Source organism: Mustela nigripes, chromosome 1 (assembly GCF_022355385.1).
Source record: "Mustela nigripes isolate SB6536 chromosome 1, MUSNIG.SB6536, whole genome shotgun sequence".
Lineage (NCBI taxonomy): Eukaryota > Metazoa > Chordata > Mammalia > Carnivora > Mustelidae > Mustela > Mustela nigripes.
This window is the reverse complement of record NC_081557.1, coordinates 41517119-41581690: the sequence shown is the minus strand read 5'-3', so window position 1 is coordinate 41581690 and position 64572 is coordinate 41517119. Positions and strand designations below refer to the sequence as shown.

The following is a 64572-nucleotide window of genomic DNA, read 5'->3' as shown; positions in this document are numbered from 1 at the left end:
GCTTTTTTTTTTTTTTTTTTTAAATCAGAGAGCGAGAAGGAGGGGTAGAGGGAGAGAATCTTAAGCTGTCTCTAAGCCCAGCATGGGGCCCCACCGAGGGTGAAGCCCCACACAGGGTTCCATGCAGGGTTCGAACTTAGGACCCTGAATCATGACTTGAGCCAAAATCAAGAGTTGGACAATTAACCAACTGAGCAACCTAGGTGTCCCTGGATAATAGCTTTTAAAAAGGAAAGGGTAGAGGTTCCAGGGTGGCTCAATTGGTAATGTGTCTGCCTTTGGCTCAGTTCATGGTCCCAGGGTCCTAGGATTGAACCCCACATCAGGCTCTCTGCTCAACAGGGAGTCTGCTTTCCCCTCTCCCTCTGCCTGCCTCTCTGCCTACTTGTGATCTCTCTCTCTCTCTCAAATAAATAAAATCTTAAAAAAAAAAAAAAAGATAGCCCTTCTTACTTAATGTGAAATGGACCAGTTTCCTGATTTATAAATTTTACTGTTGGGATTTTTAGTGGAATAAAAGATTGGCATTATGACATTCCTGTAATAATACGGGTCTTTGAAATCAGATTCCCCAGGTTCAAATCTCCAATTTACCATTTACAAAACCTATAATGTTAGGTAAATTTCTTAACCTCTCTAAATGGAGATAATATTACCTGTCTCACATGTTTGCTGTATGAGTTAGATGATACATGTAAGAAAAAAAAAACAAGGGTATGAAATATGTTATTATCTATGTAAAAAGAGAGAAAATAAAAACTATGTACTTTCGTAAAAAAGATTTTATTTATTTACTTGACAGGGAAAGAGAGAGCAATAGCAGGGGGAGGGGAAGGCAGAGGGAGAGGGAAAAGCAGGCTCACCACGGAGCAGAGGAAGCCCGATGTGGGACTTGCTCCCAGGACCCTGGGATCATGACTGGAGCCAAAGGTAGTCACTTAACCAACTGATCCACCCAGGCCCCCGAACTATGTACTTTCTGTATTGTATATAAAGTGTATATACTATTTTTGTGTAGTATATATACAAAATTATAAAACATATACAAAAGTATGTACTATTTTTGGAAAAAATAAGACATTGTTAAAACTTATTAAGTCTAGGGAAGGAAACTGAATGTCTGGGCTAAGAAATAGAAGGTGAATATTTCATTGTATGTCATCTTGTGTTTTTTGAACCATAATGTTGTATTATCTCTTCAAAAATAAATAATAACAAACAGGGTTGTGGGAGGGGAGAGAGGTAGTGGGATGGGGTAACTGAATGATGGACATTAAGGAAGGTGCATGAGGTAATGAGCACTGGATGTTCTATAAGACGATGAATTACTGACCTCTACCTCTGAAGCCAATAGTAGATTATTTGTTAATTAATTGAATTTTAGTGCAAAATAAAGAAAAATTTTAAAATAAATAAATAATATTCAAACTTTTTAGGAGCACCTGGGTGGTTCAGTCGGTTGGCATTTTCTTTTGGCTTGGGTCATGTTCCCAGAGTCCTGGAATTCAGCCCCATGTCCGTCCAGCTCCCTGCTCAGCCCGGAGTCTTTTCCCTCTGCCCCTCATTTCACTTGTGTCTTAGAATAGGGCCTCGCTGCCCCAACTCAGACCTGTGATTCCAGAAGGAAGAGCTATGTGGGTCCAAAAATCCCTAGGACAATGGCCTGTGTCTACTAAAGAACTCAGGAAGCAGGAGCAGTCCCACCTTGTCCTTCTGAGCGAGGCCTGCCTTGGACCCAGAGGGACAAGCAAGTGGTGAGACACTATTAGGCAACTATGAGGACCCTCACCTGACCTGGCATACTATATATGCAAGGAGGTTAGAATACCCCTCCCACTAACCTTCCCATCTGTACATTCTTACCTTGACTCCATATAGAGCCTCTGAAGAGAGGATAGGGCCAAGCGAAGGCTGGATTCCAAGCTACTGCCAGATTAATTGTCCTCCTTCACCTGTTGACCCCGTTCGGGGCTGAGCTCATGCCCCTCATCTTTTAAGGGCCCTCTGCTGAAAACTCCTAGAGCCCTCTTCATCTTACCACAAAGGACTTTGATACCAGTGGCTGTTTCCTTCCCGCAAAGCAATCAATGTTAGCAATGCCTTGTTTATCATGTCAGAGATAGTCTCTGCCTATACTAACAGGGGTACTTCCTCCAGCAAGACCGGAATCAACTTGACTCCACCCAGGCAGAACCCACCCAGTCCCCAGTTCACAGCACAGCATTCGAGAAAAAGCTGATGAACCCCTGCAGATGCTCAAAACCCTTACTCTCCAATGTTCAGTGACGAGTTCACCATGTGCAAAACTAAATGAATCTCACTGATGACACAGAGAAACGGATGCTTTACAATATGGGCTTTCTTAAGACTAGAAACACAGATTCAGCTGGATATAGACTAATCTACCCACAGCCATCTCTGGCAGCCAGCTCCTTCCGGACAGCACTCCATCTCCACAAAAGTCACACAGGCTTCACTTTCCCATGCTCAACTATCTCACTAGCCTCCAGTACCTCATTCATAACAGGCATCAGGCTCCTCATGTCTCTCAATGACACAAGGGAGGTTAAAAATTGGTTAAAAATTAGATACCACCCAGACAAACCATTAGAGACTCTTAATCTCGTGAAACAAACTGAGGGTTGCTGGGGGGTGGGCAGGGAAGGATAGGTGGCTGGGTTATGGACACTGGGGAGCGTATGTTCTATCATGAGTGCTGTGAAATATGTAAGCCTGATGATTCACAGACCTGTACCCCTGGGGCAAATAATACATTATACATTAATATAAATAAGTAAGTAAGTAAATAAATAAATAAAATCAGACACCACCCCAGAGTAACAAAGAAGCCCCAAAGAAGAGTCAGTATCAAGTAGCATCTCATGCCTCATGGCATGGGGAAATATGAAGTTGAGCAACAAGAGAAGCAAATTGCAGATAAGGTCCATAAGTGATGCAACTTTCCCAGAAGTGGTTCATGAGCGCATGCGTGTGTATATCTGTGTACTTGTGTATTGGAGTTTATATGTGAGGAAGCATTTGTGTATAGGGTTGATCATGTGTATGTGTGCATTCATGTATATTAGATGTATGTGTAATTGCACATGCAAATAACTGCATGGTGTGTGTGTGTGTGTGTGTGTGTGTGTGTGTGTGTGTGTGTGTGTTGTGTGTACCTGAGGAGGCCAAGACAGGACAGACTGCCGAGACCAAATAAGCAGAGAGATACATTTGCCTCTTGACAAACCCAGGAGTGTCTCACTGATGATCTGCTCTTCTTCTCTATCCTCCTAGGTTGAAGAGACTTTTGAGAGTTTGAGTGGATGGCCTTATTTGTGCTGCTGCCAGCCCTCTCTTTTAGACTGTGAATGTAGTGGCCTCACTATTCCCATCAACTTGAGGGCCAAGAACTTCCTGGGAAAGGCCAGATGGCCCAATGAGGGACATGAAAGGCCCTCGGACAAGATCCCAAAAGGAAGATATATTTAACTGTGGCTTAACTCTCAAAAATTTCTTTGGGGTGATGGAACTGTAATGTATCTTGATTGTGGTGGTGGTTACACAATTGTTTGTATTTTATATCTCACAGAACCACACACTAAAAAGAGTGAATTTTACTATCTGTAGATAATACCATAATAAAAAATGAGAAAACGTCTATAGAATTGATAATTGAATATTTTAGCATTTTGTCCTACTGATTGTAAACAAAAACATAGAGTCATACTATCAATCCCCAAGTTCTATCAATCTACCTTTAGTGTGACAGACAGAAAAATCATATCAGAATTATTGTAGAGAAAATGGTATTTAATTATTAGATGATTAAATTTATAATAATGATACTGATAGAATTCAAACAGCACATCAAGAATTAACTGTAATCAAAATAAACTGAATTTCTAAAGTTCAGAGCATTATGTCCTAGAACATATTTGGAGAACACTTTGTCTTTATTCCTTTTAAGAGGACAGTTTAATGTATTCTGTGAACAAAGAAGAGATATAACTGGGTCACTAGTCAGTGTGGGGCTCACAAAAGATTTATTAGCCATTGTTATTAAATACCATGTATTCACAGTATCCAGTAATCTTTTGGCAAATGTTAATGAAGTAGTTTGGGCCCTTTCTGAGTCTGATCAAAGGTTCATAAAATTTCAGGAAGAAGAAGAGGAGGATGAAGAGAGAAGCAGATGCTCATTCATGGGGATTGGGAGCCGCTTGACCCAGGGGCCAGGAAAACCAAGCTAGAATCCTAATTCTGCGATTTACCCAGATCATGTGACCTCAGGCAAACCCCCTAGCTCTCTCAAGTCTTTGGCTTACCCACTTCTGTGAAGAAGGACCTGGCCATGAGCAGGGTTTCCAGTAGCTGCATCTTTGAGAATCCTTTTATTGTTTTCCCACCCCAGGGACCCTATAATCAGAAAGATGTCTCTGGGACGCCTGGGAGGCTCAGTCGATGAAGCGTCTGCCTTCGGCTCAGGTCACGATCCCAGAATCCTGAAATTGAGGACCACATTGGGCACCCTGCTCAGTAGGGAGCCTGCTTCTCCCTCTGCCGGCTGTCCTCCACCCCTGCTTGTGCTCTCTCTCTGACAAATAAATAAGTAAAATCTTTAAAGATATCTCCGAAACAAATTGCATCTATAGTCAGTTTTCCCATTTTTTATGAATAAAAGACACATTCATCTGATGTTAAGACTTTTTAAAAAAGTTTATTTGTTTTTGAGAGACAGAGAATGAGAGAGACAGAGGAGGCAAGTGGGGGAGGAGCAGGAGGAAAGAATCTTCAAGCAGAATCCCTGCTGAGCCGGGGCCGGATTGCTGGGCTCAATCCCACCACCTAGGAGATGGTGACCTGAGCCGAAACCAAGAGTTGAATGATCAAGGGACTGAGTCACCCAGGCGCCCTTGATGTTAAGAACTTTTTTTTTAAGATTTTTTTTTCCTTTGGACAGGCAGAGATCACAAGTACGAAGAGAGGCAGGCAGAGAGAGAGAGGAAGGGAAGCAGGCTCCCTGCTGAGCAGAGAGCGCATTCCGGGGCTAGATCCCAGGACCCTGGGATCATGACCTGAGCTGAAGGCAGAGGCTTTAACCCACTGAGCCACCCAGGTGCCCCAAGAACTTTTTTTTAAAAATGTTTTATTTCAGGACACCTGGGTGGTTCAGTCATTAAGCATCTGCCTTCGGCTCAGGTCATGATCCCAAGGTCCTGGGATTGAGACCTGCATCTGGCTCCCTATTATTGTGGGAGATCTGCTTCACCCTCTCCCATCCCCCTGCTTGTGTTCCCTCTTCCGCTGTGTCTCTCTCTGTCAAGTAAATAAAATCTTTTTTTTTTTTTTAAGATTTTTTAATTTCTTCATTTGAGAGAGAAAGTGTGTGTGTGTATGAACAAGATCACTGCAGGTTGGGGAGGAAGGTTGGTCAGAGGGAGAGGGAGAAGCAGGCTTCCCATTGAGCTGGGTACCTGACACGGGGCTTGATTCCAGTGCCCTGGGACCATGACCCAAGCCAAAGACAAATGCCCAACTGACTGAGCTACCCAGGCACCCCAAGATTTTCTAATTGGTACAAAATATGTGGATCATGAAGATTTAATGTAACTCCAACCAAAAGCAAAAAAAAAAAAAAAAAAAAAAGCTGGAGGTTTGTATTTTGTATTTATTTTTGCCTGTAGAGGTTTCCTTTAGATAAAAATACTATTTCCATCTACTCAGCTTTGTCAGATGTTGGACCAGCCAAAAATCCCCACCATGACAATCTTCATGGGCTGCCTTGGGACAAGGCAATGTAAAAAAGAGGAACAACTGGTTTTGATTTTCAAACGAATGCCTCTGAGGCTGGGATTTGGAGGTATGCCTGGGCCACCCGTAGGCCTGCCACCTGGCCCCCTGCCAGCTGCCCACTAAGATTGCCAAGCTCAGGTTATGAGTCGTCTGTGTGTGTGCCTCTGGCCCCCAGGGCCCTGAAGGGAACAGGCAGGGCTGCCACTCACATTTTTACAGACTCACCATTGCCCAAGAGACACCATTCACTGTAGTCACCATTAATTTATAAAGTGATTATGATGTTTTCCAACAGATGGCAGTAAAGCATCTTAAGAAAGGGGCACCTTTTTCTAGTTCACTCAAAATCATGTTATGAGCTAACCACAGGGCTGCATTTTCTCTGCGTTGCCCAAAGTGGTGCCAGGAAATAGCAGGACACAGGAAGTGGGACTCAGCCTCACAAAACTAAAAAGTAGTTGACAGTCAACACCCATCCCTACCTCCTCCAGTTACACCCAGGGCCAGCTTCCTGGTATTTCACCTATGCCCTGGGCTCTGTGTTCAGAAGGGCTAAGAAGTTGGTTTAATGCTCAGCTATTGCCATTTTAAAATCCTTCATAATTTTATGTTGGATACTTGTATTTTGTAAGTGAAGTCTTTTTTTTTTTTTTTAAAGATTTTGTTTATTTATTTGACAGAGATCACAAGTAGGCAGAGAGGCAGGCAGAGAGAGGGGGAAGCAGGCTCCCCGCTGAGCAGAGAGCCCGACGTGGGCCTCGATCCCAGGACCCTGAGATCGTGACCCGAGCCGAAGGCAGAGGCTTCAACCCACTGAGCCACCCAGGCGCCCCTGTAAGTGAAGTCTTATGGGACAAAGGTGCGTGCACACAAGCAGACACTGTTTGAGCAATCTGCACATCTGGGGTTCCTTGCTGCCTCATTCTCAGGGAACACTTACATATTCCATGAGCAGACAATTCTGGTGGGCCCTTGATACCTGGGAGCTCAGCAAAGCTAGCATGATCTGTCTACAACCCCATCAGCGGGGGTGCTGACTGTCCTGACAGAGTATGCTTTCCCTTCAAACCAGAACTTGCTTCCAACACAGAAAGGCGGCACTGGAATTCTAAGAAACACAAGTGACCAAGGAACCCTATCACATTCTTACATATGTGACTTCCTTGTAGCAATCACTGGCTAAAAATGATGAAATAGAAGGAAAAGGGAAAATTAGGGCAACCTATAGTCCCTTCTCCTTTCAGTCCTTCCCTACTCATCAGTCAGAAGAAGGCAGAGACTGTTGGTAGAATGTGCATATATCAAGAAGTGAAATTAAAACAGTTGAGTTACTTTTGGCAGCATTTCTGTTATTCGTGTAAGAATTGAATATATATGCATGTATGAGCTTCAGAGTAGAACTGTATTATTTCAGAGAGTCCACACACGGGTAAATACTCTTGTATTTGCATTTAAAACCGGCACAGCGCAATATAATGTAAACTAATAATGTACAATTTTAACTTTTTCTTTACTTAGAACAATGTTAAATAGAAAATAAAATACCATAACAAGTCAAGAAGGAGACTCTGGAAGAAAGGAAAAAAATCTCTTTATTTTTCTGTCTTTAATGGCACCTTTATTCCCCCTGCCTTTTGAATAAAGGGCTCTGCATTTTGCACTGACACCTACAAATTATATAGCTGGCCCTGATTATTATTCTCTCAATTGCAGCGTCTGGAAAACTACAAACTTTCAATACTGGAATTCTGCATGCAAAATAGTTTCCACAAATTAGAAGCCCTTGCAAGAAATTTGAATGGAAAAGAGAAACAGATGTTATCTTCCTGCTACTTTTGGCAGTGTTCCATGGGCAGGAAGGATTGCAGAGATGTCCATGGTCCATCTCCAGCCTTGCTGGTGATATGACAGAGTTTTAGTGGTATAAGTAGCAGGATCTTTCTTCCAGGATCTAAGAAGCAACATAAAATTCTTTTAAAAAAGATTTCCTGGTATATTCTCCAATCCTTTCATTTTTAAATTTTTGTTTAAGTATGCATTTATTGTATTCCGTTTTAAAATTATTTAAGTAATCTCTACACCCAACGTGGGGCTCAAACTCACAACCCCAAGATTGAGAGTCGCATGCTCCTCTGATGAGCCAGCCGGGTGCACCTGTATTTTTTTTTTCTTTTAAAGATTTTATTTATTTGAGAGGGAAAGAGAGAGAGAGAGAGCGCGCACAAGATGAGGTAGGGAGGAGGGAGGGGAAAAGGGAGAGGGAGAAGCAGACTCCCCACTGAGCAGGGAGCCCAGACATGGGGCTGGAGCCCAGTACCCTGGGATCATGACCTGAGCTGAAGGCAGACACTTAACTGACTGAGCCACCCAGGCACACCCCCTGTATTGTTTATTTCAATTATTACATATATCATACTTAATGTTTTTACCTAGTTCTTTATAATTTCTTTTTTTTTTAATATTTTATTTATTAATTTGACAGACAGAGATCACAAGTAGGCAGAGAAGCAGGCAGAGAGAGAGGGAGAAGCAGGCTCCCCGCTAAGCAGAGAGCCCGATGCGGGGCTCGATCCCAGGACCCTGGGATCATGACCGGAGCCGAAGGCAGAAGCCCTAACCCACTGAGCCACCCAGGCGCCCCTTCTTTATGATTTCTTGTTCTTGCATATTAATATCTTTATCATCTTGAATATTTTATTTTTAAATGTATCTGATCCAATAATTCTGCTTTAAGTATTATACATTGTTCAATTTATTGTCTTTCTTTCATAGTGATTGTTCTTAGATGTTATCTTGCTTTAAGACTTCATGTTCTAATACTAGTTACTGTTTATTTTATTTAAGATTTTATTTATTTTGGGGCACCTGGGTGGCTCAGGGAGTTAAGCTTGGGTCATGATCTCAGGGTCCTGGGATCGAGCCCCGAATCGGGCTCTCTGCTCAGCAGGGAGCCTGCTTTCCCCTCTCTCTCTGCCTGCCTCTCTGCCTACTTGTGATCTCTGTCAAATAAATAAATACTCTGTCAAGTAAATAAAATCACTTGACAGAGACACAGAAAGAGACACAAGCAGGGGGAGTGGGAGAGGGAGAAGGAGAAGCAGGCTTCCTGCTGAGCAGGGAGCCTGATGGGGGTCAGGAACCCAGGATCATGACCCCAGTCAAAGGCAGATGCTTAACAGCTGAGCTACCCAGCCATCCCTGGTTACTCCGTTTATACGTGTTGAGGAGGGGCTGAAGGCAAAGCTATAGTGTCTTTCTCTGTGAATTTAAAGCACATCAGTAAAGATTCTTTTTTACTGCCACTGTACTAGGCCACTCCTCTGGCCAGGAACTTCACCTGGGAAGTCTTCTTCTCTAGGGAAGAAACTCCAGTCTAAGAGGTAGTCTCCTTAGTTTATGATTACTTGGTCCTAGATGGAGCAGGGAGAGAAAAGAAGTGATACTCACCAGTTCTTCACCCCAACAGGACTTTTGCACTATGTTGTCATTCTGGTGACACAGTGAGTCTGGGCTATAATTTAACACAGGAAGGGATAAAACAGAACTTCAAACCCCCATCATCTCATTGTCTTCTAGTCCTCCACCATGGCTATAGCTGCTAATAATAATTAACACACACACACACACACACACACAGGCAAAACTAAAGCTTTTTTTCTCCCCAGGGGTTTCTCTTGGTGTTTGTTGCTGACTTCTCAGACCTGTGCTTCTCTCTTGCTTCCATTCTTTCCCTAGGGTTGATTTTGGGGAGGAAGCTAGTAGGTTATGCTAGTTCACCATTTTGATAGGAGATGAGTTTTTAAGAGATAGTGCTGGCTGCCGTGGAGAAAATGGATTTTAGGAGGGTGACCTTGGGACAAGGCAGACAAATTAGGTTACTGAGGTACTTCAAGGCAAAGGTAATGATGGACTTGGATGAACTAGGATGCTAGCAGTGAAGATAAAAGAAATTAGATTCGAGAGTTCTGGAGGTACAATCAGTCTTGCTCATGAACTGTTTTCAGCTGAAGAAAGAATAATGGTGGAGAAGCAGGCTCCCCGCTGAGCAGTGAGCCCGATGCGGGGCTCGATAAATGGAGCCACTTTTAGGATAAAGACTGACCGGCAAAATTAGGGGACTTTTGATTTCAGAGTTCTGTATCGTATATTCTTATTGCATAAACAAACAGCAGAACCCCTAAATTGGGTGAGTTCCCAGGTAGGGTCTTCTGCCACTCTCCCCTCTCAGAACCACATCTTCCTTTTATCTCTGTCCCATGCCAAGGCCTATCATACATAAGCTTCCTGATGGTCTCAGGGTTTCATTTCAGAGTCTCTGTCACATGTAGGGGAAAGGACATGGCATGTATAAAATCAAAGCTTTTTTCTCACTGGGATCAATCACTGTTTATTATCTCATTTCCAATTTCCCACTTGTTGCTTTTTAGTTAACTTGAATCCATTTCCCCTTCCTGTCAGCATCCCAATTTCTTTCTGCCTTAGCTTGGTGGAACTGTAATCAGGTGCTCTGCTCTCCCCTGGCTGAGTGGGGGGGCATATGACCCCTGGAAGGTAAATGCTGAGCAAGTGACAAGGTGAAGACAACTGTACTTTATTCATTCCATCAGCAGTAGCCCGAATTCCTGAGGGCATTCCAGTGTTTCTGGGTCTGGGCCTCCAGAGGTGCTAATAAATGTCCTTGTGCTCAAGCCAGAGTGAGTTCTTGTTGATTGCAACCAATGAAGCTTAATAATAAACATACTTTATTAGGTTCTAGGACATAGGTGCAGCCTAGCCCCAATGCCCAGCTTCACCGTAACAGTAAAAATGGGCTAGTGTTGACCCTAACACACCCTCATCCTCCCACTCCCAAGCATCCCTTTGTTTTCTCATAACTGTCCCCATATACTGAGGCCTGCTAGGATTCTGTTTTGTTTGTAATCAAGACTTCCCATACATTCACAGCTGAAGTAAATTATGCTTTCAGACAGCATTTTGACCAAAAGAGAATGTGTTTATTTCCATTGTCCAGAATCTTACTCATTAGGCCTCTGAACTCTATTCTAGCTCAAGTCTGAACTGAGGCCTCCCTTCCCAACAAGGCTGGTTAGAATTGTTATCTGAAGACGACCAGTGTCTCATCCTGCATCTACTCCACCCAAATTAGACCCCTAAGAAAGATCAGAGAGCCTCTCAGGTCTTTTGGGGTTTTAGTTTCTATACTTCACTAAAAATCACTTCTATAAGCGTTTAAATCTAGCTAAGACTGCTGTTCCAAGGTGCATCCCCTAGCGCCCTTATCACATGACTTAATGAAAATCTCCCAAGCCTTACATATAAAGATTATTCTTCCTTCCTATTTTTGTGTAGCCAGGGGCTAGCTATATATATAAATTCTGACTATTCTACATGTTCCCAAATACATTTTATGAGGAGTCACACATACCACTAGTTACATGAGCACCGGCACCTTTGACACCACATTATATAATTCTTGATGACAAAGTCTAATGTTCTGTATCTATCACTATTCCTTCATTATTTCCTAAGCCTCTCCTTCTGTAATGTTTTGGCATATGTTCTAACCAGAAGTTCCAATTTTCCTCTGTTGTATCTATTGCTATGTCACGTCTCCAGGGAACAGTTGCCTATAACCTTGAATTAGGTTTCTCCAGAGAAACAGAACCAACGTGTGTGTGTGCATGCGTGTGTGTAGGAGATTTGTTAGAAGGTAGTGGTTCGTGATTATGGAGGTTGAGAGTGCCTGCCATCTATTGTCTGCAAGCTAGAGACCCAGGAAAGCCAGTGGCATAGTTGGAAAGTTTGAGAGACAACAATGTCAATTCTAGTCCAGGTCTAAAGGCCTGAGAAACAGAAGTGCAAGGTGCAGATGATCAAGGTCTCAGCTTATCAGTCAGGAGGAGTGAATTCAACCATTTTGTTCTGGCCTTGAGCGGATAAAGCTATCTGCTTTATTGCAACCACCAATTCAAGCACTAATCTCTTCTGAAAAACACCATCACAAACGCACCTAAAAATAATGTTTAACAAGCTATTTGGATGTCCCAAAGCCCAGCTGAGATTGACACATAATAACAAGGGCTTATTAATTGGAGCAACTGGATGGCTCACTCGGTTATGCATCTGCCTTCAGCTCAGACCCTGATTCCAGAGTCCTGGGATCCAGCCCCACGATGAGTCCCAAGGTGAGTGCCAAGTTAGGCTCCTGGTTCAGCGAGGAGTCTGCTTTTCCCTCTCCCTCCCCCCAACTTGTGCACGCCTTCTCTAATAAATAAATAAACCATAAACAAAGAAGGACTTATTAATCTTTTTTTTATCAATTTCAGAGAATTCTATCATATCTGAGCTATAAGGAACCTGGACTTTAGAACTCACTTGTACCAGATGAGAAAAATGAGGCCGAGCTTAAACAAATTCCTCCTAAATTCACCCAGCCTAGAAAGTTTTCCTAGATAAGGAAAAAAAGAAAAGAAATGAAATTGCGCTACGATTCACTTTCTAAACATCTGAACTATAAGCCCTGAATTATCATTTACACACCAGGAAAGCTTCAGCCCCTTTGATTTATTCTATCCATTTTCAAAAAAACCAAAGAGGGGTCCTGGGTGGCTCAGTCGGTTAAGCATCTGCCTCCGGCTCAGGTCATGATCCCAGGATCCTGGGACAGCCCTGGGTTGTACTCCCTGCTCAGTGGGGAGTCTGCTTCTCCCTTTCTCGACTCCCCTCCCTCTCCCTGCTCATGCTCTCTCTCAAATAAAATTTTAAAAATCAAAGAGAATTTTTATAGAGAAATCATAATGAACTAGAACTTAGATTTTTTTTTAAAAAATTTTATTTAATTATTTGATATATAGAGAGAAACAGTGAGAGGGAACACAAGCAGGGGGAGTGGAAGAGGAAGAAGCTGGCTCCAGGGAGCCCAATGGGGGGCTAGATCCCAGGATCCTGTAATCATGACCTGAGCCAAAGGCAGACACTTAACAGCTGAGCCACCCAGGCGCCCCAGAAACTTAGATTTTTACTTGTATTACTTACCTCTATAATTTTTTTTGACCTCTACAACTTTAAAAATTGATATGAGATTATCAAAAGCCAAGTATAAAAATTAAAGGTCTTTAAAAATTTCTTTGGGGGTGCCTGAGTGGCTCAGTTGGTTAAGCGTCTGCCTTAGGCTCAGGTCATGATCCCAGGGACCTGGGATCAGGCCCCCTGCTCTGCTGGGAGCCTGCTTCTCCCTCTCCTTCTGCCACTCTCCCTGCTTCCACTCACTTATTCTCTATCAAATAAATACAATCTTAAAAAAAAATTTTTTTTGTTCTTAGATGGGAAAATGTGCATCAGAATTTTAGAATATATTTTTGTTCAATGAATAAAATGTTTTTTAACATAAATACTTCCACGAAATAAATCCCAAGTACTACATTAAAGTTTTTTCAGTACAATTTATTCTTATTACATTTTAATTTGCATTTATTAAGTAGCTTAGAAATATTATATTCAAAGTAATAGAACTCCAGAGAAAGGCCACTAACTAAGGTGAACAGTCTCAGCATGTCAGCTTCCTAGTTAGCATGCTTGACTCTTTTTATACATACTTGCTCTCTGGTGGTTATTACTATGTAACTGTCTTCAAGATGCGGCTGAAGCTTGAATCTACATCTGGGATCAGGCCATGTCTGTAAATCCATGAATACAGGTCACTGACTGCGTTTAGGGTAGAGTCAATGATGATGAATCTGAAAAAGACTGGCTATTCTTTTGGAAGAAGAAAATACACCCCACCTAAATGGCAGCTCAGTTTTCTAAGAAACTCTGAAAAGAATTATCAGCAAAGGGAAAGAGAATCAATAATAAGGATAGAGATAATACTCTGAAAATAGAGTAAATACAATATATACACACTGAAGTAAGTAGGCTTCTCCTGAGTCCAAGGTCTTACTTTTATTTTTAAAAGTCTGATAAAAATGTACTCAACTACATTTTACACAGTAATATTTAGCGAACTTTGTTCAAAAAGACTTATGTTTTAAGTTCATTTGTAAAAATAACAAAAGCTGTATCACTCAATCTCTGGTCAATAAGGAAGGAAGAAAAACCTTGCTAGAAATGACAATAAATAATTACACACAAAAGGCCAGGTGACATAAGAATAGTATATTAATTAATATATTTTCTTTGTATTTACAATAAATCCATTTGTTAATACTGTGATAGAAAAAATAATCAGTCCACATTATGTAGTAGAAACAAGCTTTGAGGATGACCATTCCTCTCACAATAAAAACATACAAGGATTTCTCCCACAGCTAAAGTACTTTTCAATGTGACAGTCTTGGGTGAAGGTGAAACTGACAGAGTACTTTACCTTATAGATCAGCTATGTCCTAGAATCAAGACTTCAAGGGTATTATTAAGCAGCAAAAAGCTGTTTAGTTTTTCTAGGACCATTTAAATATAATAGTTACCATGTGAGAATTTAATTTTACTTTGAGTTATAAAAAGTAAAAACACTAAGTTGGGTAACTACATTAATCAAAAGCAATCCCCAACCAAAAAACCCATCAATAAAAATGAAACAAGGCATTCTTGTAAGTGTATCATGCATAAAAAGGATAATTACATAATATATATTTTAATGACCAGACTAATAAATAAATGAGGTAAAATTTTCAGTTATTGAAATAAACTGTATTTAACCACATTAAGTGTTATGCTGCCACTGCTTCAGTTTCAAAATATAAAGTAATATAATTAATCTATCACCTAAAAACTGCATACTTTGAATGTTTACTTTGATCCCCCTCTGAGACAGTAAAGGGAATTGTGTAACAAAATATTATCCAAATATAAATTATCAACACCAATATAATACAATTATCATGTAATCACCACTTTCATATGCACAGTGGAAATACTGTGAAAGCTAGAAAAAAGGTGAAAATAGACTGGCCAGAATTTTAAATTTCAGACTAACCCATGATAATCTAGAACAGGAAAAACAAAATAAATTTAGAAAACAGATATAACTTGATATCCTTTCCAAATTCAATAATCTACCAACATGCAGCTTCTAAACATATCTATTACCTCAAAGTTAAAAAAAGAAAATGTAAATCTCTTTTTGAGCTTTAGTTTTCAAGTTTATGCTCTTAACAAAGACTAACATTAGCAAGAACTATAATACTACTTTTTAAAAATCTAGAATCTATGTTTTTTAATTTTGTGTTTGCTTTCCCTATTTCAGTTATTATTAAGGGAGTAAGAGGGAAAAACACTGAATTATCCAGTCAAGGGTAAGTATGTGGAGCCAGTTCATGAAATATATTAAGTTGAATTAGTTGGATCAAGAATTTCCTACTGTGCTGCTACTAATTATCTATAGCTACCCTGAAGTAGTGATTTAGAAGGTGTCTATCATAACTATTGACAGTACTTTTCATGGTACATCAATTTCTATTTTTACTTTCTTCCCTCCCTTGCCACTTACATGCATTACTTTAACTGTGTGATCAGAAATTATATTTTACAAACTCATTTCAAATTACTGAACAGGTGATTTTAACACATAAACCTGCCAATCCTGAGATGATGATGATGATGACAATGATGACAATGATGATGATGATAGGAAAACTAAAACCCAGATAATTTCTCACTCAAATTTCTGCTTTAGTTTCTTTTGGAAGATGGCTGGCAGAATGGATAGAAAAGCCAAAATCATTAGAACGAATACTGAGTTCCAGGAAACAGCCTCCCCGGCTGTCGTAAGCTGGTAAAGTGTTGTTCCAGCTTTAATTGCGACAAAAGAGGGAGGTGCAACACCTAAAATAAAAAATAAAAACATAAGCAGTAATTTTTAAAAATAAGATTTTGTAATATACTTTACATTCACAAGATTATTCATAACTTATAACAGCACTAACATTATTCTAACACTTTGTTATGTAATATTTTAAATGGATTCAAATAAATCCATATTCAAATTTTTAAAAATTAAAATTTTCTCTGTATAAAATTTCTTATAAGAATATACTGATCTCCATTTTGGAAAAATGTAACTTAATTTAAAGCCCCTCACATTTATTTCCATATAAAGAACTAAATCTTTCATAAATACCTCTGAAGGATAATGAACTTAAAAACTCAAGAAAAATTTCTGTAAAATAATTGACCACATTTATCAATAGCTTTAAAAAAGAGAATGTACTTTGATTCAGCAATTTCAGCTTTAGGAAATACTAATGTAGGGGTGGTGCCTGGGTGGTTCAGTCGTTAAGCATCTGGCTTCAGCTCAGGTCATGATCCCAGGGTCCTGGGATGGAGTCCCGCATCAGGGTCTCTGCTTGGGGGGAGGAAGCCTCCTTATCCCTCTCCCACTCCCACTGCCCCCTGCTTGTGTTCCTTCTCTCACTGTTTCTCTCTCTGTCAAATAAATAAATAAATAAAATCTTGGGGGGGGGATACTAATTTATATAAGCAAAGATCTAGTCTCAAGGATTTTCATCAATGCATTATAAGTAACAAAAAAATCTGGAAATAATCTAGATGTTCAAAAATAAGATTGAGTGGATTTGTCATTTATTCTTGACAGAACATACTTAAAAATGAAGTGGTAGAAGATACTCAAAATATGAGTAAGAGCAGTTTATACAACAGCATAGGTGGAACAATGTTTTATTAAAAACCAGAACAGGGGCGCCTGGGTGGCTCAGGGGGTTGAAACCTCTGCCTTCGGCTCAGGTCATGATCCCAGGGTCCTGAGATGGAGCCCCGCATCGGGCTCTCTGCTCAGCAGGAACCCTGCTTCCTCCTCTCTCTGACTGCCTCTCTGCCTATTTGTGATCTCTGTCTGTCAAATAAATAAAATCTTAAAAAACAAAACAAAACAAAACAAAAAATACAACAGAACAAAATGGAAAAATAATTTTAGACCAAGTTGAAGTTAATAAGTCTCTAGGCATTCCACATGTAAAATAAGAAGATAGGGATAAATTCTCTATTCTGATTCCATGAACGTAACATTGTTTTACAAAATCCAAAATTATCCCTGCTAAGATTTTCAAGTTTGTCATGAGTTTTTTTAAAGCAGCAACAAAAAATTGATTATTCTTTTCAAGATCTATAAATACTAACTTAAACTTCAACACACAGTACAAGAGAAATCTGTTCATTTCATTGTTATCTAAACAATTCAAATTAAATTTGAAAGAAAAGCAGAATACTCTTACTAAAGAACCATCAGAACTCACAAAATGTACAAATGAATTTTTATGTCCACTAATTAATTTCAAATTTAAGTGCCAGCTCCTTGAAAGCAGGAACATTTGATTAATACTGCTTGCCCCATACTTCTGGTAATGCCCATAGTAAATACTTATGTCAATAAAAAAGAAAAATATATCAACTTTCTACTGAACATTAAAGTTCAATATTTCAATATGTGATTAAAAGACAAGGGAGTAAATTATTCAAAAAGGGCACCTTGATTTTCTTTTCTCTCCACCAAGGAGAGAACAGAGTTAGTTAAAGTTCTGCTCAAACCTGTGTGATTATAAAAATATCCAATAGAAATTGCTCTTCTTTAAAAGAAGTAAAACAGAAATACTTAAACACAATTCAACAAACATTTCTATTTATGTATGACAGGCTCTGTGCCCAAGAGTTATATATGGTGCTGGCATGTGCGCAAAGAATCCGAAACCTAGCCCAGCCAGACACTGTTAGGTACATACACAACGAGTTCTAAGACACTGTGAACCAGAAGCCTTACCTAGAAAAGTGCCAATAAAAAAAACTTTCAGTGGCACATTTATCACAGGGGATGTAATATTAATAAACCAATTGGGCAGAAATGGTGTTATTCTCAAAAATATAATGTAGTTAATGAGATGTTCTCTATGACGTTCAACCTGTCATAAGAAAGAAATCAGTTAGGATCAAGATAAGGCCAATATTGAAAATAAGTTGCTTAATATAAAATATTTATTTTGAATTCTCATTCCCCGATAGTTCAGAATCTATCTAATAGAACTGATCAAAAAAGGAGCTTGAAAATGACAATGAACTACTTAACACATGCTCTTTACCAGAGCTAAATGAGACTTTTTTTTTAATTGTACTTATAGCTTAATGTTATACTACTAAAGATGGTTCTGTATCAGCCTAGCTAATACGGCTCAACAATGACACTTTACACCTCAAAAAGCAAAATTGGGGACACCTGGGTGGCTCAGTTGGTTAAGCGGCTGCCTTCAGCTCAGGTCATGATCCCAGTGTCCTGGGATCGAGTCCCACATCGGGCTCCTTGCTTGGCAGGGAGCCTGTTTCTCCCTCTGCCTCTGCCTGCCACTCTGTCTGCCCGTGCTCACTCACTCTCTCTCCCCCTCTCTCTGACAAATAAATAAATAAAATCTTAAAAAAAAAAAAAAAAAAGCAAAATTGAACTTAAAACTATATACAAGATGCACATCAGGTGACTAATATTTTAATGCATTTAACTTCCTACAATGTAAAGGACTAGAACAGCAGCATGTCACTAAACCTAGCCTCCAATTTAATCTTTATTTTTCTGTTATTTTGATATATATTACATGAGTGATTCATTCATTAGATAAATGAGATTGCATAAGTATATGGAGATATTTAGCCAGTTAAATAAAAGCACTGATTCGTTTATACTTCTAGATCTTGCTTTACAAATAATGATGGTGATTTGCAGCAAAATGCTTACTTTGTCATTTCGTAGTCTGTAAAGCAAAAGGGTAAGGCAGAATGATTTCTACAATTCTACTGGGGTTTAACAGGTTGTTTCTTCTAATTCTTATAAAAATAAGATTTTCTTAGCAACACTGTATTAGACCTTACTGTGTAGTGCTGCTATTATTTATCATCACTTGTCTTTGTAGAGATCCTGCCTAAGAGAACAGTCATTTCTACTGATGAAATGCATTCAAGGAGTTGGCTGATGAAAGTTTTTCAGTGACCCACTACAGTGGTCTGCATCAACCCAAAACAGGTGAGGTACCCAAAACTGCGAATGCCTTCACACGTTGACTTCTCTGCTCTGACTGACCTTACTAGGAATGAAGAACTAAAACTCTTGTTACAGGGAAACCTGGGTGGCTCAGTCATTAAGTGTCTGCTTCGGCTCGGGTCATGATCCCAGGGTCTTGGGATCGAGCCCTGCATCAGGCTCCTTGATCAGCAGGAAGCCTGCTTCTCCCTCTCCCACTCCCCCTGCTTGTGTTCCTCTCTCGCTGGGTCTGTATCAAATAAAACTACAGTTACAGGGGCGCTCAGTGGGTTAAGCCTCTGCCTTCGACTCAGGTCATGATCTCAGAGTCCTGGGATCAAGCCCCGCATCGGGCTCTCGGTTCAGCAAGGAGCCTGCTTCCCCCTCTCTTTCTGCCTGCCTCCTCTCTGCTTACTTGTGATTTCTCTATCAAATAAATAAATAAAATCTTTAAAAACAAACAAACAAACAAAATAAAACTATTTCTAGAGCACAGAAACTTCATATTTGAAAGGATTAACATTCATTATTTGCCCACCACTTTAATTTACTTAGGTGGAAAGATCATTTTTATTAAAGCCCAGGGTCTGGCTTAATTCTTAGAGAGACCATACACTGATACAATGACCTCCCAATTAGCCAAAGAATTACATTAAATAACTTAAAAAAATACATGCTTACCTGCTGTGACCATTTTACTGCTTTCTCTGTTAGGTATTTGTATACAACTGGCCTCCCAACTAAATAGGAGAGCATATAGCAGAATGAGGCACCGAGTCCCGAACACTAGGAAATAACAAGAAGCCATAAGCATTATGTACCTTTCCATTTTAGTCATATAGATATACTCACTTAAGGAAAAGTTCAACTAGTATGCTTTTTTCGGGGTTAGGGGAGGATACTCTGCATGACTCCTCTCTGTGCAGAGAACAAGAACCCATTTGATCTAGTCCTTTCTCAGTCCAAACCAGGACTAAAATGAGACCAGCTGAAACTAACTGGCACTTGTGATTAAACTTAGTGACTATATCCAAATAGTTAAGGACAGCATCTAGCCTAAGAATAAGACTTAAAGAGCCAATTCTTTTTTCAGTTGCTATGCTTGAAAATACTACCCCCTCGCCCCGCCATCCTGGACTTAACTCACTGTGCACACCAACACTCTTGGACTGTTTGAATTACAAAACACAGTAAGAAGGAAAGGCTAAAACAGAGCCTATGCAATTAAGTCTGTGATGTCCCTGTTCCAGGAAAAAAACAAACTATAACATCTGCTTATGGGAAGACTTAAAAGATACTACTTTAACATTAATCACCTCTTAAAACTAATGAGTTTATGCTTACATAGACTGGTGGGACTAGATGCCATCCTTCTCCCTCATCATTCTATCAAAAGCTACTTTTTTTCCCTAGTCTCCCAAATTCATTTTATATACTTACCAAACAAACAAGAAATAAGGCTAGTGGAAAAGGATAAAGAAACCCTGAGAGTATACTGAGAAATATAGAGCCCGGGATAGCGAATGTTTGCAAGCTGTTAACTTTTAAGTTAAGGACCAAAACATAATAAAATGGAATTTTTAAAAGACAAATCAAACATCTTAGGAAAAAGTATCAATATAGAAGTTATATTTTAAGATTATATCCATATTTCAGTATTAGTAAAGCAAAATTATATCTAGAAGTTTAAAAAACCTACCATTCAGTTATAATGCCTTTAACTCTAAACTGACCACTTGCTAGCATTATCATAAATACAATGCTAATAAGAGTGTGTTATTAAAAGAAAAACCAGGACAAATATCCAACATGTACCAGATAAAGAACTTTGGCAAAAGAAAAGAACTTTGAACTTTGGAAAGAACCCTTTGGCAAAAGAAAAGAACAAAAGAAAAAAAAAAAAAAGAACAAAGGAGGCCTTCGGTATGTTTCTCTAATGCACTGCATATACTCCTAAAATGTGTACAGGAAATAGATTTCCGTGGAAATCTAGGTACATATGGGGTATAATAATTACTTGTTTTTAACTTAACTTATAAACATTTACTTCAATTCACTACTCATTTAAAAAAGGATAGGGATTAGAAACTATAGTAAAAATCACAAACCATATTTTAAAAACAGAATTATGCTTTTTTACTACTTCCCTCTTGTTCCCAGTTCTAGTGTGGAGGCACCCTCCCACCCCCTGACCCCAGCACCTTTTTAAAAATTCCTAACATGATTTACTTATAGGTCGGTCAGAATTGAGTGGATTCCCTCAACATCTACCTTTAAAATGTCTATCTTCAAGCGCACCTGGGTGGCTCAGTCGGTTAAGCATCTGCCTTTCACTCAGGTCAAGGTCTCAGGGTCTTGGGATCAAGCCCTATGTAGGGCTCTCTGCTCAGCGGGGAGTCTGCTTCTCCCTCGGGGCGCACACTATCTCAAGATTTCTATCTTCCCTCATTCTCCCACTCTTCTTTTCCTCTAATTCCCACTTTATTCATGTTTTCATCTCACTCTCCTCTTCTTCCTGGCTTCTTTCATCTTCAGCTTCTTGCTCTTCCACAGGATCCCTCCTATGGAAAACCGCTCAGATGCCTATGAACTCAAGAAAACCTAGGCTTTCCTTGACTGGGATATTCTCCCCACCTACTGCGTCTCATCTTTACTTCCCCATAGAAGATTCCTTCCTTGTCCCCTTGCAACCTGACTTATCCATCTACCACTCTACTGACACTTCCTCCTGGCCCAAAATAATGATTTTGGGGGCACCTGGGTGGCTCAGTGGGTTGAGCTTCTGCCTTCAGCTCAGGTCATGATCCCAGGGTCCTGGGATTGAGCCCCACATTGGGCTCTCTGCTCAGTGGGGAGCCTGCTTCCCCCTCTCTCTCTGCCTCCCTCTCTGCCTACTTGTGATCTCTGTCAAATAAATAAATAAAATCTTTTAAAAAAATGACTTTTTTCCTGTTTCTTTTTTCATTCTGACTTAATTGGTTTTAAAATTATGTAAAATATTTACCTGGTTCTAAAGTCAAATCTACGCAATGAAGTACATCTAGAGGTTTCACCTCCATCCCTGTATCACATTTGCTCCCCATAGGTAAACACTGTTGTTGGTTTTGGTTTTTTTTTAAGATTTTATTTTGTATATTTGACAGACAGAGATCACAAGTAGATAGAGAGGCAGGCAGAGAGAGAGAGAGGGAAGCAGGCTCCCTACTGAGCAGAGAGCCTGATGCGGGACTCGATCCCAGGACCCTGAGATCATGACCTGAGCCGAAGGCAGCGGCTTAACCCACTGAGCCACTCAGGTGCCCCTGTTGTTGGTTTTTAAAGATATCCTTTCTTTTCAAAAAAAGCTAACAAAATATCTGCATCTGTATGTGTGTACTCACATAGATAAAACACAGCATACTGACTTACTATTTTGCCCCTTGCTCTTTTCATTTAACAAGATAGCCTGGAAGTAACACAGTAACAGCATAGAGAGACATTTCTCATTCTTTTAATAGAGTCCACTCCAGTGTTTACATTTACTATGGCTTATTCAACCAGTCCCCTATGGACTAACACTGGGTATGGATATTTAAATATTTAATTGATATTTGAATATTTAAAATTCTGCATTACCTAAATCATCTAAAGTAAATATTACCTTCCTTTCCCAACCTATTCTCTTTTTCTCAAAAAGCCAAAGAAAGGTAACCAGCAAGAACAAAACTGGCATAATATTGATAACTGCTGAAACTAGGTGATGGGTCCGTAGGAGTTCATTATAGGACTTTCTCTACTTTTGTGTATATTTCAAATTTTCCATAATAAAATAAACTTTTTAAGTTACTCAAAGATTTTAGTCTTAGGGAAATAAACAAAAAGGGATGATGGCGACACTTTTAACGTCATCCACAGCTTAAAAGTCCTCAATGAGTACCCAATTCCAACTGAATATTCTAAATTCCTTAGTCCTCTACAGACTGAGTGCAATATCTAGCCTATCTTACTAGCTTATTTCTCTATCCTCCCTTTTTCATACCCTAAACTCCAACTAAACTGGATGGCCGATCACTTCTTACAAATGCCCTGGGCTTGCAAACTCTGCTCTAGACTTGCTCCAACTAGAATGAGACTGTGCCACGCCTCATTGCTCCAGTAGTTGTTCTACTTTTGAACGCCCAAAACACTAGATTTGTAAACAGCATATAATTAATAACCCCAAAGCTGAGAGGCAAAATAGGGCAAAACAAGATGACTTTCCACAGTAAACAGAAATTATAGGTCTTGTTCCCAAAAACCTTTTAAAAGTCAAATGAAAAAAATGAACCAAGTTTTTATCTTACCCAGGAAAAATATTTTAATTTATGGTTAAAGTGTATAAAGGCAAAATAATCCTTAAGTCTAACACTATGATTTTCCCAGATAGGCTCTAAAATAGAATTAGTAGGTAAAGGCAGCATTTATGGGTTTCTTAAAACAGTTTATTACTATTAAATTACTTTACAAATAGCTGCCAAATAACTTGTTGAAAGATAAGTGCAAAATAGTAATTCTCTAAATTTTCCCTTTGATTTTTTCTCACAGTAAATAAATAATGACAAAGTTCCTACATACAGCACACTACCTAAATAAAAATGTATTCTCACTAGATGGATAAGAGTCATGTTTATATCATCATCAGATTTTGTAAATGTACCTGTAACAAACTGCTTATGCTAGGAATAACTGGTGCAGTGCGCTTAAGTATACAGCCAAATTTGTTAAATATATAGCACTTATATATAAATATATAATAAATATATTTGTTAAATATATATACCGAATTTTAAGAGAAAAAGTTTACATTGACAAGTCCAATAACCAAAAATTCAGGAAATAAAAGATGCCAAACAGAAATAGTTTGAAAGGAAAAAAAGTTTGAGAGAATTAACAAAGTAACTAATTTAAATTTTATTTATTTATTTTTAAAGATTTTATTTATTTATTTGACAGACAGAGATCACAAGTAGGCAGACAGGCAAGCAGAGAGAGGAGGAAGCAGGCACCCTGCTGAGCAGAGAGCCCAATGCAGGGCTCCATCCCAGGACCCTGGGATCATGACCTGAGCCGAAGGCAGAGGCTTTAACATGCTGAGCCACCCAGGCGCCCCACTAATTCAAATTTTAAAAAGAAATGCTGGTTGGGAGGATGCCTGGGTAGCTCAGTTAAGCCTCTGACTCCAGCCCAGGTCATGATCTCGGAGTCTTGAGATCAAGCCCTGCACCTAGCTCTGCGCTCAGCAGGTTGTCTGCTTAAGACTCCACCCATCTCCTTCTGCCTGCCGCCCCCACCCCCACACCCCTCCCCACTCCATCATGAGCACTGGATAATGATTACCTTTCCAAAATCAAGAGATAATGTCTTTTTTTTTTTTTTTTTAAGATTTCATTTATTTATTTGGCACAGAGAGAGCAAGGAAACACAAGCAGGGGGGAGTGGCAGAGGGAGTGGGAGAAGCAAGCTCCCTGCTAAGCAGGGAACCTGACATGGAGTTCAACACCAGAACCTTAGGATCATGACCTGAGCTGAAGGCAGATACTTAACCGACTGAGCCACCCAGGCACCCCAATAATGTCTTCCATTAATGGAGAAGATCTGAAAATAGGTTGGATTAAAATAAAAAATACAAAAAATCAGATTGACATTAAAGTCCATAAATTAGAAGATTATTGACCAGTAGCATAAGCCATTTGAAAATATGTAGGAAGAATAAAGATATTTTCCTGACTAGTTAACACATGTTTCTATAAAATGAAATACATACCAGTCATTATTTTAAAAATTCATATTCTTTGAATTGACTAATTAACCTCTTAAGATCTTTTTACAAAGAAACCATTAAATGGAAGGGAAAAATCATGAACAAAAAGATTTCTAACTGGACAAGTAGAAAAATAAAAAATTAAATACAAATTATATCTTCAAACCTAAGGGAATATTTTTTAAAATTATGCTGTAGTGGTTATTAATTCAACATAACTAAACTAAATTATAATAATCAATTAAGTAATATAATCATAAATTAAATAGATAAATAAAATAATTATCTTGAATAATACAGAGGAAAGGAAGATGTTTATGATAAGTGAAATAAGCAGAAAACAAAAGAACTGGCAATAAATATTCAGAAATAGTAACTGAGTTGTGATAGTTTTAAAGTGAGAATTTTTTCCATTTTAACTTTTCTATATTTTATTAAATTATACTGAATTAACAATTTTTAAAAGAAAAAAGTTATGCATAACTAAACAGAACTTTTAAAACTTCTTTCTTGAATAAAACTAGAAAACTTTTTTTCAGTAAAAAGGATACAAAATATATGTAGCAAAATAAGCTACAAGTACTTGTACATAAAAGGTGTCCTTATATTTGGATAAAACTTTTCCTAGAGCCTTGGCATCATCCATATCTCTGGGAACCTTCATATTCACTCTTTCTTCTCTAAAGAAATAAAATTAAAGTGAAAAATTTTAAAGCAGAAAATTTGCCAAGATAATTTTATCAAAGTTCAAAACATGAAATTTTATCCAAAATGATTTGATACCTTGATCTGTAAAATAGTAACCATAAATTTGTAAGTTTTAAGTTCAAAAGCCTATAAATTATTTGTTTTTCATGCTTTATTATGATTTCATGAGACCTGTAATCTATATATGAAAGTAAGGATGATCCAAACTCAATTAGGTTAAAAGCATTTACTCCAACACTGGTACAAATTTTGAATTAATTAGTGAACTACTGATATTAGCATATTTAAAACATATTCAGCATCATTTTGGGTAATCCTCATGATAAACAAAGGTCAATAATTAATTACAACTAAAATTAAGTAAAATTTTTGGTGAAATTACAATTCACATCTTTTCTGGAATATCCCAGCCCAAAGTTCAGATAAAAATGGAAACATTTTTCTTTTTCTATTCATTTTACTTTCTATTTGGTGCCTTATTTGGAACTGAATGATTTCTTGATTATAAAAGCCTCAAATAATTACCTTCGTGTTTAATGCATATTGTGCCCATTTGTTTACATGATACAATTTAACTGATCTTGCATAACAATGACAGGCTGCTGCTTAAATTCTATAAAAATAGCAGGTAAACTGTGTTTTTTCATTTATAAATTTAAAAACTTTAAAAACTCATTATAGGGGTGTGCGCATGCATCTGTATCCGCATGCACACACACAGAAATAAGCAGAACATAACAGATTTATAATAGCATACTTATATACAAGTCTTGTTATCATTCTTACAGCAGACTGAGAGCAAAGACAACGTCAATCTATACTCTATATTCTTGCCCTCTTCAGTCAGTTCTTTACTTCCTCTCCTTGATCAAAATCAGAAAGGATCTAAAATTCAATCATGCTAATGTTAACCATCAATAGGAATGTTAGCCTCCCAAAGGCACTTATACTGATGTAAGAAATCAAAGTACTAAAATAAAGATAAGTTTAACTATAAAATTTCAAGCATAAGGAATTGTTAATGAAAGGAATGTAGGGCAAAACAGAAACTTCCGAACACCTTGAAATATTTCATAGTCATCCATTACTACACCAGTCTGACCCTGGCTGAAAGTCTAACTACATTTTAATAGTCCTTTATGTAATCTATGATTATACAAGTAATATATGATTATATATTACTGTTTACATGATACAATTTAACTGATAGGGGATGACCAAAAAAACACACACAGCCCTGGGGTATTTTGCCTTCTTAAAGTGTGTTTCAGGTCCATAATCTCTTCCCTAAAATTCAAAAACCTCTAAAAACCAAAAGTGCTTTATACCTTGTCAGCAAAAGTTGACCCACACTTACATAATTATTCATATAGTCTTTTATGATGCCCTTTTCTGTGCAAAAATATTAATGTATTTGATTATGGGATGCTGCCCCAGATCCCGCTAGAGATACTACGTAATATACAGTATGTATTCCATGTAGTCTTCCCCAAATGGAAAAATTCTAAATTCTGAAACACATTTCACCTCCAAGGTTTTGGCTAAGAAATTTTGGACGTATACTAGATAAGGTATACAAGGTTTACACAAAGTCCATTTCACTGTGAAAACTACCTTTCCAGACCATATCATTTTCATAAAATGCAGAAAAGAAAAAGAGCGAGGAGAGAGAGATGTGGTGGGATTGGAAACGGGTGAATAGAAGCAGACAGAAATTGATCACAAGAAGGAAGGGAGAAGACATGGATGGACGGGTGAGGGAAGGGAGGAGGCAGAGAAGAAGAGCATCAATATGTTTCAAACTGCAGATCAGTATCTTTCATGGATTTTAAAATAAGTTTGCTTCCTCACTTATGGCATTAAGAAATAAATCGAATAATTTAGAAAATATAAGAGAACATGACCTGTTTCATGAAACTTTAAGTTAATTTTATATGTACAGATGTATGCAAGTGAGCAAGAGAAAATGGACAGGCACATGCATGCAGGATCGTGATATAAAAACATATTTCTTAATGTAGTTGTATTTTTTTAAAACATTTGAAAGCCATTAGAAAAATGAGACTAACTAGAGGAGCAGTGCTAGGAAACCCCCGCGCAGAAAAGCAAGAGGCAAATTTGGAAAGGAGTGTTTAAATAACAGTGTCAATATGGACTTGCTACAAACCGTGAGAGTTGATATACAATCACCATGACATTCTGTTGCTTAAGATTAGTTTAACTTTTAATCCATCTATAAATGTCTAGCATTTTCAGTTTCTTTCTGTATACTTACTCACTAAGCTGAGGAAAATTTTTATATACCAGAAACATAACAAAAGCTGCAGATAAGAAAATGGACACCAATATAAGAAGTGACATTCTTGCTGACCCAGCTTCTGCACAGGCTTTTTCTGAAAGGGGGAAAAAAAAGAGGCTGTAATTAAGATAAATATTTTAAAAAGATAAGTATTCCAAATCAACAAATAATTTCCTTAAAGAATTTCCTTCCCCAAAAAACTGTTCACACTTTTGTCCAAAACACTGTTTTAACATAAAATTTTTACTACTATTGTATTTGACATTTATTAATCAGGCATACTACTTTTGGGGGGGGATATATCCATTTCAGAAGCATGAAAAACAGAACCACAGAATTTGTAGCCTTGATTTGTTGATAAGGCAAAGAGGAAAGGGGGCATCGCTCTAAATACTACCACTGACTTTCAAATTTATTTATCTATATTGGGAGCTGACAGCACAGACAAATGGCCTCTTAGGAAAAATGAAGTAATTTGGCAATTACTTCAACTGTCATAAGAACCCAGAGATTGACTAATACATCTGGTAAATATTATAGTTCCTTTTTTACACTGAGGGCTTCAGAATATAGTTGAGTCTTGCATGTTTTCAGTGGCTCTCTGAGACCCAAAGAATGGCAGAATTTGTTTACATTCCCTCACAAGGTAATCTTAGTGTTATCTAAAAAATTATATGCAAAATAAAAGTATGGAATGAGATCCAGGAGACAGCAAGCAGAAGAATGGGCAAGGCTGTTTCTACCAGGAAATGGTCAATAGTGGGGAGGTTAAGGTACCTTAGTAGTACTTACTGGGAAAAGGCAGAAGTGGGGGGGGGGCTTAAGTTTTACTGCCTATGTTTGCCATTATCCCATGTATATACAGATAACACTCAGATTTTAAAAAAATACATGTATGCTATGATAAGGATTATTTTTAGTTCTCTGAGAACTAAATGGATGGATCTACAATGCCCATTCCCTAACTACTGTCTATGTAACTTTTATACACACTTTTATAAAAGTATCCTAATCAAATGCCTGCACTCTATTCATTAATTTCACAAATATGCATAGTAGAACATAGTAGAACACCCTCTTTCTCTAGGAAACTTTCCCATGTTCCCCCTCCCTCCAAAGAGACTAATCTCACTGGCCCTATTACAGTGTGATTCCAACCCTCTACCCACCCAAACACAGAAGGCTAAGTTGCCCAAGATTGGACACCTGAGTCAAGTAGAAACACTTCATTAATGGCTGATGAAAAGCTGGACTAAAACAAAGAGATGCTCTTGTCAAGAGATGCTAGGTTTTTGTTTTCGTTTTTGTTATTAAGATTTTATTTATTCATTTGAGAGAGATACAGCGACAGAGACAGGGAGAGAGAGAGAGAGAGCATGAACAGGGTACGAGTAGCAGAGGGAGAGGGAGAAGCAGACTCCCCACTGAGCTGGGAGCCTGACATGGGGCTTGATCACAGGACCTGGAGATCATGACCAGAAGGCAGATGCTTAATTATCTGAGCCATAAGTCAGGTGTCCCAAGAGGTGGTAGGTCTTGAGGCTGAAAGGTCAAGCAGTAAAAGCCACAGATAACAACTGTGGCAAGCCAAAAACATGTATCAGAAAATAAAAGAGAGGAGACTGAAACATAAATCCAGAGAAACTGACTGATTTCTAACTTTCTCACTCTCCTTGAAGCCTGGCTATATTTTATTTCTTGTTCATAAATGCCAGTGAGGTTGTCTCTTATATTCTTTTTCCTATATTCTCCTCTTTATTGGTGCTGGCTTAAACTTATTTCTGCTCCTTTCAACCAAAAAGCCTTAACTAATTAAAAAATAAACTTCATATTATTCCCTATCTCATTATGGCAGCTTTATATATTTTACAACTGAATTAGTAAGATTTTGCTCAATTCTATGTTGAACATGGAGCAACAGAAACCATCTAGCTCAGTGCTATCCAAGACGTACTGCATGGGCCACTTGAATCAGCATCACCAGAAAGTTTGCTGGAAATGCAGATTCTCAGGTCAACATCCCAGAATTACTAAACCAGAATCTGTATTTTAACAAGATACCCAGGTGATCTGCATGTACATTAAAGCTTAAGAGGAAACAATAGGGTAACCATGTACATTAAAGCTTAAGAAGAAACAACATGGTTAAGTACTTATCATAAGTGAGTAAACAGAAGCCCTAAGGAGGTTGTACTATTAAAAAAAACTAAATCCTTAAACATTTTTAAAAATTAAAAAAAAATCAGGGGCACCTGGGTGGCTCAGTGGGTTAAAGCCTCTGCCTTCGGCTCAAGTCATGATCCCAGGGTCCCGGGTTGGAGCCCTACATCGGGCTCTCTGCTCAGCGGGGAGCCTGCTTCCCGCCCCCTGTCTCTGCCTGCTCCTCTGCCTAGTTGTCTCTCTCTGTCAAGTAAATAAAATATAAATAAATAAATAAATCATAAGCAACCAAATAGCGTAAAGTATATCTCTAAAGCCTTTTAATAGCCATTTCTAATCAACTCATAATTTCTGTGGAAATACAAGTTGCTTAGGTTAGTGCTTTGATATACTAGATATAAATTATTCTTAGCAGGTCATTAAAGCAGATTTCCTAAAAGACAATACGAGGTTTATCAAGTTCTAGTATTTTGTGAACACTAAAGACAAAAAATTTTACTTTTCCAATTTTCTGTAATCTAAACATTAATTTACTTTGTTATCATCTGACTCTAAAAAAGGGACTTCACTTCAAAAACCAAGTCACAAATAGAAACTTACTTTTTCATTTCATACTTCTAAAATTTACTGCAGGAAGGAATAGGATCATAAAATAATATAAAATATGCCTTCAATGCAGTAATAAACCAGGCATGCCTGCCACTGAATACTCCAGTTAATTAACCCACTAACGTATTTATATACATGCTTTTTTGCAGCACAGAAAATTAAACAGAGACTTTAAACATCCGAGGTGGGTCAAATGTGAAAAGGTTTCTCCAGAATCTTATAATAACAAATGCCTAATTGTTCATATCTTTGCCGTGGTTATGATATCTAACTCAATGCATGTCTTGAGAATTTAAGATATCATATCTATTCACCCTGAAAAGAAATGAGCAATCAGCCAAAAGTTACAAAAATATCAGTGTGCACTAAAACTAATTCAGCCAAAAATGTAGTTTTAAATAGAAAATTCACTGAAACACAAACTTCTCATAAGGCTAAAATGTTATTTTCCTACTTTATTAAATAAAGAAGTGATCTACTGGAAAGAAATTAGAGTAATATATAAACACTGAGGTTTTGGGCATAGTTTTCTATGTGCTGATAACAAAACAAAGACATATTAACATATATATAGTCTGTACAACTTTTTCAAAGGTCTGCTACTTTTTTTTTTTTTTTTTAGATTTTATTTATTTATTTGACAGAGAGAGATCACAAGCAGGCAGAGAGGCAGGCAGAGAGAGGGGAGGAAGCAGGCTCCCGGCCGAGCAGAGAGTCCAATGCGGGGCTCGATCCCATGACCCTGAGATCATGACCTGAGCCACAGGCAGTGGCTTAACCCACTGAGCCACCCAGGCGCCCCGGTCTGCTACTTCTTAAAGGCGTGTTCCTTTTAAATCTACCTGGAATTACCTTGCTCACCCTTCATTTTTCACTAACTTCCCTGCTTGAAGTCCAGAGTACAAAAAGGATTGATACAAATAGTTTAATATCCTGGGCATCTTTTAAGTTCTTCAAAACCACTGCTTTTTTGTTTTTCATCCAGAAGATATTTGCAGACCCAGAATTACTCCTAAAAATAAACGGATCATTCCCCACCACCACCACCCCATCCCTTTCTTTGTACTTTTCTTTAGGATTTCTACTCTGCAAAGTACGCACTCAAATGCAGAGTTACTCAGAACTATCTGCTGAACATCTATTATGTACAAAATGTTCTGCTCAGCCTCTGCTTTTAAGAAGTAGATACCACCATTAGCTAATTTCCCAAAGAATGGCAGAAAGAGGTTTTGAGTATACAGAGAAGCAAGATTACTGGGCTAGAGTAATGGAGACAAGATTCCCAGAGCAGGGAGAAATTTGGTTGAAGACTGAAAGATGAGAAGAGCTTCCAGCCTTATAAACTATAACCTGTAGCTAAATACATTTTTAAAGATTTCAACAGATTATATCATTCTCTTAAATTAAAAATTAGGGGCGCCTGGCTGGCTCAGTTCATACAACGTGCAACTCTTGATCTCAGGGTTGTGAGTTTGAGACCCATACTGGGCATAGAGATTACTTAAAAATAAAGTCTTTGAAAAAAATTTAAAAAGTCATTTAGCGTGTTAGCTCTAAAATTAAACTATAATATTTTTCTTCCCATTATTTTTTTTTTAAAGATTTTATTTATTTATTTGACAGAGAGAAATCACAAGTAGATGGAGAGGCAGGCAGAGAGAGAGAGAGGGAAGCAGGCTCCCTGCTGAGCAAAGAGCCCGATGCGGGCCTCGATCCCGGCCTCAATCCCAGGACCCTGAGATCATGACCTGAGCCGAAGGCAGCGGCTTAACCCACTGAGCCACCCAGGCGCCCTTTTCTTCCCATTATTAATTTACCAGTCCTAAGTAAGGGGTCACAGGGAAGAAAGGTGTCAGGGAACATTTAGCTGGACTACAGAACACCACCTGAGTGTTCCCTGAGTACACATTTCTCTGACTCCTGCTTGTTGTCTTACGGTTGACTGATGAAATATATAGACAACTGAATAAAATTAACTGCCACATTTAACCTGATATCAATTTTCTGCACTCTTTAAAATAAGGCAAACTTTTTCAAGCACTATGTTTAACAGTAACACAGAAAACAAGAATGTAAAAAATAAAGTGACATTCAAAATTGAAGCTCTCCTTTCATTGACACTAACTGGTAACTAGGGGTTTGTTAGTTATTATGACTCAACAATTCTTCTTGAGTAGCATTCTATCAAGTCCAGAGACTAGCATGTAATTGATTTAGAGTTCTAAACAGATAAAAGTTGAAAATCTTGGGGCGCCTGGCTGGCTCAGTGGGTTAAAGTCTCTGCCTTCGGCTCAGGTCATGATTCCAGGATCCTGGGATCGAGCCCTACTCCGAAAGGAGCCAGATTCCTCCTCTCTCTCTGCCTGCCTCTCTGCCTGCTTGTGACCTCTGTCTGTCAAATACATTAAAAAAAAAATTAAAAAAAAAATTGAAAATCTTGCTTTAATGATAATTCTACATTGAAATGTATAGCATGCATAATTTATAATGTATCTCCTCTTGGTTGCATTAGATGTATGTCATTTAGCATTTGAAGTTACCCACAATAGTACTTTATATATTCATTAACCTTCAAATCTTCCATCATAGTAATTCTCAATCTGAATTATCCCATTATCTGCTTTCCAACCTCCTCCAGGCCAAAGATACTGTTAGAAAGAGTCAAGATTATGTTCTCTTGGCCTCCAAGGCCACATGCTTTTCTATCTTCAATTACAGTTATCACGGGCAGACAATAATCTTTTCACAGCATTCTCTAAAAAGGCTATTTCAAGTCTCCTCAAGCCTTTAATTCTATCTTCGTCTTTTCTCAAACAATGACTCTGCTTCCACACTTCAGTAAGCTCCCCAATCTGTACCTTAAGATCTGTTCCCCAAATTATCTTCCCTTGCCCCTTCTCTCTGCATTAAATGCTAACACATTTCCTTTCAGATTTTGCTCCAAGAACTGTCTCTTCTCCATTCACCCTGTATCTCCAATTCTTCCTCTTAAGAGCACCTTTTCTCTAACTCCTAATATGCATTTATCCTTTCTGAAAAATCCCAGGGTCCTGGGATCAAGTCCCAAATTGGGCTCCTCACTGAGCGAGGAGATCATGGAGGAGTCCACTTCTCCCTCTGCCTGCCACTCTCCTGCTTATGCTCGCTCTCTCTGACAAATAAATAAAATGTCAAAAAAAAGAAAAAAAAAAAGCAGAGGTTGGGGGGTGCTTGGGTGGCTCAGTTGTTAAGCATCGGCCTTCGGCTCAGGTCATGATCCCAGAGTCCTGGGATGGAGCCCCACATTGGGCTCTCTGCTCAGCAGGGAGCCTGCTTCCTCCTCTCTCTCTGCCTCTCTGTCTCTCTGCCTACTTGTAATCTGTCTGTCAAATAAATAAATAAAATCTTTAAAAAAAATTAAAAATGGTAGCAGTATCATCAAGTATAAATTCAAACAACTAAGATAAATATAAAATACAAATAATTAACTATTAAGAACAGAGCCAGAGAGAAAGCATGTTTGTAGGTAGAAGAAATAAGACTACCAATTTTGTATAAAGGCTCATTCTCTAAGGCTTATGCCCTACAACTGTGCTGCCACTCAATCCACACACCCTCACTCTCATCTAACCACTTTCGCATGTGTCCCCCCCATTCACTAAAAAGACTGAGATCAAGCTTATAGTAAACTTCATAATCCTAAAAGATCCATCATCCATTTAGATAATCCACCAGATCCACCAGCCTCAAAATTCTTAGACCTTCATTTTATTTTTAAGATTTTATTTATTTACTTATTTGACAGAGTTCACACACAAGTAGGCAGAGAAGCAGGCAGAGAGGGGAGGAAGCAGGCTCCCTGCTATGCAGAGAGCCTGATGTGGGACTCGATCCCAGGATCCTGGAATTATGACCTGAGCCGAAGGCAGAGGCCTTAACCCACTGAGCCACCCAGGCGCCCCTAGACCTTCATTTCTATTCAACTTTAACCACCTACTTCCAATGATAAACTAAGTTCTCACATCCCGAGACTGCTCTACCTTGAACATTTTAAATCCCAATATGCCATTCTTCGATCACCTTTATTCTTTCCTGAGCTTACTCCCTCCATTTCCTCCCTTCCGTTGGGCCCCTCACTTTTCTTCCTTCCATGCCCAGCCTCAATTTCACTGTGTATCTGAAGCAGCACCTTTGATTGGAATCCTTCTTCACTAAGATGGTTGACCACAAATAGAGAAAAATCATGAGTGATCCATCACAGCGATCTATGTCTTTGGGAAAACTGACTTGGCCTCATTCCTACTCCCATTTTTTTAGGTGTCAAACATGAATCAGGTTGAGCTAATTGGATAATAGGGATAGGTTCAGGGACAAGCATTACTGAGACAATCTAATCAGAATGAATATCTAAACTTCTATTGGTAATGCTAGGAAAAAGATTCTCAAAGTTATGGGAGGATTTAGCTCACCTGGACCATCAAGAGAAATCAACCTTAAGGTTAAGCTGACATTAAACTGGGTTATGGACACTGGGGAGGACATGTGCTTTGGTGAATGCTGTGAAAATGTGTAAGCCTGATGATTCACAAACCTGTACCCTAGGGCAAATAATACATTATATGTTATTTTTTTTAAAAAGCTGACATTAAAGATATGAAAGAAATCAGATCCTGATGATATCATTAGGCCACGGTTCCAGACTGAAGCCAGTGAATCCCACTGAATCTCTCAATTTTTTAGTTATATAAGTCAATCAACTTCTTTTCAGCAAGTTTCTTTCTTTTTTTTTCTTTTTTTTAAGATTTTATTTATTTATTTTGACAGAGAGAGAGATCACAAATAGGCAGAGAGGCAGGCAGAGAGAGGGGGAAGCAGTCTCCCCACTGAGCAAAGAGCCCAATGCGGGGCTTGATCCCAGGACCCTGAGACCATGAATTGAGCTGAAGGCAGAGGCTTTAACCCACTGAACCACCCAGGCGCCCCTCAGCAAGAGTTTCAATTGTATTTTCTATTGATCACAAGCACAAGAAGCCTGATACATTCATATTTGGGTTGGGACTGGCATCAACAAATTATACTAATAGCTTGGCTGATGCCTAGTTGTCAATTTTAGTCTTAGTTCCCAGTTATCAGTAAGAGCTTCCTTCTTCCTCTAAGCTAGTACCTTGCCCATAGCAGATGCTCAAAGAATATTTACAGAAAAACCAAATGAGCAAGGCAGGATTTAGAACAGACATCTAAGAGGGGTTTGTTATCCAAGTTTGAACAATATTGTCTTCTAAAAGCAGTAAGATCAACTTTGAGACAATATTTCTCAAACATTTTTGGCTGAATCACAAGAAGCAACTTTATATCATGATTTGGTACATACAAAATCTACAAAATTAAAATATAAAATTCCAAGAACACTTATGCCTTACCACATGCAAAGTACTCTATCTTCTCTTCCATTTTTAAAAATGTCTCATCATTACCCATCAAATTGATTTCACACTGCTCACAAGGATGATGACCTCTATATACTGGAAATACACAGCCTTATGAGCTCTTTTCTTTTTTTAAGTTTATTTAGTCTTTTTCAGTAATCTCTATACCCAATGTAGGGTTTGAACTCATGACCATCATCATCAAGATCATCAAGATCACCAAGAGTCGCAAGCTCTTCGAGCCAGCAAGGCATCCCAGAATTTTCTTAAATCAAAATGGGAAACTTCTATGACTTGTTAGTAAATAGATCAGCCAGGACAAATAACACAGAAGAAAATAAATACCCTGGTCCAGGCACCCTTGCAGATAGATTAGATCATGAGCTTCTTCAGTACTTCTACCTCTTGTCTTGTTTCTTGTCCTTCCTCATCATTCAAGAATGAGACTTTCAGCGGCACCTGGGTGGCTCAGTGGGTTAAAGCCTCTGCCTTTGGCTCAATCATGATCCCAGCGTCCTGGGATCGAGCCCCACATTGGGCTCTCTGCTCGGCAGGGAGACTGCTTCCCTTCCTCTCTCTCTGCCTGCCTCTCTGCCTATGTGTGATCTGTCTGTCAAATAAATAAATAAAATCTTAAAAAAAAAAATTAGACTTTCAGGGTCCTTGTTCAAGTTTTCACAGTCTGTAAGGCTAAGATGTAAGAATAGAGACCACAGTCATGGTAAGGGACCTACTAAACGTACCAAACACTGCATATAGCATGTAAAATATTTCAAACATACACACAATGACAACTATTTATCAAAGTTGGGTAGGTATGTCAGTTAAAAAAATACAAATTCATTTAAAGAGTCTTGGAATTTATAGGAACATTCTATTACTATGTATTTCTCAATCAAGTGTTACTACATTTTAAAAAATATTTTATTTATTTGTCAAAGAGAGAGCCTGCTCGGACAAGCAGGGGGAGCAGCAGGCAGGAAGAGAAGCAGGGCCCCCACTGCGCAAGATCCCAGAACCCTGGGATAATAATCTGAGCCAAAGGCAGATGTTTAACCAACTGAGCCACCCAGGCATCCCTGGAGTTACTAAATTTTTATCTCTACTCCAAAACATGTAATTTTTCTGAATGCCAAACTAAATAACACCTGCAATTAACAAAAACTGTTTATCATAATCTGGAATATTGGTTGCTAAGTAGTTACTAATGGCATCACATCACAAGTAAGCAAACCCTATCACGTAAGGGATCTACAAAATCGTTTGCCCAGAAAATGAATTCCTAACACTAATTAAAGAGAGACAGAGACAGAAACAGAGAGGCAGAGAAGAAAAAGACAACACTGGGAATCACTAATTAACAACATGGATCAAAAAAGTTCCTCAGCATAGCACTTAAATCCTTCTGTACCAACACCATTTTGATCATGGCCAATCTTATCTCCTACAAAAACAGAAATCCTCCACTCCCAACAAATTAATCTCTATACTGACACAAAGATTCACACTAACCTCCCAGCTTAATGTTTCCCCCAGAATCCCCTTACTATCTAACAGTCCAAAACCTACTGCTCCATGAAGGCATGCCTTCACATCTCCCTCTATCTTCCTATAGATTTGTAGTCCACAGAAGTGGTATGATAGGGGCGACTGGGTGGCTCAGTCCACTGAGCATCTGACTCTTGGCTTCAGCTCAGGTCATGGTCTCAGGTTGGTGGGATTGAGCCTCATGTGGGGCTCCATCCTCAGCAGTGAATCTGCTTGGGATTCTCTCTCTCCCTCTGCCCTCCACCCCCCACTCCCAGGCACTCTATTTCTTTCTCTCTCTCTCTCATAGTTTTCTTTAAAAAAAAAAAAAAAAAAATGGGAGCACCTGAGTGGCTCAATGAGTTAAGCACCTGCCTTCAGCTCAGGTCATGATTCCAGGGTCCTGGGATCAAGTCCCACATCTGGCTCCCTGCTCAGCGGGAAGCATGCTTCTCCCTCTCCCCCTGCCACTCTGTGTGCTTGTACTCCCCCTGTCCCTCTCTCTATCAAATAAATAAATAAAATTCTTTAAAATATATATATATATTTTTTAATTAAAAAAAATGGCACAGTCGGTTAAGCATCAGACTCTGATCTCAGGTCATGCAATCAAGCCCCATGTCGGGCTCTCTTTATCTCCCTCTGCCCCATCCTGCCATGCTCCCTCTCTCTCTAAAGTAAATAATCTTAAAAAAAAAAAAAAAATTGTGCTGAATGTGTCATCTTAATGATAAAATAAGATAAACAATTATAAAAGCACTTCAGAAGTTTCAAGGTTTTATTTTCTAAATAGCTTTAGGTTAAAACAACAACAAAAATCAGAAATACACAACTGACTGCTACCACAAACCAAATAATAATCTTTAGGGATGCCGCATCTGGAAAATACTTTTCTGAAAACCCTTGGATTACTCTCCACAGCAGCATCTTCAAAACAATGTTCCTTTAATTTAGAGTGGATTTATACTTAGACAATTCATTTCTGAGTTTTTGAAGTTATGTGGCCCTATGTCTATAAGATGGAGAAATATCCAAATACATAAAGCTTAAAAAGTCAAATTACACTGGGGATATTTTAAATTATTTGAAAAGAAAATACCATTTTCTGCAGGATACTTTTTAAAAGTTTTATTCTCTTTTAAACTTCAGCTGTATGTTAAACATATGATCTTTATATATATAAATATATATTTTTAAGTGTGCAATACTTTATTGTTGATTGTACTTATAATGTTGCCAGACAATTTTAAAAGACCCTCTCCTTACCCATCACTGGTAGTGGAACACATCACTGTAAGCTGAAAACAACTGAATGGACATTTGTTAGGATTTCTTCAAGTTTATGGGATTTTTAAAAAGCATTTAAGGGGCGCCTGGGTGGCTCGGTAGTTAGGTGTCTGCCTTTGGCTGGGGTTGTGATCCCAGATTCCTGGTATGGAGCCCCACATTGGACTCGCTCTTCAATGGGAAGCCTGCTTCTCCCTCTCCTACTCCCCCTGCTTGTATTCCTTCTCTTGTTGCCTCTCTCTCTGTCAATTAAATAATAAAAAATAAAATATTGGGCACCTGGGTGGCTCAGTGGGTTAAGCCTCTGCCTTTAGGCTCCGGTCATGATCTCCGGGTCCTAGGATCGAGCCCTGCATCTGGGCTCTCTGCTCAGCAGGGAGCCTGCTGCCCCCACCCCCTGCCTGCCTCTCTGCCTACTTGTGATCTCTGCCAAATAAATAAAATCTTAAAAATAAATAAGTAAATAAAATAAAATAAAAAGCATTTAAAAAGTTTAGTCATTTCAACTGTTGAAAAGCAATGAAAAACTCTATGCCAAGATGGAATAAAAGGATTTAGTTTCTAAGTATACTTTCTTTCAAAATAATATTTAAAGTCCTGAAAAATGGCAGAATGGTGTAATGCAAAAAAGATTAAGAATGAGAGATCTCAGTTACAATAGTAATCGCTAATATTTATTTAGCTTCCACTTCACATAAGCCATTACAACAAATGCTTTACATCAATTATTTTGTGTAATGCACACAGCAAGCTAAGCAGAGACAACTCTTACTATAATCATTGTCATCCTCACTGTACAGTTTAGACACTGAGCTCTGAAAGATAACAAGTCCAAAGTCATAAGTGGTAGAGCAGGGACTCACACCCAAGTGTTCCTGCCACCTGGAAGAGGCACCTGTATACAGTTAAAACCTTGCTCTTAACTACTTGACTAATCTGGCTTTGTGACTTTATGCAAGTTCCACATCTATTGTGGGCCTCAGTTTCTTCATCGGTAAAAATAAAGTGCTGAAGTTCCTTTCCGTTCTGTCTAGCTTCAATATTGTCAACCTTACGTCCTGCCTGAGCTTCAAACAAGCCAGTGTCATTAGTTCTTTTATTGAATTCAACTACAACAGCATTTACGACGCACCTCCTAGGTGTCCGGCCTTGCGGTGGGCAGCGGCCCAAGCCCAGGTCCCCCACCCTCTCTGCTCCAGCGTCCCTGGGTGGCAGCAGGCCTCCTTCCCCTCGCAAATCCCCGGGGCCAACTGAGGTCCTTTCCACCCCAAATCACCCCCCGGCACACTCTCGCCTCTGGACCAGCCCCAGCTCTGGTTCCGGTTTTACTCACCCTTCAGGTGGTCTCCGCCGCTCTGCGCGGTGAGACCCCGTGTCCCCGCTGACCTGTCCCCCACGGGGGTCGTGTGGAGTGCTGCCGTCTGCGATCGTTCAGAGACTCTGCCTTTCGCCATGGCCGCTGCAGGGAAGGTGGAGGAAGAGAGGTGATGCTGCCCCCCTTAACAACAACTCTGCCGCAGGCTCCTTACAACACCCAGGGTCTACGGCCACAGCCACTTCCGGGGCGACCGCCTCACCTGAGCCGACCTCAGCCCCGCGAGCACAGGGACGCTCAGCTGAAACCTACAGCGCCCACTCGGACTAGGCTCCGCCCCGCACCATCCCCGAGCCTCGCGCGCTCACGCTCGCCCAGTAACCGCGAGACAAGTCAGGGTCCCCAGTCACTGCCCCGCCCCGCCTCGCGACTGCAGGGAGCATGCGCAGTCGCGGTGCCGGCGGCCCTCGGTGGGGCTGGAGGACGCAAGCACCTAATGCGCAGCCTTAATTATCCGGAAGTGCCGTCCCTGAGACTTCAAACCCTTTGTCCCGGCCGCCGGAAGTGCTCTCGAGTGATTAGTTGGCGTTTCCTGGCGAATGCTGATTCAGCTTACTGACTAAAACAATTCCCCAAGCTGCTGTCTTCGCTTTGGATGATGTAGGTGATGTTTGATCTGAAGACGCTGGAAAATATACAGCCTGAGCCGACCCTACCGAGTTAAAGGACAGTGAAGGCCCAGAGAGGAGCTGTAACCTGTGAAGGTCACAGGATGGCAGAAATGGGTCTAGAAGCTTTCCCTGTTCATCACCCTGCCGCCCCTCACAGTAAAGCCAGGTCAGCTTACGTAGCTTTACCTTTGCTCAGCCCAAACGTGCCATTTTTTACTTAACTTTTTCCACTCTGAAATCTCAGAGCAGTATTTAGCTTCCTCATTGGCGAGTATGTATTGGAATTCCCTCATGAAAGCAACTTGGCAGTCTGTATAAAAATACTCTGTTCCTATCCAGTAATTACATTTCTAGGAAACTATTCCATGGAAATAAATGAGAATACAGAGGGAGTTATTCCTAACAGCATTATTTATTAGTATAATGGTAAATGTGGAAGAAATCTAAAAACCTAACATTAAAGAATAGTTGAGTAATTATGAGATTATTCAAGGGAACTGTTTTATGTACACAACCTCTGCCTACTTATATTAAGACCTTCAGTGGCCGCTCTAAGAAGTAGCTCCCTATTTTATTTCCTTCATTGTCGCCATTAAAAGCGGTAATTATTTGGATTCTTTAATTGTTCATTGTCTGCCATCTCTACAATGTGATCTTAACTAAGGATTTTTTTTTAATTTTTTTTTAAAGATTTTATTTATTTATTTGAGAGAGAGACAGTGAGAGAGAGCATGAGCGAGGAGAAGGTCAGAGGGAGAAGCAGACTCCCCGTGGAGCTAGGAGCCTGATGCGGAACTCGATTCCGGGACTCCGGGATCATGACCTGAGCCGAAAGCAGTTGTCCAACCACCTGAGCCACCCAGGCGTCCCTTTTTTTTTTTTTTTTTTTTAATTTTTAAAGATTTTATTCATTTATTTGACAGAGAGATCACAAGTAGGCAGAGTGGCAGGCAGGGTGGGGGGGCAGGGAGCAGGCTCTCTGCTGAGCAAAGAGCCCAATGCGGGGCTGGATCCCAGGACCCTGGGATCATGACCTCAACTGAAGGTAGAGACTTTAACCCACTGAGCTACCTAGGCACCCCTCAATTAAGGATCTTTTTGTTCACCATTGTAACCCCCAGCACCCAGAATGCCAACACCTTAAGTGGACATTCAATAAATTCACTGACTAAATTTTCAACCATAGATAATTATATTTATGAAGAGACTAATAATGTGGACAATGCTTATTCAAAATTAAAATCAAAGAGTATAAAAAACAAATATTAAATACATAAGAAAGTAAATTTATATTTTTAGGATAAAATATTTTTTTAATGTAATCTCTATACCCAACTTGGGGCTCATACTCATCACCCCAAGATGAAAAGTCACATACTCCACCAACTGAGCCAGTCAGGCACCCCCAGGATAAAGTCTTCAGGAAAACACAACTATTTTAATTATTTTAATTTTATATTACTTATTTTTTAAAAATAAAACTATTGTTAAACATTTGACATATTTCACTACATTAATAAATTAAAAGTAACTGTAACAAAACACCCAAAAAAACCCTAAGAAACCCTTCCAAACCTAGGAACAGACTGAAAAGATATTGCCACGTAAATAAGAATTACTGCAAACTGGGGCTCTGGCTGGCTCGGTGGAGTATGTGACTCTTGATCTTGGGATCATGAGTTTGAGCCCCACACTGGGCGCAGAGATTAACTAATTTAAAAAAATTTTAAAAAGAATTATTACAAATCATTAAGAAAAGCACAACTCAACAGGAAAAACGAACAAAGGATATGAATAGTCAGTTCACTGAAAAAAATTAAATACACCGGGGTGCCTGCATGGCTCAGTGGGTTAAGCCTCTGCCTTCAGCTCAGGTCATGATCTCAGGGTCCTGGGATCTAGCCCTGCATTGGGCTCTCTGCCCATCAGGGAGCCTGCTACCCCTCCTCTCTGCCTGCTACTCTGCCTACTTGTGATCTCTCTCTGTCAAATAAATAAAATCTTTAAAAAAAATTAAATAGCCAACAAATTAGGAATAGGTGAACAACTCATTAATACAGTATGATAACACTTACTGAGAGGCTCATAGAATCCAATAGCAATAGAGAGGGGTATCTAAATTCAAGCAGGTTGCAGTGAAGGCCTCCTACATAGAGTGATTCTTAAAGTGATTTAAAGGATGAATAGGAATTAACAAAGGGGAAGGAAACATTTGCAAAGGCTAGAAGCTACTGGTAATCTTTGAAAAATAAGTAAAAGCAGAGTACGAGAATGGAAAGAAATGAGGGAGATAAGACAAAGGACTTGTCACTAAATGCTAGAAGTTTGAACTTAATCCTCAGAGATATCTGGTCATTAACTGGAGAGGAACAGACTAGGATTTGTATTTACAAAACTTATTCTGACTTCTCGGTGATAGATTTGAGGAATGCTCTCGTAGCAGAAAGAAGGTAAGAAATTATTATAATCCTGGCCTGACCCAGGGTAATGGGCTGGAAACAAAGATCTGACATCAGATATAAGATGATATATGAGAAAAACTACATTTAACCTTTTATTATTTTAATTACATGAGTAAATACATAGTCATTCTGGAAAAGTCAAAAAGCAAGCTATCAGGAAAACAAAGATCATATCCTGTCATCCATAGATAACCATGATATTTGGAGTTTATCCTTCTGGAATATTAGAAACATTAAGGAAGTAGAACCTAGGGTACTAATGCCCTAATTAGACAAGCCTACTAAGTGAAAGGGAAGAGACTAGAGAGTTTCTGATTTAGGAGGTTGGGGGAAATACTTGTGCCTAAGAGATAAAAAGAGGAGTCAGATTGGAAGGAAAGGTGCTGAATTTTGTTTTGGATACCCTCAATCTAAATTTCCTTACTTCCTGACTTCTTCCACCTTTTCTCAGTTAAAACTGCTCTCATTAATGGTCACCAGTAGGCTTCTTTTCACAGGATTCAGTGGTCAGTTTTTAGTCATTTGCCACCTTTCTGCGTTGTTAACACATTAACTGCTTCCTTCTTGGTTTCCGTGACAACTCTGACTCCTTCATAGACTCTTGAAGGTCATTCTTTCCCCACCTGTTAAATGCTAGTTATTTCCCCCAAGATAGTCACTCTCTTCACAGTCTACAAATTTTTTCTAGGCAATCTTGACCATGATTTCTGCAACTGCTAACACATACATAGAAGACAAATAAATATTTATCTCTAAAACCAGAATGAGACCTATGAAGTTTATTTATACCAGGGTGTACTACACACAAACACTGCAGACTCAGAACATCCAAATCTGAAATCAATATCTTACCTCCAAACTTTTTCCACTCCCTATATTCACAACCTTGGGAGATGATACCATCCATTCCCCTTTTGCTCAAGCCAGAAACGCAAGAATTCTCATTTCATATTCATTAAATTCAACTTGGTTTTTGGTTTTTGGTTTGTTTTGTTTTTGAGAGCGAGGAAGGAAGGGTGCAGGGCAGGGGCAGAGGGAGAGGAAGAAAGAATCTTAAGCAGACTCCAAACCCATCCTAACAAGAGGTGCAATCTCACAACCCTGAGATCATGACATGAGCCGAAATCAAGATCAAGAGTCAGACACTTAACTGATTGAGCCACCCAGGCACCCTTCAACTTGTTGAATGAATGAATGAATGAATGAATGAATTTTTCCTTTCATACTCACATCCAGTCAAATCTTGGGTCTAGTCAGATATCCGTTTCCTTACTCACTTCATTCAAATCCTATGATACCTCTTCTCATTTGCCTCTAAGCCATCTTCCATATTACCAGTAGAGTGGTCTCTAAGAGATAATCTTGAAGCCACTCATAATCTGAAATAAACTCAATGGTTCTAGCTGACTCTGAATCCAACATGAATAAACATATCAGTGAATAAGCCATTCTGAACCACACGTGCCCTGAACATACCTTACTCATTTGTGCTACTGTGCCTCTGCATAAGTTATCTCTCTCCCATAAATGTCTTCTCCCCAGTGTTTCTGTATGATCAATTACTGCTTATCTTGGGAGGGTTTGTCTTAGGATACCAGTCCTGAGAGGTACTTTCTGTCCTGGATTTCCTGTATTTTAGCAATTATCTAATTATTTTCTAATTGTTTACTTATCTGCCACCAGACTATGAGCACCCTTTGGTAATCACCACAGTGTCTTTCTCAGTATGTTTTTACACAATGAATGCTTTTGAGATGCATGAAAACTCTCCAGTTATCACTAGATAATTAAATGTACAAGTCTGTTGCTCAGCAGAGATTAAAACAAAGTCAAATATTGATACTTTTTGAAAAAAGGAAGACTGAGGATGGTAGACCTGCATCAGCAGATATAAAAAACACTATAAAGCTACAGTAATTAAAACAAGGGTATACTGGGGCAGAAAAAAAAGTAAATAAATGAGATCAAATAAGCTTACATAATTATAAGGATTAGTATATGATAAAGGAAGCATTTTAAATCAGGGGGAAAAAAATTACTCAGGGGCACCTGGCTGGCTCACTCAGTGGAGCACAAGACTCTTGATCTTAGGGTTGTGAGTTTGATCCCTGCACTGGGTGTGGAGATTACTTAAAAATAAAATCTTTAAAAAGGAATTATTCAATAAATGAGTAAGTGGTATGGGATATTTAACCAATTTTTAAAAAGTCAGATGCCTGTCATACTATATACAAAATTAATTATCAAAAAGTTTTATTTTTCTAAGATTGACTTATTTATTTTAGAGAGAGTGTGTGTGTGTGCACGAACAGGGTGGGGGAGCCGCAGAGGGAGAGAATCCCAAGCAGACTCCTCAGTGAGTGCAGAGCCCTACAGGGAGCTAGATCTCACAACCCTGAGATCATGACCTGAACCAAAACCAAGAATCCGACAATCAACTGACTGAGCCACACAGATGCCCCTATCAAATGATTTTAAAGCTTTGAATTTAAGAAACAAAACTATGAAATTACTGGGAAAAAAAAAAAAGAATGCTTTTGTTACCTTGAGCAAAAAGACCTTGCTTAGTAAATCCAATAGGGAAGCCTCTGATTTTACCCTCTTGCAACCCTTAAAAACAGAATATAACACTTCGTCACATACCCAAAAGAAAATCTACTCTATATAAACAATAACAAGCAGCATAGAGTTTACTGAGTTGTTTGTTTTTGTTTTTTTAATTAAGTAGGCTCAATGCCCAAAGTGGAGCTTGAAATCATGACCTTGAGGTCAAGCGTCACATGCTCTTGGACACATGGGTGGCTCAGTCATTAAGCGTGTGCTTTTGGCTTCAGGGCATAGTCTCAGGGTCCTCGGATCTAGTCCCACATCAGGCTCCTTGCTTTGTGGGGAGTCCGCTTCTCCCTCTGACTGCTGCTCTCCCTCTCTTTCTGACAAATAAATAAATAAAATCTTTAAAAAAAAAAAAAAAAGTAGCATGCTCTACCAACTGAGCCAGCCAAGCACCAGAAGAATTTATGGAATTGTTTGAAGAAAGAGAAACAGTTAATAAATTCCTTTAGACATTTCTCTTCTTCTTCTCTTTTATTATCAGCTCCTTCCTCTTTTTTCTTCCCTCGTAATCTCTAGAACAAACCATCTTTTTCTGCTTTTAATCTTGACTCACAGACCAGGAAGGCCTAGCTTTATTGCAAGTTTAAAAAAGTCTTTATCTAATAAAGTTGAAATTTCCTTTTTGAGAATCTAAAACTAATATTGGACTAGGAAAAACATTTAAGTGTATTATACATAAAGAAAAATTGACATAAGTTTACAGCTTGCTGAATATTCACTAACTCAACATGGGAGACCCTAAATCAATAAATAGAACATTACCTATAACAGAAGATCCCATATTTCCTTCCAAGTCACTATGCATGCTCCCCATGATAAAAAAAATTACAAATTACAGAGGCCTCTTAAAATACAATGTAAAACCAATTTTTAATATAAAGTCAATTTGAGATTTCCACGTATAGCTATGACAAAGTAATTGTACCAGACCAGTCTTCCCACTGCAAACAACTAGAATATGAACTCTGAAATACTGGTTTTAGGTACCAAGCAGTAGTCAGGAACTATAGTCCTTGGGATAATGGAAACAAATAAGACAAATCTCATGATCACCATGGCTTTCTGCCTAGAAGCACTTTCTGGACCACTATACAAGAAGAGGTAATCTAAAGAGGGAGGGCACAGTGGTGTTACTGAACCAAGGAGAAAAGGATTGGAGTTCAAGGCTATCAGTATGGCTGGAATTTGCAAGGCAGGATATAAGAGAGGGATAAAGAATAAGGTTTAGATAGCTGCATAGGAGTCTGTTTGGGTTTTTTTTTTTTAAGATTTTATTTATTTATTTTTACGAGAGGGAAAGAGAGAGAGCCCACTGTGTGCAGGAGTTGAGGGGGAGGGAAGGAGGGGCAGAGGAAGGAACAGACTCCCCACTGATCAGGAAGCCCAATACAGGACTTCATCCCAGGACACCGGGATCATGACCTGAACTGAAGGCAGCCACTTAACCAATTGAGCCACACAGGCACCTTCTGTTTGGATCTTTTGTTAAAAATCTACACAAGCCAGGGTGTAGACTTATATGAGGTAGAGCAAAGAACAAATGCTGGGAAAATTACAAGTGCTGAAATTACAAGTGCTGAACTATGAGAGGAATGGAGATACCAGAGCTTTCATGGGGCTCAAAGATATTAAAGTTCCAATCAACCAACCAAAGTGGAGAAGGGCAACCCTTTTGGGTCCCTCCCTCCTCAAGAGCTTTGTACTATCATTTTGCTATCATTCAATAAACATTGCTTTGCTGCCCACCAAAAACAAACAAAACAACCCCATAAAAACAAAAAGCACCAAAGTGGAGAAAACCATATTGGGCATTCAGAAAAGACCCCAAAAGAGGCAAAGCCTAGGCATTAGGGATAATCTAACCCTAGAGAAAGGATTATTTTAGACACACCCTAATAAAGTTTAAAAACAAGAATCAAAGGATTAATTTGATGCACAGTAAAGTTTTCTTTAAAGATTTTATGTATTTATCTGACAGAGAGAGAGAGAGCAAGAACACAAACAGGGGGAGTGGGAAAGAGAGAAGCAGCCTCCTGCTGACCAGGGACTTCAGTGCAGGGCTCAATCTCAGGACCCTGGGATCATGACCTGAGTCTAAGGCAGACACTTAACAATTGAGCCACCCAGGCACCCCAGCTGCACAAATAAATTAATTGCCTACCAGAAGAAGCCTCAACATTGCTCAAAGTACAATTTTTTAAAAAGAGAAAACAGGGAGACACCTGGGTGGCTCAGTCAGTTAAGAATAAATCTGCAACTCAGGTCGTGATCCCAGGGTTCTGGGATCAAGTCCCACATGGGGGTCTTTGTTCATCAGAGAATCTCCTTCTCCCTCTCCCTACTTCTCCCTCTGCCTTCTGCTCCCCCTGCTTGTGCTTGCTTGCTCTCACTATGACAAATAAATATATAAAATAATTTAAAAATAAAATAGGAGTGCCTGGCTGGCTCAATCCATTAAGCCACTGACTCTCAATTTCAGCTCATGTCATGATCTCAGTGTCCTAGGATAGAGCCCCAAGTCTGGCCCCACATTCAACATGGAATCTGCTTGAAGATTCTCTCTCTCTCTCTTCCACTGCTCCTCCCTCCAATTTCTCTCTCCCTCTCTAAGATAAATAAATCTTGAAAAAAAAACTTACTAAATAAAAAGAAAATCAAATTCTATAGCATGGAATCCATCATGTTCAGCCTGTAATCTAACATTACTAGACATTCAGGTGCCTGGGTGGCTCAGTTGGTTAAGTTTCCACCTCTTAATTTCAGCTCAGGTCATGATCTCAGAGTCATGAGATGGAGCACCACATTGGGTCCCACACTCAACAGGGAGAATCACCATATGCTTGTGATTCTCCCTTTTCTGTCCCTTCTCATATTCATACTGTTTCTCTCTCAAATAAATAAATATATATATATTTTAAATTGTTTAATAAATAAAATTACTAGACCTTCTCAAAGAAGCAGGAAAAGGTGATCCATAATCAGAAGAAAAATTAATCAATAGAGAGAGACCCCCCCAAAAAATAAAGACCCAAAAATGACTTTTTAAAAAATCTGTCATTAGGGGCGCCCGGTGGCTCAGTGGGTTGAGCCTCTGCCTTCAGCTCGGGTCATGACCCCAGGGTCCTGGGATCGAGCGCCACATCGGGCTCTCTGTTCAGCGGGGAGCCTGCTTCCCTCTCTCTCTCTGCCCCTCTGCCTACTTGTGATCTCTTGCTCTGTCAAATAAATAAATAAAATATTTTTTAAAAATCTGTCATTAAATGTTCAAGGACTTAAAGGAAACCATGAGCATAATAAGGGAATAAATGAGAAATGTCAATTAAGAAATGTAACCCATAAAACAGAACAAAATAAAAATTCTGGAACTAAAAGTGTATTATCTGATATGAAAAACTCATTAGATTGATTTAACATCAGATCAGACACCATATAAGAAAAAACAGTGACCTTGAAGACAGGGCAAAAGAATCTCTTCAAACTATAGCATAGAAAGAAAAAGGCTGAGTCTAACATAAGCCTAATCAGAACTTCAGAAAGAAGAAAAAATAAGGTACCTGAAGTATTTTAAGAACTAATGGCCAGGGGGTACCTGGGTGGCTCAGTGGGTTAAGGCCTCTGCCTTCACCTCAGGTCATGATCCCAGGGTCCTGGGATCGATCCCCATATCAGGCTCTCTGCTTAGCAGGGAGCCTGCTTCCCCCTCTCTCTCTGCCTGCCTGTCTGCCTATTTGTTATCTCTGTCTGTCACATAAATTAAAAAAAAAAAAAAAAAGAACTAATGTCCAAAGAATGACAAGTACATATCAAAAGGATTCAAGAACAAGCTTGAAGAGGTTCCAATGATGAAATCAGGTATAATGTGAGCTGCAAAATAAATAATGATATTAAATATTAACAGACAGTAGCTCATTAGATAAAACATGAAATTATGAATTTATATCAATAAAATCAATGAATAAACTAAAATTCTGATGAAAATAGAATAATAGTTTCAAAAAATAATAAAATATGATTAACTACAAAAGGAAAAAGTAACTCCACCTATCATATCAACAACTGCTGGTAAAAATTTTGAAAGAAATAAATACACAAATCACAGCTATAGTTGACGATTTCATTACTCGTCTCTCAGTAGTTAACAAAACAAGGAGATCCTGATTGTGACATTGGTTATGTGAGTCTGTATCTTTGCTAAAATTCATAGAACAACACTGCAAAAATTCAATTAAACTGTAGGATAATTTTTTTTTTTTTTTAAATTTTAAGTAGGCTCCATGCTCAATGTGGGGGCTCAAACTCGCAACCCAGAAATCAAGAGTCACATACTCGGGGCACCTGGGTGGCTCAGTGGGTTAAGCCTCTGCCTTTGGCTCAGGTCATGATCTCAGGGTCCTGGGATTGAACCCCACATCGGGCTCTCTGCACAGTGGGGAGCCTGCTTCCTCCTCTCTCTCTGCCTGCCTCTCTGCCTACTTGTGATCTCTTTCTCTCTGTTGAATAAATAAATAATATCTAAAAAAAAAAAAAAAAGAGTCACACACTCTACTGACGGAGACAGCCAGGCACTCCACTGTAGGATAATTTTTTTAGATAAAATAAAAATAATATATTCACAGTTACCTGGGTGGCTCAGTTGTTAAGCATCTGCCTTCAGCTCATGTCATGATCCTGGGGTCCTGGGATCGAGCCCTGCATCAGGCTCTGTGGGAAGCCTGCTTCTCCCTCTCCCTCTACCGCTGCTTGTGTTCCCTCTCTCACTGTCTCTCCGTCAAATAAATACATAAAATCTTTTAAAAAATACGTATATACACATATATATTAGAAAGAGTGGCAGAGTAAATTAATAACCTAATTATACACCTTAAGGAACTAGAAAAAGAGGAGCAAACTGAATCCACAGCTAGCATTAGGAAGAGAATAATGGAGTGGGGACAGAAACAATAGAGAACAGAAAAACAATAAAAGGAAAATCCACAAAAACAAAAGCTGATTCTTTAAAGAGACCAACAAAATCGACCAAATTTACCTAGGCACTAAAGTGTAAAGTGAGAAAAATGAAATTACTAAAATCAGAAAAGAAAGTAGAACATTACTACAGATTTTACAGAAATAAAAAGAATTATAAGGGGCGCCTGGGTGGCTCAGTGGGTTAAAGCCTCTGCCTTCAGCTCAGGACATGATCTCAGGGTCCTGGGATCGAGCCCCGCATCGGGCTCTCTGCTCAGCAGGGAGCCTGCTTCCCTTCCTCTCTCTGCCTGCCTCTCTGCCTACTTGTGATCTCTGTCAAATAAATAAATAAAATCTTTAAAAAAAAAAAAAAAGAATTATAAAAGAATATTATGAACAATAATATTTCCTTCAAGGAAAAGAACTGGATGGCAAGGAAAAGTGAAATTTCACTATTTGAAATTTGTCCTATGTGCATGAATAATATATTTAACCAATAACAACAAACTTCTGAGCACGAGAACAGATCAAAAAGAAAATAATATATTAAAGCATAAATTATGGGTTCCTGGGTGGCTCAGTCATTGATTGTCTGCCTTCAGCTCAGGTCATGATCACGAACGAGGTGCTGGAACTGAGCCCCGCATCGGGATCCCTGCTCAGTGGAAAATCTGCTTCTCCCTCTCCCACTCCCTCTGCTTGGGTTCCCCTCTTGCTGTGTCTCTGTCAAATAAACAAATAAAATCTTTTTTAAAAATTAAAAAAATAAAGCATAAATTACTTGTACTGTATTTTTCTAGCATTTTGAAATAAGCTTGTGTTACCTTCATGATTGAAATGAAAACGATTTTTAGATGTTTGTAATGTCAGTGTGCATACAATTTTGGCTGTTTCTTTAACTTACTATCATATCAATTCTTACCACTTCTTTGAGTAGAGGAATTTAGTGAAAACAGCATCTCTGCTTAGCTGTGAGTAGGAACTGGAACGCCCAAGCTTTGCATTCCCAGGTGAGGAGACCTCAGTCTGAACTGGGCATGGAAGCAGTTTAGAAACAAAAAGAAGAGTAGTTTCTCAGGGAAAAGAAGGAGGATTGTCCTAAAAATAGACTGGAATGTGGTGACTGGACTCGGGCATTTAGAACTAATTTTTAAGTTCCAGTGTTCAGGCAGCTGTCAGACAGGGCAGGCCAGAAGCCAGCAGGATCAGGTCCCTGGAAACCAGTTGGTGAAGCTGGAAAGAAGAAGCAGGCAATGAATGTGGGGTAGGGAGGGTCAGCACCTTCAGATACTGGCATAGCAGTTAGTTCTGTCCCCAGACTGGTTGGAGAAAGGTCTGGGCTCTGGTCAAGAGCAGCCAGCCAGGTCAGACTCTCTGGACTGACATCACTCTTCTGCCCAAAGAATGTAGGCAGCTCAGACTGCCTTTTCATTTTTACTGGGTGGAGAGAGTGCAGAATGAGTTCAAATGGTTGGTTCCAGGCTTCAAGGCTTGCTTGGCCCTCTGGCCCATTTCCCTCAATGCCATCTGCTTAGCCCAGTAAAGAATCCAGGCCTCTAAGGAGTCAAGAGTATCTGAACAGATCAGAATAATTTTTTTTTAAAGATTTTATTTATTTACTTGACAGAGATCACAAGTAGGCAGAGAGGCAGGCAGAGAGAGAGGGGGAAGCAGGCTCCCCATTGAGCAGAGAGCCCGATGCGGGGCTCTATCCCAGGACCCTGGGATCATGACCTGAGCCGAAGGCATAGGCTTTAATCCACTGAGCCACCCAGGTGCCCCTAATTATTTATTTTTAAAAAGTATTTTTTCCCATAGGACATGTCATCAATCATTACTATATTGTATGGCATATCTGTATGGATTTTGCTTTGTTCTGTTTTGTGTTGCTTCCCCAGTTGGAATGGAAGTTTCACGAGGACAGGGGACTTATTCTGCCTCATTCATTGCTGTGTTCTCAAAGCTCAGGAGGGTGGCAAAAACAGTGGCTCAGAAGATTTTTGTTGAGATACAAAAAGTATCATGGCCAAAAGCTTGTCCCAGAAAGTTCAAATAATACAGTTCAAAAGGAAAAAATTTAAGGGACCTTGTCCATATCTCAATCTGATTTAGCTCCCGAAGATAACCTTAATAACACTTCTGTGTGTATGATACTAATCCTAGAAAAATCTGTCTTATTCATTTCTGTACCTCTTAGGCAGAACACAGTGCCTCGCACTGAAGTACTGGTCAAAAACTAGCTGAAAATCCACTGAATGAGTTATAAGTGGTCTTAGATTAAGGGTGGAGGGGAAAAAAGGGTTGGCAGCTATAGGCTATTTCCCCAACCAAGTTAGAGTGAGTTCCTTCATACATCACAAGCATTGAGGGGCATGCCTAAACACTCTACCAATTATTTATTAAGTACTTACTCAATGACCCACCCATATACTGTGGAGAGAAATTTGATTCTCTGGCCTGCAACACTACTTTGGGCTTTCTTGCATATGACTCTTTGCCCCATTAAATTGGTCCAGTGCCTTCATATCAGAGCATGTTGGCCCCAGGGCAGAACTCCCATCCCAAGGGCTCGCTATGTCTCTTGACTGTTGGCAAGACAAAATGAGAAGCCCCTCCTACAGGCCAGCAAACACAGACACCCGTCCTCATGCCCAGCCTGTCTGGATGGAACACTGCCCAGTCAGATCCTCAGAGACAGAGATCTGTCAGCATCTCTTTGTGAGGATGTCTCAGGGGATTTGTCTGAATGCCAGCTTCTCTGTGGAAAATGCAGTCAAAGCCAGAGAAAAACAGCAACTCAGCCACACTGAAAATACAATATTGAAGCATTATGCTGTAATGTGGCAATTTACAGCTGTCACACCACACTCACTAAGTGAAATCACATTTTGTGCCAGATTTCCAAGGACATAATCACATGAAAACTATTTTTATTGCCTTGATGCATGGTTAGAAGCAGTTTACCACAAATGTAAGAAAGTCATATACTATAAGATCTCTGTTGAGCATAAATACAGAGAGCAAAGTAGCTGTTTTCTACTTCAGGAAACATTTAGTTATAAATAAAATGAAATAAAATAATGCACTAAGCACAGAAGAGTGACTTAGGGTAGATTCCTTGCTAGTTAATAACATCATTGAATCAACAAAACAATCAAATCTTAGAATTCATCTTCTTCACAGAAAAGCTTCTCAGTGGGATAAGCTATACGATGGGATTCAACTCACTTTTACTTTCTTCCTGACTCCTGCTGATCTTCGTATCAGGTCTTTTAACTTCCAGAAGTTAAACAAAATCTTCCCATCTTCCTCTGTACTTGTCACCGGGTTCTTGTCAGTGAGGGTTGGGAGGAATGGAGAGAGGACTCATATTCTCAGTATCCAAAACATTAAAATTGCCAAGTAATTCCCAGGCACTTGCACCTGCTAGTCCCTTGTTTTGAGAGACTCTTTTCCCAAATCTTCGAGTGGCTCCCTCCTCATCATTCAGGTTTCAGTCAAATGTCAGTCCTCCCTGACTGTCCTATTTAATAACAAATACCCTCTTCCCATCTCTCTGTTTCATGTCACTTAGTCTTACTGTTCTCACACCACATCATCTGAAATTATATTATTGATCTGCTTATTGTATGTTTCCCTAGGTAAGACCTAGGGAAATGCTGTTTATAGCAGCATTATATAATAGTCAAGACATGGAAGCAACTCAAGTGTCCACCCATAAATGAACGGGTAAAGAAGTGATACAGATGTTATATAATATAAAATATATAAAAAGTATAATATATTTTTATATTATATATATTATATTATGTATTATATATAAATATAAAATATAAAAATATATAAAAGTAAAAATATATAAAGATGTATATAATAAACTACTATTCAGCCATTAAAAAGGAATGAAATCTTGACATTTGCAACAGCATGGATAGACCTAGGTGGTATAATGCTAAGTGAAATAAGAAAAGTCAGAGAAAGACAAATATCATATGATTTCACTCATATGTGGAATTTAAGAAACAAAACAAATGAACAAAGGAAGGAAGAGACAAGCAAAAAACAGACTCTTAAATTTAGAGAACAAACTAGTGGTTACTGAGGGGGGCGGTTAGGTAATATAGATGAAGGGGATTAAGAGTATACCTATTGTGAAGAGCAATGTATAGGATACCTATACAGAGCAATGTATAGGATTCCTGGATCATTATATTGTACACCTGAAACTAATACAATACTGCATGTTCATTATACTAGAATTTAAAAGAAAGAAAGAAAAGCTGGGGAGAAAAAGACTACCAGGATGGAAAAATTAAGATATTTTATGCCCTTGGGGCACTTGGAGGATCACTCAGTTGAGTATCAGACTGTTGGTTTCAGCTCAGGTCATGATCTCACGTCAGGCTCCACACTCAGTGGGGAATCTGCTTGAGATTCTGTTGCTCCTTCTGCCTCTCCCCTTTCCCCTGCTCGCTCTCTCTCTCAAATAAATAAATTTAAAAAAAAAAAGGATATTGTATGGCCTTTGTATTTGTGGTGAATTGATACCAAGTAAAGCTCTATGTTTGCACCACAAATAATTCATATTAACAAACACAGATTTATTCTAAATGTCCAAAATATAACTTTGGTAATATTGCCTCTCTGAAATCTTAACTATATTTCTGGGTCGGTATAGAAACTTGTCTTTAAGAAGCAGGGCCCTCAGAAAAAATGACAATTGATTTCGTTCCTTTTACCTTCACTTTCCTCATCTGTTAAATGGAACTAATAATCTTTATCACATAGAATAGAGACGTATACCTAGCTTTAGGTGTAAGCACCTTGCTTTAGAAGATATTCAGTAAATGTTATTTTGGATTGTCTCTCTCTCTAAAGTACTTGAGGTCCAATACTTGAGTCTAAAGTACTTGAGTAGCATCTGGCCTTCTGGTCTGTGATCTGCTTCAGCCACATTGAGCCCTATGACAGAATGTAACACTAGGGGAGCTTGGGTGGCTCAGTGGGTTAAAGCCTCTGCCTTCGGCTCAAGTCATTATCCCGGGGTCCTGGGATGGAGCCCCGTGTCAGGCTCTCTGCTCTCTCTCTCTCTCTGCCTGCCTCTCTGCCTACTTGTGATCTCTGTCTGTCAAATAAATAAATAAAATCTTTTAGAAAAAGAAAAAAAAGAATGTAACACTAACAAGGTATCTGGGGTATGACTGAACAGTGTGCATTAGGAGCCTATGCACCCATTCAGACTTTATCAGAGACCCCATCAGGAGCAGAACAAAACTGAACCCCAGCAGTGAATTTCAGGGATACCTCCCTAACAAGTGGCAGCTAACTGTGTGAGGAGAGCTCTGACTGACTCATCCTTCTTCCTAATCCCTTCCCAAGAACTGGCCCAAGTGCATGACCTAGATATACCCGCCCTCCAGGGCTCTAGAGTGGGAAAATGATTGAAAAAGTCAAAAGTCTCCTCCTGAGTATGTCTAGCTTGTATTGGGCAAGGCAGAACGTTTTGAACCAAACAGGAGGCTGATGTTTTAAGCCAGATTGATCTGCACTGTAGTAGTCAAGTCATAGAATCTGCCAGGGGTGTCATTAAGGTACAAGAGAGGGGGCTTTGGCATCTCAGTTGAAAGTGGTGATTGAAGGGCGCCAGGGTGGCTCAGTTGCTTAATTGTCTGCCTTTGGCTCAGGTCATGATCCTGGAGTCCTGAGATCAAGGCCCACATGGGGCTCTCTCTTCAGCGAGGAGTCTGCTTCTCCCTCTCCCTCTACCCTTCTCCCTGCTCGTGCTTGCTGTCTCTAGTTCACTCTCTCAGATAAAAAAAAAAAAAAAATCTTTAAAAAAAAGAAAGTGGTGATTGAAAATAATAATAACACCTAATAATTACCAAATGCTTACCAGGTGCCTAGCCTGTTCAAGAACTTTACATATATTAACTTGTTTAACCTTCATAATAACCTTGTGAGTTAGGTCCATGACAATCTCCACCGGACACAAGAGGGAACTGAGGCATGGAGAAGTTAATTTGCCTAATTTCAGCCCCAACAGTCCTGCTCCACAGTCAGCCTTCCATCTAATATGCTCTACTGCTTCTTATGCCCCTGATAGGTTTAGATTTCCTCATAAGCCAATTACTCATGTATGTGCAGCTCACCCCATATCCAAACCACATAATGTGTGAGTTCAGAGTTCTCTCTTCCACTTCCTTAAAGAATAAAATCTCTCATGATATGAATTTCAAGAAATCTCAGCTTCTACAAAGCAGAGGTTTTAAAGGTAAGGCCCACCTGAGTTGTAGGATCAAGGCCAAATGCTGTCACCTACCAAGAAGAGTTAAGAGGGTGTCTGCCCTTTCTGCTATTGTCTGTCTCTACTCCTTTTTTTTTTTTTTTTAAAGTAAGTTCTACACCCAATGTGGGGCTTGAACTCACCACCCCGAGATCAAGAGTTGCACGCTTTATCTACCTGACTGATCCAGCCTGGTGCCCCTCTCATTCCATTTTTTTTTTTTAAGATTTTGTTTATTTATTTGACAGGCAGAGATTACAAGTAGGCTGAGAGGCAGGCAGAGAGAGAGGAGGAAGCAGGCTCCCCGTTGAGCAGAGAGCCCGATGCGGGGCTTGATCCCAGGACCCTGGGATCATGACCTGAGCCGAAGGCAGAGGCTTTAACCCACTGAGCCACCCAGGCGCCCCTCTCATTCCATTTTTTAACAGCAAAGAATTTATACAAGAGAACATCTCCCCAAAGGATTAATGTCTTTCTTAAGCTTAAGAACTCTTCAGTTTTTTGTTAGTTTCTTCTATGATTCAATTTGACAAATGTTGTTGGGTGTCTGGATTGCATTGTTGTTGGGTGTCTGTCATTTTTTTTACTTTTTGGAGAGGAAGAGAGAGAGAACCACAAGCAGGCCCCACACCCAGGGCTGAGTCCAACGTGGAGCTGATCTCACAGCACTGAGATCAGGACCTGAGCCAAAATCAAGAGTTGGACATTAACCAACTGAGCCCCCCAGGTTCCCTGTACAGTGCACTCTTATGATAGTTTCTTCCCTCAGGAAAAATCACATTCTACCAGGAGAGAAAGGAAAACACATAACTAGCAATAACTCCAATTGGGTTATAGTATTTGTTCTAGTAGTTCTGTGGGAACCCAAAGAAGAGAATGATGGGTCCCGACAGAGTATATGTCAGGAGGCTCCATGGAAGAAATCAGCATTTGAGTTGGATTTTGAAAGATGAGTGGGATTTAGGTAGGAAAAGGTGGGGAAACAGCATTCCACAAAGAAGGAAAGGAGGAACGGAGGCATAAAATGCACGACATGTTCTGGGAAAGTGGTACCCAACAAAGCAAAAGAAGGAGGATAAATGTTGGGACAAGGCAGCATTTAGACAAGAAAGTGAGAATTGGAATGGGTACCGAGAAAGGGAACCTAGGGGAGAGAAGAGGTGTTGAGAAAGGAAGCCTGCAAGACTGGGCAGGAACATGGAAGAGAGTGTGGCTTGCCAGAGAGGTTCTGTATAAGAGCTACTGCTGGCTAGAAAAGTAATTTGGTACTAGATTAGGAAAAGGAGAAATTCAGCTTGGGACATGTTTGCAGTGTTTGCTTATTATGTAGGTGAAGATATTCATCAAGAAAGTAAAAATTAGGACCTAAAGCTCAGCAAACTTCAAGGCTATGAATAATAAATGAGGAAATGATTCATAGGAATTAGCTTATGAGTGAGACAGAAAACTGTAGTAGTGGATAAAATTATTCAGCAAAGAGGGTAGAGCAAGAGGGCAAGATGTCTAAGAACAGAATCTCAGAGGTCTCTATAGGGCAAGTGGAGAAAAGAAAACTAAAGGATACGGAGAAAGAGCTGTCAGAAAAGTAAAAGGAGAATCCATGCATGGGGGAAATCACAGAGACTGAGGGAGAAGAAATTCAAGAAGGCAAAGACAGTCAACATGGCAAAGAAGGGAAATTGAGGGGCACCTGACTGGTACATTTGGTAGAGTGGCTTTTTTTTTTTTTTTAAGTTATTTATTTATTTGACAGACACAGAGAGAGACGGAACACAAGCAGGTGGAGTGGTAGAGGCTGAAGCATGCTTTCCCCTGAACAGGGAGCCTGACTCGTGTCTCTATCCCAGGACTCTGGGATCATGACCCAAGCAGAAGGCAGACACTTAACAGACTGAGCCACCCAGGTTCCTTTGTTTGTTTGTTTGTTTTTTAAGGGACTCCACACTGGGCTTGAACTCCCCATTCTGAGATCAAGACCTCAGCTGAGATCAAGGATCAGAAGCTTCGCGGAATGAGATATCCAGGTGCTCCTCACTGAAAATTTTTAAAATTGAGTTATATGCAATTGAAAGAATTCAGAATTTCTGATGATAAAAGTTGTTAAACCCCAGGATGGTTTCAGAGAAAAGCTTTCATTCTAAAGAAACTCTCCAAGAATTGTCTACAATAGACAGTTCTTTTCTTAAAAAGGCCTCAAGTCCAGATTTTTTCCCTATCATTTCAAAAGCAAGTGACCAAGAACAAATCACTCAATTGCTTCATCATCTCCCTGGGGAGGCAAGAGGTATTAAAATCGCAATCTGACCCAAAGATACTGAATTATTTTGTTTTCATCCACCTGTCAATAGGCCTGCTAAGAGTGGAAACCCCTTTTTAGCCTCAGGACTACATTTTTCCCTTTTCAAGAGTAAACTGCAACAGATCAGCAGTTAACAAGAAGGAAGGTAAACTTCTTGAGCTCATTTATTCCACCTTAAGTAAACACTGGCCCCTCCCTTAGTCAAACACCCTAGGTAGAGTCAGGCAAATGATCCCTTGAGCAGAAGATATGATTGGGAATTAGCTCCTTTAGCATTTAATCTTTTTCACCCAGTTATTTCTGCACAGCTTTCCTTCTCTGAATAATCTTTCATCATTTACTCTTCAGGGAATCTGAGCATTGCATTGCCTTTTGAGATCTGGTCATGAGTATTTCAAGTCCTTTGGTAAGAGTAGGATTTCCCACTGTGAGAAAAGTATTTTGCTAGTATAATAGCTGTTACCTTGAAGTTGGGGGGTGGGGGTTGTGCAGGCCTTTACATCCTAAATTAAATATTTCTGACTTGTTTGAAATTTTTACAATGATCATGGATTGCTTTTGTAATCAGAAAATAATGTGAACATATATTTCTTTAACATGTTCAATGCCTAATAAAAGGCAACCCACAGAAAATAACTTTCAGCTGTGGAGCTCTCCAAGGAGAGTAAGTAGTATTTTGTCTAGTATCTTGCATATGCTGTCCTTTTTCTCTTCTAATGATGAAATCCTGTGCTTTTCTAGAAATGTTAATGTCCTAAGAGAATTATAACCTCAGGTCTCTGCCTCCAGCCTTGCTCTTTTCAAATCATTACCCACACTGTTACCAGAGTGATCTTTTTAAAGTATAGATCTGAGCATGTCCCATCCCTGCTTCAAATAATCTGAGAGTTCTCTTCCCCCTGCAAGCCCCAGAGACTCCATGAACTAGTTACCCACCTGATTCTCTAGCCCCATTGTCCTTTACCTCTCACCTTGCTCCTTAAATTACCAGACTAAGTTATAAGACACAGCATCTCAAGGTCCAAACTAAACCATCTCCTTCTCTGCCTAGGTGAGGAAGGACAAAGACTTCTCCAAACACTTGACTTTGTTGGGGTTGGACTCAGGTGTGCTCCTGTGAGTAGGACTGAAGCTATAGGGATGGAGACTGAGTTGGCACTGAAACATGTGGAGTGTCATCACGTTGGTGACCATCTGCAAACATCTCCTCATTCCTACCTTAACAACAGCAGAAACTCTAGTGCATCTCTATGTCCCCTTAGTAATGGCTTTCTCTGTGATTTTAGGGGCTTGACATAACTCTCTGGGGACTATTGCAATGTCTGCTAAAGGGATCACCAGGTATTTCTAACTCAGAAACAACCTCAAAGTGAATGTCATGTAGATCACAAGCTGCTGTGGCTTACCTCTACTGGGCCTCTTGTGTTCCTGTTGTTGTTAAAGGATCAGGAAGTGGGGAGCGGGGGAAGGGGACTTAAGGAGGAAGAGAGGCCACACCAGAATAGTCCTGTGCCCCAAAAGACTGTGTTATCAAAGACCAGCTTGCTTCTTGCCTGCTCTTATTGTGCAATAATTGGAAGCACCCCAAGCTTTCCTCTTTTTCAAGCACAATTTATTATTGAACTGGTACGCTATAAGAACACAGGAAGTAGGTGCTAGTGATTACATCCAGGGCAAATACGCATATAAGTGGTCAAGATCTGGAAAGGAATATGCCAAAAATATAATTAGTACTGTGTCAGGTTAGTGGTATAATGGGTGACTTTTTTTTTTAATGTTTAAAACAGTTCACCTTTTAAATACCTGCTAAGAGAAGAGGGAGTGGAGAAGGGAATACTGTTGCACCTTTGTGGCCTGAATTTCTAACATCCAGAGTAATGGAGTGTGTTATACCGTAATAACCCATTCTACTCCAGGAGTCACTGTAGAGTTCAGCCGAATACCCCCATGGAATTAGAAAGTCACAGAAGGTGGGACGCCTGGGTGGCTCAGTTGGTTGGGCAGCTGCCTTCGGCTCAGGTCATGATCCCAGCGTCCTGGGATCGAGTCCCACATCGGGCTCCTTGCTCAGCAGGGAGCCTGCTTCTCCCTCTGCCTCTGCTGCCACTCTGTCTGCCTATGCTCGCTCTCTCCCCTCCCCCTCTGATAAATAAATAAAATCTTAAAAAAAAAAAAAAAGAAAGTCACAGAAGGTGACTTAAAGACAGTCTAGTCCAGTTCTTGCTTTTCATAGAAAAGAAAGCTGAGACCCAGGCAGAGCAAGTGGCTTCTTTCCACACTAGCCCAGCTAATAAGTGGAAAACCTGAAAAGACAACTCGGGCTTCTTCTCTTTTATCCAAAGGAAAGAACAATTTTATTCTTTCTTACTACTGCCTTTCAAACTCTGTTAACTCTCCCTTCCTATCCCCTTAATTTACCGTCTTTGGTCCTCCAGCCTCTGACCCATCCTCAGGTGGGATAAGACATCAGTCTCTCTACCCTGCAACTCCCCAACTCCCGGGGCTCAGGTCAGACTGTCCCAAGCACTCTTTTCCAGTCACCTCAGGGCATTGCTTCCATTCAGCACACATGGCCATAAAATGTCAGTCAATCTCCCCTCCTGGTAGATCCCCACTCTTTACCATCCCTTGACTGGAGAGTAAGGGAAACACAGCACTCTGATAGTTCTCTTCAGAGAAGTCCTCACTTTTTTAGCCTCTTCTCTTTGTCTTTGCTCAGGCCCAAATTGGGTGACAAGCGACAGGTTTCAGAACCAATTAGGGCACTGCTCCCTGAGCAAGTCACGCATAAATGATCTGACACATCTCCTTATAATATTAGGACACTTGTCACCTATTATTCTAAGCTCTGAAATGAAAGAAATAGGGAAATCTCATTTAACATCCTGCTACAAGGGCATCAAGTTCTTTCCCAGGTCTCTCTGTTTCTTAACACATTCCAGCTGAAATTTTTCAATTTAATTTTTTATTATGTTATGCATTTCAATGAGGGAACACACGCCTCTTACATTTTGAAATTCGTTTGCCCCTGTGATGGGACCAACCTCTGTCTCCTTCCTTTCCTTTAGCTGAGACCACCAAGCACCTGCAGCCTCAGTCTTGATCAGTCACTGGATCCTAAACTGAGGCAGGAGGAATTTATGGCACTCACTCTAGGGTTTCCTATGGAGGCTGTTGCTAGGCTGAACTTATGCCCAAGTTCTATCAGATAGCTGACCTTCAGTCTCATTCTTAAGACAGCCCTGCTTTGGACTCCAGACCCAGTCCATGGATTCCAGCCTTGGGCCTCATATCCTATCCCGATAGTCCTGTCCCTGGGGCAGTCCAGCCCCTTTCAATCATCCACTCCTTGGGATTGGAATGTCCCTGAACTTTAGCTAAGTGAGGGGAGTCCTACTACCTGCTGACCAGACTTACCTGTTTGTCTGAAATGGAGTATTATCTACTATCATAGAATCCTCTGTCTCTCAATAAGACAACATGCCATTTTCTATTTGGCTTCGGATACCACCGGCTTGCCTATGGCACTGCTTGCTATTGGCAAGTGTGCCCTCCCAATGGCAGATTTGACCTGCCCAGTGCTTCTGCAGCTGACACTGTGTCCCCTCTCAGCTGGTCCTAGACCACCACAAACCTCAAGCCAGGCATGAACCATTTCCCTGAGCAGGATGTTTTCTTATACAGCTGGTCGGAAGAGCAGTGCAACTCTTGGGACCAAACCAGGAAAAGCACAGCCCTGTGTTAATGAGCCCTTTGAGGACGGATTAGAGAATCTCCCATTGTCTCTATTCAGGCACAGTCAACCTGGATCAGGGATTGCTGAGTCCCAGTTCAGTGGACATCCATTTTGCCTGCCCATCACCCCTTCTGGTCTGATACCATGATTTTCCCTTCCCCATTCTCAAGCCGTAAAGTTCTGGCAGAGTTGACCCATACTTACTCCAGCATTAGCCCTGGTCAACCAGAGCAACACAACGCACCCAGAATCAGTGATTGGTGTAGGGATGTGCCCATGACCCAAGCTGGACCAGTGACAGTCTTACCTGAGGAGGATAGAGATGCTTTCTGCCAGGGTTACTAAGTTGGTAGAATGTAAGCTGGAGCTGCTGGTGGCCATCTTTGTTCCCACATAAGGAAGCCTCCCTGGGAATGAAGTCAGCTCAAAGGAAAGCAAAACTTAAAGAGAGAAGCAAGTTTCTTACAACACTAATCCAATCCTAAAGCCAACAATCCACCAATGGACTCCTTAGTTTATTAACTGACATATTTACTTTTATTGTGTAAGTCAGTAGGATTTCTGTTTCTATTACTTTTTTTTAAAGATTTTTATTTATTTATTTGACAGACAGAGATCACAAGTAGGCAGAGAGGCAGTCAGAGAGAGAGGAGGATACAGGCTCCCTGCTGAGTAGAGAGCCCGATGAGGGGCTCTATCCCAGGACCCTCAGATCATGACCTGAGCCGAAGGCAGAGGCTTTAACCCACTGAGCCACCCAGGCGCCCCTGTTTCTATTACTTTGAAATTAATACAGGTGGAGCACCTGGCTGGCTCAGTCGGTAGAGCACGCAACTCTGGATCTCAGATCATGAGTTCAAGTCCCACGGTAGGTGTGGAGTCTTTTTAAAACAAACAAACAAACAAACAAACAGGGGCACCTGGGTGGCACAGTTGGTTAAGCCACTGCCTTTGGCTCAGGTCATGATCCTGGAGTCCTGGGGTGGAGTTTCACATAGGGCTCCCTGCTCAGCAGGGAGTCTGCTTCTTCCTCTGGTCTTCCCCACTCTCATTCTCCCACTCTCAAATAAATAAATAAAATCTTTAAAACAAAGAAACAAATAAGTAATTTAAATTAATACAGCTGACAAGGCTGACTGACAAGACTGGCTTATTTCCTCCCATTTTACCAGCTGGTTAAACCTCCAGGTTGGAAATACAGCAAAGAAAAGCAAGTTGAAGAAGAATGTGCTCAAAAAGATATTCTTTCATTCGTTCAACTATTGCATGAGAACAGCAGCATTGTGCAATGAAAACAACACAAGCTTCAGAGCCTGTCAGAGCCCTGTTCAAATCCTAAACCTTCTGTAGTCTAGCTGTATATATGGGGCATGTTAATTAATACTTCTGAGGCTTTGTTTCCTCTTTTGTAAAATGGAAATAATATTACCTATGTCATAGGATTATTATGAGGAATAGAAATTATGTATATGGTGCCTGGCACTAAAAGGCTTTCAATAGATGATGCTTATTTTAATCATCAAATATCTTGAGTTGCAAGGACTTCGGGCTAGGGCATTTAAAAAACAAAAACAATGGGTACCTAGTTGCTTGTGTAAAGTATGTGATTCTTGATCTCAGGGTCATGAGTTTAAACCCAAATTAGGTGTGGTGCCTACTAAAAAAAA

General features: G+C 39.7%; 1 protein-coding gene and 1 long non-coding RNA gene across 3 annotated transcripts; one reads left to right on the top strand and one right to left on the bottom strand.

The window, feature by feature from the left end:
• The first annotated feature begins 6453 nt into the window (after nucleotides 1-6453).
• Nucleotides 6454-21387, top strand: LOC132023234 (uncharacterized). The gene is made up of 3 exons (XR_009405898.1): nucleotides 6454-6652; nucleotides 18699-18808; nucleotides 21359-21387. It is a non-coding gene; the product is annotated as an uncharacterized LOC132023234 (long non-coding RNA).
• TMEM41B (transmembrane protein 41B) lies at nucleotides 13933-40309 on the bottom strand. Of its 2 annotated transcripts, XM_059408576.1 has the most exons (8): nucleotides 40157-40309; nucleotides 39913-40038; nucleotides 27568-27685; nucleotides 25136-25264; nucleotides 20246-20339; nucleotides 19487-19591; nucleotides 17564-17702; nucleotides 13933-15615 (listed from the first exon to the last, which is right to left on the bottom strand). In XM_059408576.1, the coding sequence occupies exons 2-8, from the start codon at nucleotides 40031-40033 to the stop codon at nucleotides 15446-15448; spliced, it is 876 nt and encodes a 291-aa protein (XP_059264559.1). In that variant the 5' UTR covers nucleotides 40034-40038; nucleotides 40157-40309; the 3' UTR covers nucleotides 13933-15445. The 2 variants fall into 2 exon arrangements, with proteins under 2 accessions (XP_059264559.1, XP_059264549.1); XM_059408566.1 differs by having other exon boundaries at nucleotides 39913-40308.
• Between the last annotated feature and the right edge of the window lie 24263 nt (nucleotides 40310-64572).

Bases quoted from the DNA above. Each gene is read 5' to 3' on its own strand.
- TMEM41B (XM_059408576.1), bottom strand. From the start codon at position 40,033: ATGGCGAAAGGCAGAGTCTCTGAACGATCGCAGACGGCAGCACTCCAC. The intron at 27,686-39,912 runs GTGAGTAAAACC...TCCCCCTTTCAG, and splicing joins CGGCGGAGACCACCTGAAGG to AAAAAGCCTGTGCAGAAGCT. The intron at 25,265-27,567 runs GTAAGTATACAG...TTATTTCTTTAG, and splicing joins AATTTTCCTCAGCTTAGTGA to AGAAGAAAGAGTGAATATGA.